General features: G+C 40.9%; 1 protein-coding gene and 1 long non-coding RNA gene across 11 annotated transcripts; one reads left to right on the forward strand and one right to left on the reverse strand.

The window, feature by feature from the left end:
* Positions 1-6,038: 6,038 nt before the first annotated feature.
* On the reverse strand, positions 6,039-34,580 carry LOC123343289. 5 transcript variants are annotated; one of them, XR_006572176.1, is made up of 4 exons: positions 34,487-34,580; positions 33,935-34,068; positions 27,487-27,604; positions 6,039-8,495 (listed from the first exon to the last, which is right to left on the reverse strand). It is a non-coding gene; the product is annotated as an uncharacterized LOC123343289 (long non-coding RNA). The 5 variants fall into 5 exon arrangements; XR_006572174.1 differs by lacking the exon at positions 34,487-34,580 and having other exon boundaries at positions 33,935-34,466; XR_006572172.1 differs by lacking the exons at positions 33,935-34,068; positions 34,487-34,580 and adding an exon at positions 31,634-33,721.
* On the forward strand, positions 31,834-57,971 carry HNRNPA3 (heterogeneous nuclear ribonucleoprotein A3). Of its 6 annotated transcripts, none has more exons than XM_044978292.1 (15): positions 31,834-31,982; positions 39,823-39,925; positions 46,539-46,661; positions 46,747-46,893; positions 46,978-47,188; positions 47,403-47,492; positions 47,575-47,679; positions 47,772-47,858; positions 48,756-48,929; positions 51,218-51,343; positions 51,420-51,489; positions 51,579-55,011; positions 55,097-55,171; positions 56,849-56,927; positions 57,648-57,971. In XM_044978292.1, the coding sequence occupies exons 1-11, from the start codon at positions 31,909-31,911 to the stop codon at positions 51,470-51,472; spliced, it is 1,293 nt and encodes a 430-aa protein (XP_044834227.1). In that variant the 5' UTR covers positions 31,834-31,908; the 3' UTR covers positions 51,473-51,489; positions 51,579-55,011; positions 55,097-55,171; positions 56,849-56,927; positions 57,648-57,971. The 6 variants fall into 6 exon arrangements, with proteins under 6 accessions (XP_044834227.1, XP_044834225.1, XP_044834229.1 ...); XM_044978294.1 differs by lacking the exon at positions 31,834-31,982 and adding exons at positions 34,075-34,168; positions 35,880-35,996 and having other exon boundaries at positions 51,579-55,171; XM_044978293.1 differs by lacking the exon at positions 31,834-31,982 and adding exons at positions 34,590-34,742; positions 35,880-35,996 and having other exon boundaries at positions 51,579-55,171.
* Positions 57,972-72,089: the final 14,118 nt, after the last annotated feature.

Raw genomic sequence — 72,089 nt, forward strand, 5'->3', positions numbered from 1 at the left:
TGAAATAACGATTCCTGGATACCACTGGCTAGATTCTGCTCTCAGTTATATCGATGGACAGTACATGATGCATATAAGAACACTAGTATTTCTCTAATTCAAGAACCTGGTACAAAGAAGTGTGTATTCTATTCCTGAATCCTGTTTGACTTTAAACGTTCAGTAATAACCTCAGATATATGCAATGATAAGCTACCAATATTTTAACAAGTGGTTCCCCAAAGAAGTTCCCTCTTAGCCAACCATAAACCAATTTGATCAGAGGCATATGAGCTTGCAGACAGAAAGGAAGGACTGCATAATCTAATTTGTTGTGTCACTTAAACAACTGATTTCTGTTAACCATAATCAAGGAAGGAGGTTTCACCTCTTGACAAATGTACATTAAGGACATGTCTACACTACAGATTTATATCGGTATAACTATGTCACTCAGGGGTGTGAAAAATCCACACCCCCGAGTGATGTATTTATAGCAACCTAACCAGTGCTATCCTCTTGACATAATTACCATTTCTTGGGGAGGTGGATTAACTACACTGACGGGAGAAGCTCTCCCATCAGCAAAGTAGCATCTTCACTAAAGCACCAGAGCTGCACCACTGCAGCAGTGTACGTGAAGAAAAGCCCTAAGTGCATTTGCTGGAAATGTTATACTTTTTAAAAATATATATATACTGTGTAAATAGTGTAAGATTGCAAAAAGTGTTTGGCATGTATAATTTGAATTCAGGGGTGTGAATGAGAAAAAGGACTGGGCCCAGCTATCTGTGAACTCAACAGTCTCAGAGGTCATCCTTCCTTCAAATTCACAGCAATCCTGTGGAAGCAGAGTTTAAAGCAGGTGTAGTTTTCAGTGTCCTCTGGGGAGCAGGTACAGCCTAGTTTTCATGTTATTAAGGAACTCTAGGGGTATGTCTGCCGTGCAATTAGATACATATGGCTGATTCAGGCTTAAGGGGCTGTAAAATTGCATGGTGGATGTTCAGGCTTGGATCCTAAGCTCTGGGACTCTGTAGTGGGGGAAGGTCCCAGAGCTCAGGCTCTAGCCCAAGCCCAAATGTCTACACTGCAATTTTACAGCCTTGCAGCCCAAGCCCCAGGAGCCCATGTCAGCTGACACAGGCCAGCTGCAGGAGTTTGTAGACATACCCTGTGAGCTCTTTAAGCCCTGATAAGAAAAAAATGCATGTGGTACATTAATTGCATAATACTAACATTTCATGGACCAGGATACCAGAGAAAAACTCAGTGGATACACTGTATAATTTTAACTGTTAATATGTATTCTACAACGGTATTTTTTTCATACTGAAACATCTAACAAACAAAATGGCCCAAATTCAATACTGATTTACACCCTGTGCAAACCCAATGAACTGAATGTTCCAAATCCAACCACAATGTAAATGGGAGAAGCCAACATAATTGCACCTGCTTCCACCAGGACTGGATTTGGCCATAAGTCTATAAAAGGCTCCTGCTAGATACATTTATGTAACTTCTAGTTCCTGTAAATAGCCTGATAAAAATAACTCGATTTTACCCCAGTGCCTTTTTCAAATTAAGTCTTGGGTAGAAACATTTTCTCCCATTCTGTCTGTGCTTGCCTGAAATAAATAGATTTTTATAGTTTGTGTATGCATACAGAAGACCAGCTAATGAGAAGCCAACTAGGAATAAAAACTACAGACTCTGCCAAACTACAACCATCATTCATATCATTAGCACTGAACAAGTCTCATATGTAGATTCATAGGCAGCCAAAATGACACAATGTAGCACACAAGCCACACATCTGAGTGAATTTTATTTAGTGCAGCTATTGACCTTCAACAGCAAAGTAAGGTTTTTCAAGTTCTCCAGAAGCAGAACTTGAGTTAAAGTCAGTGTACATTCCACACACAGCTTGACTGACTGACCAGACCCAAAATCCTTACACCTGTACATGCATATGGGATACATATTACATACATTTAAATTGTTATAGGCAAAGGTAGTAGCACCCCCTATTATTAAAGTTGCTCAACACTCCCCATTATAAGACCACATTTTCAGTTGCTGATAACTTTACCAAACTTTAACTGTTCAGACTGAAATTTTCCATGCCAGTATAGATTCATAGATTCATAGACTCTAGGACTGGAAGGGACCTCAAGAGGTCATCGAGTCCAGTCCCCTGCCCTCATGGCAGGACCAAATACTGTCTAGACCATCCCGGATAGACATTTATCTAACCTACTCTTAAATATCTCCAGAGATGGAGATTCCACAACCTCCCTAGGCAATTTATTCCAGTGTTTAACCACCCTGACAGTTAGGAACTTTTTCCTAATGTCCAACCTAAACCTCCCTTGCTGCAGTTTAAGCCCATTGCTTCTTGTTCTATCCTTAGAGGCTAAGGTGAACAAGTTTTCCCCCGTCCTCCTGATGACACCCTTTTAGATACCTGAAAACTGCTATCATGTCTCCTCTCAGTCTTCTCTTTTCCAAACTAAACAAACCCAATTCTTTCAGCCTTCCTTCGTAGGTCATGTTCTCAAGATCTTTAATCATTCTTGTTGCTCTTCTCTGGACCCTCTCCAATTTCTCCACATCTTTCTTGAAATGCGGTCCCCAGAACTGGACACAATACTCCAGTTGAGGCCTAACCAGCACAGAGTAGAGCGGAAGAATGACTTCTCGTGTCTTGCTCACAACAAACCTGTTAATGCATCCCAGAATCACGTTTGCTTTTTTGCAACAGCATCACACTGTTGACTCATATTTAGCTTGTGGTCCACTATAACCCCTAAATCCCTTTCTGCCGTACTCTCTTCCCAGTTCCTCTACCTGCCTACCCAGTTCAGAAATTTCCATGAAAAAGGCTGAACAAAAATATGATTTGTCCATGTTAGAAATCTTTGAGATGCTCTAAGGCAGGGGTAGGCAACCTATGGCATGTGTGCCAAAGGTGGCACACAAGCTGATTTTCAGTGGCACTCACACTGCCCAGGTCCTGGCCCCTGGTCCGGGGGGCTCTGCATTTTAATTTAATTTTAAATGAAGCTCCTTAAACATTTTAAAAACCTTATTTACTTTACATACAACAATAGTTTAGTTATATATTACAGACTTATAGAAAGAGACCTTCTAAAAACATTAAAATGTATTACTGGCATGCGAAACCTTAAATTAGAGTGAATAAATGAAGACTCAGAACACCACTTCTGAAAGGTTGCCAACCCCTGCCTAAGGGCCTCATACTTTAGAGAAAGGGGAGTAGCGTTTGTATCAGGAGAATGCTTTTTGCTTTCCCCATGAAAATCTGCCCACATTTGGCCAAGTTATAAACAAACCTAGTTATAAGCCTTTGAAAAAAAAATAATAGCAGTTCACACATGCCCAGAGACTTGCTAGCCCTTGATCTGGACACATCAGCAAATAAGGACAGCTATAGTGATGGATTTTAAAATGCTTGGTGACATACCAGACATTTTAAGTGGTTCCAGTATGGGGGTTACAGAGCTCCCTATGACATATTATAAGTAGATCCCTGCAAATCTGCGGCTATCCACAGACCATTATTTGTGGATCACACATTGGGCTCTAATTATAACCCATAGCTTGGGGTAGGCTCTCCTCAACCTATCTTAAGATTCAGCTCACTCTTCTGACTCTTTTTGCCCTGGCCCCTGCAAGGAAGACAGAAATACTAAATGGAAGGGACTTTGGTGCACGAAGGCCACAAAGTGTCCTCCTATCCTATTTGTAAAGGGCCCATCAGCAAAGTCCTAGAATGATCTTTTACCTGTGGGAACCAGTCCTTTTAGCCTTTTAACTGCATTGAAAACTGGCCTCAAGTTGCAATGAACTAACATACCTACCAAGTACTCCCACTAATCACTAACTCCTACTCCTATGTGACCTAGCTGTGCCTCCAGGATGCTGCAAGTCAGGCAAAAATCCCACTAGACCTCTGGCAATTTGGCCCCAATGGGAAGAAAAAATTCCTTCCTGACCTCAGTCAGGCAAGATCTGCAGCATCTGCAAAGCGCAGCTTGGAAACTAAAGTTAGAAGGGGGAAGATAATAGGGTTTAAATTAATGAAATGGGAAAGCGAGGGCCCAATAGCTCTCCTCGTCCTCCAACAGGCCAATGGGTGGATAGAGCCTCTGGAGGATGAGGGGCTGCCCTGCATTCCCCCAGGGTGTGCTCTCCTTCCCCCTTCTAATGAGACTGTGCCAATCATCACTGGTCCCATCAAGTTTCTTGGAGGTGGTTGGATGGCATTCAAAGCTAAATCCTCTGAGGAATCAGTCCATACTAAGAAGGCTCCTGCCTGGGGGGCTGAGCATGACTTTCCCTAAAATTTCAACTCTGGGCTGCTGGCAGCCAGGTGGCAGGAACTGGAAACGAGGGCAGGGAACCTGTCTCTCCTGTGCTCTTAACATTCCCCTACTCCATCCCTCTCCCTCCACCTCCCACTGGACTCAGGCAATGAGGAGGCAGAAGCTGCCTGATTTGAATGCAGAGGGGACAAGAGTCAAACTTAGGGAGTTTGTGTGGTGAAGGAGGCTATTGTCTGTGAAGTTGGAAGCTGTGTACTATTTGAAGTACTGGCACCCACAAGTCTAGGCTTGCCCATAACTAAGTGCTCTCCCCCACAACTAAGGGAGAGGAACAATTAAGTCCAAGCTCCAATTGATTACAGTGGGACAACAAAGGAAAAACAGGAACAGGAGTGAGTCAAAGGTTGAAAATCAAGGAACCGGAAGGGGACACCAAGCAGAGAATCTGAGACAGTGCCCACTGCTCCTCACAGGCATCTAAGAAGTCAGTGGACACTGCCCAGAGGAACTCTGCCCAGAGATCTGAGCAGACAAGTGACAAGAAATAGGCCCCCCAATCGCAGGGCACCCCCACCCCTTTCAGCATCCATCTTGGCCAGTGCCAGGAGGAGCCTGATGAGGAGATCCCATGACTTTGTGGGGCCAGGCTTGGGGTGTGCATAGATCAGGAGGTGTGGGGGGAAATGCAGCCAGAACGGAGCCGGAAGAGGGGCTGCACTCTGATGCATCCTCTGTAGATGTACACCAGGGTCTCTCTCTTGCCACAGAAATGACAGATGTCATGGGAGGTTGTGCAGAAGAATGTCACAAGACAGTATCAAAAGAGGCAGCAAAATCATTTTAGATGGATAAACAGCTAAAAGTGGTACAATACAAACAGTCAGCAAAAATACCAAAATGGGGTTCCACACAACTGTGGAAAACACAGAAAAATACCAGCACAAGTTATAACTGCCCTTAAACAACTAAGATCTTGTCTTCGCTGCTATATGAGGATTTGGTTTTTTACCTCAGCATAACTAACGTGAGCTATCTCAAGGAAAAAATACCATGAAAACAAAGCACTTTAGCTTTCTTGCCAGGTAAACTAGGTGGGGTCAACCATAGGCGGGAGTAAAGTGCTGACCTTGCCTGGTTTACATCATAATAAAATGAAAGTGGGATTCACTTCTTCAAGGCAGGGACCCCACATCATCATTTGTGTTATATATGTGTATATTTATATATATATGTATATATCTTTGTGTGTATATATGGTATAATAGTAAGTACTGTACAGTAGAAATACTACTGTGATGAGAGAAAGATAAGAATCTATATAGAATTGCTCCCTGATCCTAAAAAATATGAATATTAAATAATAATAATTCAAAGGTATTTACATAGACAAATGTAAAAGAAATATTCCTTTAAAACTTAGACTTTGTCCCATGAGACTAAGATTCTAAATTATATAAATGTCAAAGTACTTCAACAAGATTATTCTGATCAATTAAAAAGACTGGATTGTGCACAACTGCATAGTTAAGATACAAATAATTATGAAAGCAAAATAATAAGTTGTTGATTGTTAGTTGAGAATTACTTTATTCAATTTACAAGATTTGGAAGTACACATTAAAGCAACTATTTTTCAAAATCTTAACAAAGCCTGTATTAATTTCAAATTGTGAAGACTGTGCGAGACTCTCATACTCAAAACTTCTCTGGGATTAAAGTAAATTTGAATAAATCTAAATCTGAATTTCAATATGGCAGCATATTTCTGTTCTGCCACTTCACTATTAGTACATACTGATTTAAATCACATTCACTGTACATAATAATACTGAGAGATTGGCTGCCTCCGATCCTCAGTGCAAGATGTCTTCTTTTTTGCTTGACAGATTTTTTTTTGTCTATTTCTAGTTCATTCTTTCATTGTATTTATTGCATATATCATTGTTCTAGTCTCTGAATATTATGTTTTTGTCAGCAAAGTGTAACTGTTCTAACAAAACACATTCATCAACACCAAGAGTCTTTTTAGACCTATCTAAATGAATTATAAATGATTTCTTTAGAACTGGCTTTTCTTAAAACATCTTGAATTGGAAACAAAACTAAATTAATGCAGTAATGCCAAGACTTTTCATGATGAATAAACAAGACAAAAAGTGTATCCTTGAAATATGCAGAAGCAACATATTAAAGACAAGCAGATAGGTTACATTCTCTCTTGATAATAACGTATATTTAAAGGTAGCCACTAAGGTGTCAATACTAATTTAGTGGATCAATTCCATTACATACTGTTAACTTTCCCCACCTAATCTTATTTATTAAAGCTGCTGGATTTGTTGAAAATCTGCAACTATAATTTAATAAAATATTATAAATGCAACCAGGTCCAAGAAATATCTAATTTAGTTTATTTAAACATACATACCTGTTTCTAATATAAACACTTGAGCTTTTCATCTAAAGGCCCTGGAAGCATTATTGCTTTATATTCAGGAATGAACCATTGCTAATTACAGTATTGCTTACAGTAACTCATCCAGTTCTGTGTGCTAAAGAACAGAAGAATCCTGTTCAGCAAGCTGGCCTTTAACATTTTTGTAAAATGTCAGGAGTTTAACAAGTGAGTAAGGTATTATTTAAAACATTTGGTACCTATGTACACACTCAAAACTCTAATGGATGATGATAATTCTTTGCACCTCTGTAGTACCTTCCATCTGAGGAACCCACAGCAATTTAATTAAATCACACTACAGCACTGCAAGGCAAGTGAGTATCTGTATTCCGATTTATCTGGCACTGATGACATGGGAGTTTTCTGTTCAGATCAGTGGGCCACGTAAAACATCATGACTCCAAATTCACTCTTTCATTGGAATCTCTGGGCCAGAATCACAGTTGGTGCAAATCGGCATAGTGATTTATACCACCAAAGGATCTGGCCTTCCATGTCCAAATCAACTCTTTCAGAATACTTGTTTAAAAGATATGAGTTCTTTAACTCTGCTAGCTATTAAACTGATTTGGCAGACTGTTCTCTTTGGGAAATCCTAAGTGTCCACATTTGCAGTTTTAATAACAACAATCTGCTTGAACATAAAATGGATTTGACACATAGAGTTTGTAAATGGATAAAGGTTGAGCAAGAGTGCTACATACAGATACACTTAAATATACTGCATAATAATACAGTATTTCATTTGTTTTGAGCTAGTCTTCTGATTCTATTTTTACTCACTGTGATTTACCACCAGTATCCTCTGGGTGATAGTTAAGGAAACAGATGCTGGGAATCTCTGTCCCTCTGGTTCCTGAGAGGAGGGCTCTGACTCACACTCATGCCCAGTCTCTCCTTTGTACTCACACATGCAAAGGGTGGTGGAGTGAAACTTAAATTACTGCTTGATTTCCAGTTTCTCATTGCCAGTTTCCTCAAAGTTTCCACTTACGTATTTTACTGCCTTACCAGTTTCATTTAAAACAGACTTTATTACATGTTTCCCCTTTCAAAACCTGAACTGCATGTTCCCAGGATAAAGTTAAATTCTTTTCTTTCAAAATATTCTTTATTTAGGATTTTCCAAATGTAACTAGATAGAAAAATGTACAGATCTGGGACTAAGTTAATTTTTAACAGATGTTTCATTCTGAATTTTTTCTCAGACAGTGGGGAAAAAAATACATGTATAGAATTTAGCACTTAAGAATGAAAGACATATTAGATCATGAGTTTCATCCCATAAAAGGGAAGAATAGAGCTCCCCAGCACAGGACATATATTACACAGATATTATTATACTGAGTCTGTTCTTATTTATAAAGGCTATCATATAACTATTGTGTGTTTGTGTATATAGGCAAATCTTGACAGGATTGTTGGCATAAAATGACAAACTATTTCCTAAGGGGTTGAAAAAGCCACAGGCCAAGGTAGTTCATAGTGGTCCTCTCCAGTGCAGTAGGACATACCAGGTGTGACCTTGCATGCTATTGATCTCAATGGATGTTCTTTAAAAACTGGTGCCAAAACATGCAGCCCTGTAGCAGTGAAGAGTTAAACTGCTTGCCTTCTACTGTTTAGAGGAGGTGTCTGCTTGGCTAGAATAAGTCACAGCACAATTCTGAGATGTGGTCCAGTGCAATTCAACAATGTGTTCTGACCTGGCACAATTGATAGAAGAAACAGTATAATTAATTTGGTGGAACAGCTGGATACACAGAATGCAATTAATTTTGCTCTGAATATTAACAGTTCCACAGTAGTGGTAAAGGGATGATATCAGTCAATAGATTTTTAGATTAACTAGTTTGTGAGCAATAAAGCAAATTAATGCTGGCATTGTAACAGCATTTAGATCAACTGGCATATGAGAATAAATTTAACAATTTAATAAATATGCACACACATTTATATAGGAGTACATAACACCTAAATTTCAACCTCTAGCCAAAAAGTGAAGAGAAGATTCAAAGAAACAGACTACTCTGTTCATTAAATAGGGCAACCATGAATCTTCCTCAGTTTACTAGTTCATCTTTTAGTATGTATCAGAATAGTGCATAATTAACATCCATATGTTGAAAAACTGTATCTCAGATAATCAGAGATATAGGAAATGTTTCTTTAACAGCTTCTTTCAGGAATATTTCTCTCGTAAATGCTGGACTTCCAAACAGATGGTCACTGAACAAGAAACAGTTGAACAGTGGCACCCAGAGGTGAAAAGTGTATTGCTCCGAGAGAGTTATATTATTTACAGTAATCTATTTCTCAGCTACCCCTTCTGTCACTCCCATTTTACTCCCTTATCCCTCCCCCCATCCAAGTAACCAATGCCAGAAATAGTCCTTTTTGCTGCAGTTTGGAAGAGCATATTCCAGTTTTCAAGAAAACCTGCTTTTTGTAGCAACTGCCTAGTGCAGATGGATAGAGAAACCTTTTTTTTCCCTATTTATTTTCTCTAACCAAAAAAAAAATGATAAAAATAATAATGAAAAGGAGCAGCATCACCTCAGGTGTAGTGTTGAAAACACAAAGCCCTGTACCCTCCCTAAACCAACAAAATGTAATGGGTAGAGACAGGGTATTAGAGCAATCTTTAAGGTCCTACTCTCAAAGGTTGGTGGATTTTTGGGGTGGGGGGCTGGGGAAGGTGGTAGGTGCAGCAGTGTTGCTGACACAAGTGGTCCATATTCTGCAAGATGAGACTGCTTTCAATAACTTTCTACGGTCTATTCTATTATAGAGCACAGAAATTCCAGCAGCAAGAGTGTCAAAACTAATCTGTACTAATTGCTCAGCACCCTACTGAACATACACCTAAGTGCCAGTTATTTATTTCACCAAAACTTTAATTAAATACAAAGAAAAAAATGGGTGGTTCTCTTGCATCAATCTAAGCAAGGCCCAATAAAATCAGGCCCACTGACTTTTAATTAAAAAGGGTATCCACCTTTGCCATTAACAATGGGTGCCTGCATTGCGTGGTTAAGAGTGGGGGTTAGTACCTGCACGGAATTGCGGCAAACCACATCCACGCGCTCCCAGAAGCCCCCAATAAACCTTCTACTAATGGGGCCAAAAGAGGGGAAGGATTTCTGCAAGCGTCTGTTTAAAAAAAAACGCACACACAACAAAACTGGCCTTTGTTTTTAGCTCGGATCTGAAACACAACGTTTATTTAACTGGGGTAGGTAGAGGGGACTAGGGAGATGAGTGGAATTAATCTGAGCCCATGGATTTTCGTTTGTTACTTAACCTGCATTGGCAGTGCGATCCTTTTGTCCGCTATCTTCCCCACACGTTGATATCGGGGCGGGGGGTATTATTATTATCACGTGTTAGGGACAATGTTGATGTGACAGGCGCCGGAATAAAACTTGTCTTTCCTGAGCTGTGCCTCCAGTTCAAGCGTCCATAAACTCTAGACAGAAAAATGTGCCCAAACTTATCCGCTACTCCAGCCTGCATAGGATTTCATTTAAACTGCCTACCATCCCTGCGTCCTCCAGGAGCCATCAGCTGAGGGTAATTTTCAACAATTTATGGGGCAGGATATTTTCCTACACCTACCTTTCAAGCAGGATTTAAAACGAATATGTAAAAGCACATGAGGAAAGGAATTATGGCTCTATGCAAATCAATATCCTCTCCCCTCACTCCCAAACAAGAATGTGGCCATTTGCATGCACTTTTTTGCACTAGAATTCCAGTGCAATAATACGCTGCAAGGAATCAGCATGTCGCAGTTGAATGTAAATTGTTGGGCTGGGGGAAGCTGTGGAGCATTGGAGGCAGAGAGCTATCCCCTTTTCAATGCAATGATCCCATAATGCTCCCTGCCCAGTGATCATATTACCATAATTGTATCGCATAACGTCAAACTTATTGCATATTTTAGCAGATCTTAGGGTTTATTACACATCAATCAAATTGATCCATTGAGCTGCCCCGCCGCATGCATGGAAAATCAGTAGCTTCTCGAAGTGCAGAGGAAATCTGGGTGGGGGACGGTGCGAGGATTCGGAATACGGAGCAGTGGATAATGGCGCCACCCTGTGGCTTGGAAATATAAACCTTCTTCTAGCCTATATGGGGGGCGGGGAAAAAAAACTTGCCCTGTAGAGTTATTACATTGCACACCGAATTAAATTTGTTTTGATGTCCTTAAAATACATTGTCAGGACGTCTTGGTATAAAGTCGGCCACTCAGCAGAATAGGGCAATGGTAATCATCAAGTGTTCTTTCCACATATAGCTCTACAATTCACTAGCATTCAAGACAATTTTCATTATTTGTACTAACTGAAGTTTTCATTTTTAATTTTTTTTCCTCTCAAGGAAAGCCCAATAAAGATTGATTCAGACGTGTAAAGAACATTATCAGTGCAAAATCCCAGATTATATAATATGCAGCCTTTCAACTGCATCAATCATAGGGGAGATTTAGTTTTCCTCCAGAAAATATTTTAATGAGCCCAACATATTTTAATGACTGTTTGGCTTTATTGTATTCAATATGTGTTCTTTTAGCTGTTATGGACAGAGTTTTGGCTAGGCTGTTTTTACATTTTAAGTTTTAGTTCCCAGAAAATGTCATCTGTAAAGTGATCTATTCCTTCTGAAACAAAAGTTACTTAAATGCATGACTGAAAATATAAAACTTAGCAACAATGTTTTGACCACAATTCCTTTTTCAGGACAGAGCAATAAAGAAAAAATTGCCAAGCTATAAATAAAGACAACACCTTTAATTTCGTATAAATATATAGGATGGGGAGGAAAACATTGTGAAGGGAAAGAATGGAAAAAATGGTAAATATTTCCTTTGAGGGAAAAAGAAAGAAAGAAAACCACTGTTCCTTCTAAACAAGCACAGTTGCCTTATATGGATGTACGAAGAAAAATTAACAGTCTTTACTGGTAATAGACCAAGTAAGAGAAAAGTTGAAACAACATTAATGTTCTTGTTTCAACATCAATATTAAGATACGTGAAATACCAGGTAGCTTAGCCTCACCCATCCTTTAATTGTTTTTCTCTATAAATGTCCTTTTAAAATAGCTGGCTTTCGGGGAAAACCCTTTCCAACCCTGAAAATGAAAAGATGTTGCCTTAACCCTTGTTATTTACTTACATCCCTATATGTCTTTTTTCCCTAGATGCTATTAACTAAGGAGATCTTTCCATATTTAATAGTCAATGTCATGCTTAACTACCCAAACATATTTCCCCACATCCTCATCTCCCACCCATCTTGCAGACACTGCTGCTTACGCTGCATGGGTGTGCTTTAACACAAGAAAATTGATATTTGCAATACTCTTGCATTTGGGAAACTGTGTAATTACAACTGTGCACTCTTTTTTCACTATTAACATTTCTGTTGCCTGTGTTCATGCCTAGAAGCTGAAGTGTCCTGTAAATGTTAGATTTTATATATACACACCTCAAATACAAATTATGGGCCTGATCCTGAGGGTTGATAAGCACCTAAAATTCCTGCTTACGTCCATAATGGCTGAGGAGTGCTAATAGTCTGCATCAATCATCATATTAATAAGTGATGCAGGTGCTGAGCACTTCTCAAAAACAAAGTAATTGCCAAACTGGATCAGGTCAATGGTCTAGCTAATCAAACATCCTGTCTCCTATAGTGATACACACAAGGTGCTTCACAGGAAGGTGCAAGACAACCCATGAAGTACAATTCTGAAATAAGCCACCCATAGTTAATTTTTTCCCAAACTCAGGCAATTGGTAGTTGGCATACACCCTGAAGCATGAAGGATTATATCTAATATAACAATAAATGTTATTATTCATATTACTGGCTAATATTTTGGATCAAAACAAAAAGATTTAATTTTGGATTGGAAGCTTGATGTCAGTTGAAAATATAGTTGATAAATTGGAAGCCTTCAAGAAAATAGACTGGACAAAATATTACATAATGTAGTGTAGGGGATACACCTGAATTGGCACAGAGATGGACTAGATTATCAAAGAGGTCATTTCCATTTCTAACTTCAGTGACTATTATTAAAAAGATATAAAACACTTGAATTAAGTTATTTGATATAATTAAAGTATATCAGAGTTATATAAGCAAACTCAATTATATACCTTTATTTCTGAACATATAATTTATTTATTTTGTAATGTTATTTATTTTGTAATTTATTTTGTAATTTCTGACACCATTTAGAAAAAGTAATTGTTTTATACACAGATTATAAAGCCCTTACCCTGCAATTGGATCCATATAGATAGATCCTTGACCTATGCAGATCTGACTGTAAGATCAGGACTGAATATGGGACAATAGGCTACATTCTACCAAACAAATAGATATACCAAAATGACAGTATTGTTTGGTAGCACTCTGAGTGTAAAAATAAGTTACATTTTACATACATTTATTTTAAACCTTTAAAGTTAGGCCACATTCCTCTTCCCCCCCTCCCTCAGTTGCTCTGTAGAATGTGTAACAGTGATTTGTTAAGGGCTGGATCTTGCAAGGTGTAAATATAAACGTATGCACACACACACTTTCATATATATGAAACATTTTTGTTCACATTTTTATGTTAACTTCTGTTGACACACTACAATGCTTAAACTATGTCCTGTAGGACAAATAAGGGCTGGATCCTGATGCATTTACTCAGTCAAAACTTCCAATGATATCAATAGGAATTTGCCGAAGTAGGACATAGAGTGGGCAAAAAGTTTGACACAACTACATATTTTTGTAAGCTGATGATTATACCCTAGGTATCATAATAATAGGACCAACATGAAATATAGGGGGGAAATTACATAATAATGGTCAGTTATTAGACCAAACCAATGTGTTCTACTACTTGGGAGTCCTTAGTTGTCTTACTTTCTCAAGAATTCCCCTCTCCTGCAATGGATGATGTAAATCAATTGCAAAATGTAAATCAACAGTAATTATTTTACTACTCAAAAGAAAATCAATTAATCCACTTTTCTCTTGTTTGCCTCTCATTCTTTCGGATACTTTAAAAACTCATTTTGATGGCCAGATGAGATAACAGCAGTCATGAATCTTCTTATTGGATGTTGAGCTTGCAAGCCAATTTGCCAATCAGTGCAGAGCCCTCAGACCACCATTAAATCTGGTCAAAGGGCAGTCATCAATGATGGGTGATATTGTCTGTCTTTGGCCACAGCCACATGTGGGATCCCATTATTGGCCCCAGGTGTGAAGGGTGGCTGCACATTGATCCTGTCCCATTTGAAATCCATTTAGAAGGGCCTGCCATGGCAAATCAAAGCTGGGTACAGACACAGTCAGGTCAGTTATAAGAGACTGGTTTCTGACATCAGCTGCAGACTATTCTTCATACCATATCAATGCCACAGAGAAATCTGGGCAGTGTAAATGGGCCCATAACGGGCACCTTAGCGACAGGTGCACTCTTGGGTGGTCAAAGAGGTCTGTGGTAGGCTCTGCTTTGCCTGATATTCTCAACCATACTGGTTGTAGCATTCTCATGATAGATGTGTGGAGGAGTGATGTTGCTTAACACAGGAAGCCATGGTACTGGTGTGGGTCTAATCATCCAAGTTACGATTTGCACAGTTGAATATAGTTGTGTGTCAACCAACTTAACATGAGATTATTGAAACCAGACCAGAGCACAGTATCGTGATGCAGAGTAACAGAGGGCTAAACTGGTTGATCAGAGATTTTTTAGTATTTGATCCCCATGAAATGCTGGCCAATTTGCTTAGAAGCGGGGCCGGCTCCAGGCACCAGCGAAGGAAGCAGGTGTTTGGGACGATAAGATCCTCGGCAGCAATTTGGCGGCTGGTCCGTCAGTCCCTCTCTTCCTCTTAGAGCTGCCGCCAAACAGGAAGAGAGGGAGCGAAGGACCCACTGCCGAAGAATGAAGCGGCACAATTGAGCTGCAGCCACAGTACTGCCGATTGGCTTTTTTTTTTTTTTTGCTTCACTGCTTGGGGCAGCAAAAAAGCTGGAACCGGCGCTGCTTAGAAGGTTGATATGTGACTAAGGTATCTAAGTGTTTCTCAGTTGGTTAGAATATGTGAGAGATCTCTCTAGAGTTACTCTGAAGTAGAGTGGGTAGGATTCATGTTTCAAGCGCTATCCACTGAGAAACATATTCAGTTCTTAGGCTGCTCTAATATTGTAAATATGGAACACACTTGAAACTGTCTCGTTTCAGCCAACTGAAACAGTTGGTTGTATATGCCACCAACTACAGTATTCGGCCATTTTAATCAAGTCAGTGTTTAGGGCATCTTCAGTTCTGGGAATGACTGTGCTCAGATGCCAAAGCAAATATCTTCTGCATATGTGAACTTGCAGGACTGGACAAGCAGAAGTCATGAATACCTATCCACTTCTAAAAGATCACATAATTCAAAGAATATATATGCACCTTTAGAACCAATGAAGTGAGTTAAAATAATCGTTTGTGACTAATATTTACCAGTTCTTAGAGGACCATGTAAAAGGAGGAATTAACATTATAATAGATAAAATCTAATTTCACCAGTACAAAGGTATCAGAGCAATGTTAAATTCAGGAAAAAATGTGTTACTCTTTCAATTGTGTCTTTGCTAACAATTTGGAGGCATCCATTGTATTACTACTGCAGTGTTATTGAGCTAGTTTTATTAAGGCAAATTTATAGCAATGTTAGAAATTAATACCACTCTTATTTCCTCCACTGCCTGGCTTTATTGAATGCCATGGGGCATATTAATCAGTAAAGCCAACTAGTGCATGAAATAAAAGTATAAATTAACCAGTAACATGAATGTAAAAAGGGGCTTAATAAAATAGAAATAAATAACACTTCAGTGATAATCAACCCAGCCTGGCTTAACCAACCACATAGTGTCATACTGCTAAATACAAAAAAACCCACATTTAAATAAAGTTTAAATTGTGACATAAACAGACAAACATAATAGCCAGACTTCAGGATAATACTTAATTCACTGCATTGTTTAAACACACACAAAATCTTTCAAGGTCCAACCCTGAGGTAGGCAAAACTCCAATTGACTTCAGTATCAGGCACAAAATGTGGGCTATTTACCTGTGAGATAAGAATGATACAGGAGTAATTCTGCTCTCTGAGTCTCTATGGTTAAATATGCAACCATATAGGATCTTTTGCATGGTATATATATATATATATATATATATATACACACACACACATCTCCAAGTATCCAATATTTACCTGATAGACCAGAACTGTCTTTTTAAAGCCATTTCACCCGACAAGTCGTATATGTGTAATGTGTATAGTGATTTATTAAGGGCTTGACCTTGTAAAGTGTGAAGCCATTCTAACCTGTCATTAAAATGCATATTTTAAAAACATGTATTACATGGTATAATGGAACATCTCTATTGAGTAAATCTTTTTTTTATCTCCAGGGTTCAGTGTAAGTCAATGAGACTACTCCCAGTGCCTAAAGTTAAACCCATTGTAAGGCTTTGCAGGATCAAAGCTCATTTTGAAAGTATAAAATTGTTCATGAATCAATTTCTACCATTACTGCATTTGTCCATACAAATGCAATACCACCTGTTTGTGCCTGCAAATTCATTAATTGTATACTCAAAATGTTTGTATTCAAAATTAGAGGCTGAAAATTTGGCCCTAAACCTGTGAAAAGCAACAATAGCAAAGTGTGAGCTCCTGCAGGCTCCGCTGAAGAAATTAAGTAACAAACTCTTGCCATAATTGTTCTGATGTGGATGATGCTGACATACAAACATGGAGCAACTTCAAAACAAACATGAGGTTGGGTGGAAACGAGGTGGGAAATACTGCATCAGTGTTTGCCAAAGGGAGAAGCACAAAAATGGTAAAGAAAAAAATGTTTACTTTCAAGCTAAGATTATATAAAATAGAAAAATGTAAAACTATTTTTTTAAAGTTCATTATATCATCATTTGAGAGATGCAATAATAGCAGATGCAATAAAGATTTAAAAGATACTACAAGGTATGTTTGAGGCACAATCCTTAGATAGAGGCCTGTACAATGACAACTGGTGCTGTTTAACTTTGTCACATTTGCCAATTGTATAAAACAGGATTGCAGTCTGGCTGCATTTAAAAGTGTATCCTGGGTCCAATAGAATTGGTTAAGGATCTTATGTTAGAGAAAATGTAATGGCGCTGAACAGGAGGCAAGCTTAACATTTAGTCCAAGTGAGGTCCCAGTACTCTTCGGTGATGTTCACTAGGAGTTCTGTCAACTAATGAGTTGAACCATCTGTAGCAGTTTCCTAACAGATGTGGAAAATTCCCATACTGAGTCACAACATCTTCTAATGGAGAGATCTGTGGAGGGCTCCATCGACAACATTCCAAATAAAGGATAGGATATTTAGCCATCAGGAACTCAAATGTAGCAATTCTTCTTTGTAAATAATAAATCAGCTTTTTTTGCCAGAAGGCCTTCTATACACAAAATTCCCATTAATTTCACAATGAGTGCTATGCATGGAACAACTGAAGAATCAGGGGATCTTTTCTTTTCAGTCTAGTTCAAGCAGAATGAAATACAAAAAGTGAACAGACAGCACACATAGTGAAAAGCACACCGGGTGTCTGAAATGCCTTCGCAATTAATATAATCTTATTTGCTTTTAGTAACAGATGAAGATTTTTCTTCCATATAACTTTTAGCTCAACTATCCTTTTAAATAATATGCCTGTGAGTTTGCACCAGTTGATGTAATCCCACAACAAAAATCATTGTTTTTTTTAATTCAATGGCATTACATAACAATGTATTTTCACACTAGTGCAGTCACACACACTGCCAGTAAGATTGTGACAGTTCTGCTTACTACTTGCAGATGTCACTAACATTAGATCTATCTTCAAAAAACATGATTGTAAGTGTGTTCATCTGGCTTATCCTTATTCACAATAGGTACCTTCATGGGTACGTGACATTTAAAAAGAAAAGTTCTCCTTTATAACCTTCAGTGTGATTTTAGTTATAAATTAATCATAGAGTATTAGTAATAATAATTGATTTTAGCAGTAAGTAATAGAGTTATAAACAGGTCCCACTATTTAATTAAATAAATGCCTCAGCCTCTAATTTTATTTATTAGTATTCAAGAACCTTCCACAACCCCACTAAGATCAGTTATCGCTTAATTCAACTAGAAAAAATAGCCAATGATTCTTTATTCAAAAAAAAATACTAAGTATCTTTTCAATTTCCCTGCAAATTTTACTTCTTTCTATTCAATTACATGATGATTTGAATACATATGTTTGATGTACATAAGAAATTAGCTGAATCATATCTTATATGCTTATCAAAACTGGACTTTTATTTTCACTTGATGAATTCAAAAAAATAGCCATTGAAGAGTTTTACACTTTATTAGCCACATTATAGCTCTGCTTCTTAGTGTCCATAAGTGAATCAATAGCAGAGATAGCATAGGTACACTCAGGGAAGAATTACTCTCAACTGAATTTTTGGGGGAAAAAAACAATATTCAAATATACTGCATTTTTAAGAAATGCAGTATTTCTAATCAAATGCTACAGTAGTTACATGTCCAAAATAGACAGCTAGTGATGTCCACAAATAAGAAACCAGAGACTAAAGACTGGCAAATGGTCTAATGCATGATGCAATCTCTCCATCAATAATGGCAAGAAGGTTTCAAATAAACAATCCCCAATTAAATCCTATTGGAAAATGATGGCAGCTGTCTGATTTCTTTTTTCAGTCACAATGCAGTGATAACTCACAAATAAAATTTAATGTCACATTATCGTGATGCACATAAAAATATATTGTACACTTACATAAATGACAAGTCTGAGACACTAGCTGTATATCATCTTTCACCACTAGCTGGCACCATAGCTTTAAAAATGTGGTGATGTAGCCCATTTTATATTTTTACTAATTAACCAGCCAGCCACATAATTTTCAACAGAAAACAATTATTCAGAGCAAATGAGAAATATTTAGGGTCATAAACTAAAATGAGTCTTAAGGTAGTATTCTCAATGACGACTGTTAAGTCATTTGCTGAAAAAATAAATGTATAAAGTTAATGGACTCTGAGCTCATTTTTATTAAACAGAAATAAATGGTTCTGTGCATAGATGTAAGTGTCTGATTTCCCCCATCCCTAGATGAGAAAATGTAGAGGTCACCATGTTGGGTTATGAGGGGTATAAACCCAAATCAATTGCCACTTTACCAGATTTTCCAGTCCCAACTAACCTCATAGGGCACATCAGGTTCACTCCCAAGAAAACTTCTTTATTGGACCTGCTAATAAAACACACAGTAGGTCTCTTTCTCTGGTTTCCCTTTCCTAATAACTGCCTGTACATGATGCCCCAAGAGGCTACGTTTCTGCTCTGGGATTGGAGTAGAAGTAAAGCAAATCTGGAGCCTGAACATCCCCTCCTGTATGAAAAGCCCCAGGGAGGTTTTAACACTGTGAGGAAATTGTTACTAAGAATAATCCAGTTTCCCCACATCCACCCAACATAAAAGCCACTCTGAAACGTGGGGCATGCATGGAGGACTTGTGCAGTTACAATGGCTCTTCTGTCCCCCAATGCTTTACCTTTGAGCCCTGGCAGCACAGGCAGCTTCATTGGAGCCATGCCCCTCTGGCCATCATGGCTCCATTGGGCGGGGGGGATGATCAGGGAAGTTTGTGCAACATGTGGCTGTGCTGCTGTACTCAGTTTTTCAGCTATCTTCCACAGAACCAGAGGGAGGATGTTTTGCACCTTGATTATCAATGTCATCCACATTACAGATTCTGTGCACAGATTCTGTGCTCTCTCCCCACAGAAAAACTCACATCACTGAGACAACAGGAAATCCCAAATGCACAATGTATTGGGGGGGGGGGTTGATATTCAATGAGATAGAAGGTGGCAGTTTTAATACCCAATCTGAGAAGGTACACCTCAATGATTTTTTTGTCCTAAACTATTTTCTGGAAGCGAGGAATCTAACTCTTAAAATAGTCGGTATACAGAACTACAAGGTACTTTGTTCCCAATACCCTTGAAATCAATGGGGCCACTACAGAGTAGGGCACTACTCCATGTTGGTAAGGGTATCAGAATCTAGCCATAAGACAACACCACAGCATCTTGCTTCTCTACCAGAGCAAACAGAGGAGCAAAAACAGCAGATGCATCGAGCACTTCTGTTACTGAAGAGGTTACACACAGGCACAGAATTTACCTGTGCTACCAGAATGAGTACTGTACTGGCTTCATAAGGTCTGCAGTCTAGACTGAGACCACCATTTCTACTAGATTATGGATTTGGAAGGATATATATGGCAGAACTGGGGGTTATTGAATAAAATTGCAGCAACTATTAAAATTGGTGCCATATTTTTTCCTTCCTCTAATTAAAAGCTGTTGCTTTTCAGAAAAAATCCTGAAGAGTAATAAGAGGAACACTGCCAAAACACATTCTCTTTCGATGTTTTAAATCTCTCTAAGGTCACTCCACTTGCATTCTTGGCCAATGTGGCTGTTTTTTTAAGCAGGTTTCAATCCTGCATTACCCAGGACTGTGAATAGACAACAAAGTGTTCACAATTTCTTTTAAAAACAGAAGAGCACAAAGAAACAGCAAAGGCCACCTCTCTGTTAGGAAAAAAAAAAAGATTGTGTGGGGGTGAGAGCACATATCTTTTCACAAGATGTTTAATATCAACATTTCTTAAATACATCCGGAGTTTTCAAATGCCTAAATGTTGTTTGTTACAGGTTAACCTGGCACTGTGTTGTTTCTGCAATTAAAGTTAATACAACAGATTTTGAGACTGAGCTTTGTCTAACAAAACCCTGTCAATAAACAATAAGTTACAGCTCCTTTGTAGGGTACTACAGTTGCTATTCTTTGCTATATGTTCTGTCATGGCATCAACACATCATAATGTCACAACGGAGCATGCTGGTGTTGCACTGTCCTGAACTTATTTTGGGTTACTTTGATGGTCCTGTACACGCTCAACAGAACAGTCCCATGTAACCGAAGCAATTCCACAAAATTCAGGACAGATGGCAATGTGAGACAAAGGGTCATAAACTGGAGAAACACTAGCTACAGTGATTGCAATAGAGAAGCTTGTAATGGCTGCAGTACGATAAAGAAGTGTTAGAATTAATCCACTGCTATCTGTCTTTATTTTGCTAACCCATTCAAGTGGACACCACAGCACTGAGACTACATTAATCAAAATTTGGAATGACCTGCTTTTCATTGCAAACTGCAGTTATCTTTCTTTACTGATTGGCCTTGACCTGTCAGCTGCATTTGGTACTGCTGACCGGGGGGAACTTTTGAAGAGCCTTGACTACTATGTAGGGTTGTCTGACTCCATTCTTGCTTGGTTTAATTCATATTCTTCTCAACGTACCCATTTTATTTCCAATAGAAATTGCTCATTTAATTGCACTGTAAGTTTTATGGGGTATGCCCCAGGCTGCGTTCTTTATGCCAAGCGTCTCAATAGTTATATGAAGAGCGGGGGTGGGGGAAGGCACTTGCAAAGCAAAACCAGGTTTCACAAAGCTGACAATTTTCACCTCTTTATTGTCCAAAAAGCAATTATCTGCAGTAAAACAGAGTTTCTATGTCACAAGCATAGACTTACTTGTCAAATGTACACTTTTTTAATTTAATGAACTTAATATAGATTTTTTTCCTCATAGATTTAGGAGTTCTTTTCTTAGTGCTGATGCATATTAAGATTAGAGATGGACCCAAACCACATCTTTGCATCTAACCACTTCTGAAGTTTGTGGGGATGAGGTTGATAATATGAACCCAAAATCTGAATTTTGTAGTTCAGTCCCAAGACATTGATATTAGTGCTACTGTATAAACTCCTCCCTTTCGCTCTGCCAAAACAACTCTGATTTGACCTACTGATGTTTCCAATTCCAGGCATCAATAAACATGCTAATTACTTAGTGTATTTGTGATGTTTGCTAAAATATACAAGGGATTAAAACTGAGACTACAAAACTATTTCACCTAATCAGTTAATCTAGATCCAATTTCCAGTTTCCAGGAAGGCATTCAAATATTATGCACTGTAAACAAAGTCTTATCAGAACAGTCCATAAGCCTGCATAGGAGTCCCACTTCTTTTAATAGGACTAGGTAGAAGGTAGAGGGACCATAGCATTGCAGCCAGTATTTAGGACCATCAGATTCTTCGACCACTAGATGATTAGGGAAACAAAGGGCAACCAAAGTATAAGGTGTGGGTACTAAAAAGGATGCTATATACATTCTGATTTTCACTGCATACTTTGTATTTATAGTATATTTCAAAAATGCAGACCTGGGCCTCTGGCTCAAATATTTGACTTTATACTAGAACTAATTAATTCTACTAATAATCTCACAATCATGAGGCTTGCAAAATTTAAAGTAGCATTACCTTTCAGTTCAGAAGAGGGGATACATTTCTTTTAATGATAGAGAAGAACAGGACTAACTTGGGCCCTTCTTCAATTTGTTCTGCTCTGGGGGACTGCTGTACCCACATATAGCCCCATTGTCTTCAGTGGGGCTCCATGCAAGTGTAATTGTCTGCCCATACAGATGCAATTGCAGGATTAGGGCCTCAGAAAGCAGAATACTGACACTGTATTACTTAGAAATAAAACAGATTTTTCTTGTTAGTATTGTTTATTTTTAACATGTAAGTAAGTTTGTTTTGTGCAGTGCAAGTCATCACATTTAAAAAAGATGGAGAGGGTTCAGAGATGAAAAATTAAAATTAAAAAGGTATGAAAATAAAATGTATGAAGAAAAGTTTTGAGAACTGGGTAAAAAAAGAGATGAAGAGTGATAGGAGACATGACAACCATTTACAAATAAGGGAAAATTATAAAAAGGACATTATATAAAAGGATTATATTGGTTTCACTTATCAATACAAACAAAGCAATGGACAGTAATTAGTGAAGGACCAGAATGCAAACCTTGAATTCAAACTTCAGGAAAATTCTTAATTTGATCTGAATCTGAATATTGTGACTTGGGCCAACATATAGTAGAACAGGGTTAAATATAGCAGGAAAATGTTAGACTATTATGTAAACACAAAAAAAACAACAACCCAACACACAAATGTAAGCACATATATGTTTGTTAAAACCATGATGCAATCCCTAGGTTAAAGTAGGAATTGTTGACAAAGGGTCACTGAACCAAACAAAAGGGTAAAAAGAGAGCTGGCAGCACATGAGTAGGTAGTGATATTGCCAAGTGTAACAATGTTCCACAATTGGCTAACAGTAATAGCTCTCTCCCGCCACTACAGTCATGGTCAGTACTGTCTGGACTTGTGCTTCCCACTGGTCAGCTTGGAATATTACATCAGGGCAATAGTTAAACAGTTCCTTTCTTCTGTCCAAGTGGCCTGAGAATGGCTTCATTCGCCGGGGAAGCAGAGGATAATCTTTAGCCAGGGAGAATCCTCCCAGCATAACTGGAGCAACCTCCGTATCATTAATGGCCACAGTCACCTGGAGGCAGCTTCCTTTATTCATAAAGGCAAACAGACCAGAGTTCCAAAAGATCCTAGCATGATGGACCTTTGCAGACCACCATTTATGTTTATGCATCTTTGACGGTGCTCAATCAGGCATTGGAGCACCAGGAAGCAATACCTCTTTCTATTTATAAACTCTGAGCCCTGGTGAGAGGGGCAAACAATAGGCACCTGGGTTCCATCAATTGCCCCAATTCAGTTTGGGAACTCTGTGTGCAAAACCATCAATAATCTCCTGAGCATTACAAGCTTTATAACTTGGTGCACTGCCTTAATGCACAGCATCACACACCTGTATGACAATGCCCCTAACAGTTGATCTCCTTATGCCAAATTGGTCTACATATTCAGGCATCTGAGGCTCACTCTACAGCATTAAAAACAGCAGTATAATCATTGCAGTTCGGGCTGGAACTCAGACTCTGAAGTACTGAGAGACAGATGGGCTTTACACACCAACTAGTGTGCGCAACTCATTCTGAACCACCCTCCTCCCCCCCTCCCAGGTAGACAAGACCTCAGTTGGTGTAAGTTGACACAGCTCCATCAAGGTCTCAGGAGCTTACATCAGCTGAGGATCTGATCCTATGACTTTTAAAGACTTTATCCAGGAATTTTCTATGTTTTGAGGACATTGTTAAAAAAGAGTAGGAGTCCATCAACACTACAAAATCATCAAAGTGTTTCAATCTGTGAATGGTGGAGGAACAAGTAAATTGCCTTATGTTAATTTGTATAGCTAAGTACTGGTGATGGACCTCCTTCAAAGTCATGCTAATTACCTTTTGTTCCCGGAAGAACTCCAACTTGTCAAAAAGGACATGAAATTGTATAAAATATCTTTGGGTCCTGATCCTGTTCCTCTCAGATCTGCATAAGGCTTTATACAGGGGAAGCTTAGGCCATAAGGACTGAGATCCCAATCCTAAGATGGAACATCCTGCAATGACATTGGACTATAACCTATGAACTATTTCTGAAAGAACTCTTTGCAACTACAAAGTTCACCATCTCTGCTATGAATCTGAATCTTAAGAACTGAACTCGCGTCGGTATGTATATTGATCTTTTAACCATACTCTCTCTCTCTTGTTTTGTAATAAATTTTAGTTTAGTTAATTCGAATTGGCTGTATGCATGTATTTGGGTAAGATCTGGAATATTCAATAACCTGGGAGGTAATGTGTCCGATCCTTTGGGATTGGTAGAACCTTTTCTTTTATATGATGAAATAAGATTTTCAGAAATCTTCATCATATTTGATGTGGGTACCTGGATGGAGGACTTAGTCTGGATCACTTTAAGGAAACTGTGTTGTTTGAACTTGTGAGTAACCAGTAAGGTATAAAAGAAGCTGTTTTATGCTGGCTTGGTAAATCTAAATATTGGAAGATCCACCAGCTTTTGGGGGATTGTCTGCCCCATTCTTTGCAGTTCACTCTAATTGAGTGACCACAGCTGGCCCCCACTGGGACCCTGGTCACAGGTTGCAAACCACATTTCAGCTGCGTTTGAGCATAACAGTGTTTTTGCAAACACTGATACAAGCTCTGGTGTGGGCAGAGCCTTACATTATGAAAACTTCTGGATAGTTCTCAACAGGACCCAAACCCACATTTGTCTGCTTCTTCTATCTAATCCTGCTAAGTACTGTTTACTTGAAATAGTTTTATCACAAAAAAGACATTTCCAGTGTGAATGCTGTTTCAGTTATGTGAAATCACTTGTTAAAAATTACTGTCTCAAAATATTATTCCATTTTTATGTATTATACAGTTAACCTTATCTTAGATTTTTGTTTGTATAAACTGCTTACATTACTATCCTGCTTATTAATATATGGAAAATGATTAATTATATGGTCAAAGAAACCAGGAGAACTCAAATCATGTGTGTCCTGAAGGCAGGAAATGTCATTGGGTTATATATTGCCATAAATATTTCTAGTACATTCAGCAGTTTCCGACTGTGCCTGTTGCAATGTGACCTACAGTATTTGGTAAACAGGTGTACACCGTCATTACTGTGGTGAAATCTGAACATATTAGTGCCACACAAATGGTTTTATCTTTTAATATGATTTGCTGTCTCAGAAAATATGTCCATGTATTTCAGGTGTTTGAAAGTAAATTTGGCTCTAGAAATTAGCTGCTGCTGTTGTTCACTAACACCTACACAGACATCTTGTTTTAGGTTAAATCCTCCTAGTTGATTCTATGCATACAGCTCAAATAGCGATTAAAATAGCTACAATGTGTTAATGGGCTCTATCATTCTCTGTGGCTTTATGCTAGATGCACAGCTTTCACTTTGGAGCTGCAGGTGTAGTCCAGAAAAAAATTAAGGAGAGGGGTACTTAGAAGAAAAAACGTGGAAGTCACCTATGGTCCTGACACAATCATAAATTAAAACCATTTCATATAAAAGGGGAAAATGTGTTTTTATTTAGGACTATTTATTCCTAAATAAAAATGGTCTTCCTGTTTATAGAGAGAAATGAATGATATACAGCTCCTTACTCAAAAGCGGGAATCAGTAGACAGATGTCTAGTTACATGTGTTTTTCTAAGACATGTTTTAAGGTGAAAGTCCCATTGCAAACATTAGTATAAAGTGTGGATGAGAGAGACTCTCCTGGAGGAATCAACAAATTCATTCTGGCACCTTGTGATAGACACAGCTCTATTTACATATGTTTTATACTATATATAAAAGAAACTGTACCCATGTTCCTCAGATAAATACTCTGAAAGTCTCAAAAGACAAGAAGTTTCTCTCAGCAAGAATAGATGAGGAAATATTTTTTTAAATGAAGCACAATTTGTGAACAGAACATGGAAAACAAAAAAACAAGGCATGCTACAATCAAAAAGCAGGATCCTAGCCACTGGGAACAGTAAACATAACTGGGAGAGTAAGCAGGACCGCCCAGAGGGGGGGCAAGTGGGGCAATTTACCCCAGGCCCCGGGCCCCGCAGGGGCCCCCACCAGAGTTTTTTGGGGCCCCTGGAGCGGGGTCCTTCACTCGCTCCGGGGGTCCCGGAAAACTCTCACGGGGCCCGGGCCCCCGGAGCTTCTTCGCTCCCGGTCTTCGCTGGCCGGGGGTCCTTCCTCTCCGGGATAGAAGGACCCTCCCGCCGCCGAATTACAGCCGAAGCGGGACCCGCCGCCGGAGTGCAGCCGGGTCTTTGGCGGTAATTCGGCATTCCGGGACCCGCCGCCGAAGTGCCCCGAAGACCCGCGGTGGGGGCTGCACTTCGGCAGTGGGTCCTGCTTCGGCGGTAATTCGGCGGAGGCGGGTCCCCGCCGTGGGTCTTTGGGGCACTTTGGCGGCGGGTCCCGGAACGAAAGGACCCCCCCGCCGCTGACTTACTGCCGAAGCGGGGCCCCCTACCGCCAAAGACCCCGGGCCCCCGGAATCCTCTGGGCGGCCCTGAGAGTAAGTGCAGAGTAGGAATTGCTTATTTGAACGTAATATGATATTTAAAACAAAACAAAAAAAACTCTGGGATAATCCTTCATGAAACAATTTTTGAGGGTAGCTATTGTTTATGCTGAAAGAGTAGTCACAACTGTGCTTTATATACTGTAGTCAGAGTCTGGAGAGTGTGTAAATTCAGATTAGAAAATAAAAGTGAGAGTTTTCCATGTTTAGCAGCAAGGAAAAAATGCATCTTGAATCAATCCCACACATTTAATCCATTCCCAGATGGAGGGCTAACTATTGGCTGAATGCTGACCATGTGTTTGAGCTGTACAGATCTGAAAACCCCTCCCAAGCCAGATCTGCATTGCAGTCAGTGAAGGAACAAGATTTATTTCCTCTACCCTCTTCACATGCATAGATATGTAGACAATCAGGAAATTCACTTGCAGATCACCCCCAGTAATACACTATAGCCTGTAATGTTTAGTATTTACCTAATAATACAATTATTTCTTATTAATGTCTTCCAAGCTGTTAATCATTCATGGGGAATTCTTAAAATAAAATATTACTCTTAACACTTTGATTTAAGGAGCAGAAAATATCTTACCTGAATTGCCATAAAGCTCGTGTCCTGGGTTTGTTTTCTTCTTTGGTAATATTACTTCTGTGAATTTATTTTTCCCATTCATAGATCTTTTGTTTGGTATCTTAGGATCTTTTCTTTCCTGTGAAGAGGACACCAACATTAGTTAGATCTGTGTCAAAAAAATCTTATATTTATTCTTTGCCTCTTTCCATATTGTGATGATTTCTTTATATATATATTTTAGCAGGGCTGGATTTAAGTGCATTAATTAGCATTACCTTCAACATGTTAGCCTGCATCTTAACAGGGTTTTCAATAGTGGTAAACTAACTCAATTGAGCTAACATGATTAAAAAACACATCATTTTTTCCTGACAAGACACACCCAACCTCTTTGTCCTTCTTTAGGCTAAGGTCTGGTCTATACTACAGTTAGGTTGACGTAAGGCAGCTTATGTCGACCTAACTCTGTAAGTGTCTACACTAACGTAGCTCCCACCAATGTAAATCGACCACTACACTGACTTAACTCCACGTCTGCGAGAGGCATAGCACTTGGGTCGATGTAGTGTCTACACAGTGTCAACCTAACTACATTGCTTACATTGACTGTTGCTGCATTCCAGAAGCCATCCCACAATGCCCCACACTGACAGTTAAATTGGTGCAAGCACTCCTGGTGAGCTCACATACCAGCAACACCAGGAGCATAGTGTGGACATGTAAAAGCAATGTAATTAATGTGGTGACTGTACATTGACATAAGTTAGGTTGACTTAATTTTGTACTGAAGCCTTGCCCTAAGATTTAAAGATGATGTGTTAGCTAACATTAACACATTTGAAAAGCATACACAAAGTGCACTGCCTCACTAAGCTGATCAAGTTAAAGCCTAGGGTAACTCAACCAGTTTAGCATTTTTAAACATATACACTGCCTTGTCTACATTAGATATTTCAAATGTGTTTGCTAACACATTCTAACATTACCTCTTTAAATCCTAGCCTAGGAAATGGGTTAACTGGTAAGCAATTTCCACCTTATTTTTTGTCAGAGGGGATCTCTTTTATTCAAGAAAACTGTTTGTTCAATGATACAATTTAAAGAGAGAAAAATGCCACCAAAACAGTCTGAAAGGAAAAAAGGGAATAAGATTGAGCTAAAACGACAAAACCTAAACCATAAATATGTTCAGATTTGATTAGTGTTTAGCACGTTAAAGAGATTTGAATTGTCTACAAAATTGTATCCAACTCAGTAATCGAAGATGTAGATTATTTTCCCATATGGTAGAGGCTATTTGCAGAGCATGTGCATGCAAAAATCTTTAAAAAATATCAACACTTTTGTTCAGTATGCTGCTTGCAGAAAAAAAAAATCTCTCTCCTGACCCTGAATGAAAACAAAATATACAGCATCTCCAAGGGGAAAAAGCCGTTTAAAAGTGCTTTTAGTTGAGCTAACTGCTGACTATTTAATATTCTTTGTTCACTGTTATAGCCCCATGAGAGTCACAGCAACCAGATGTGCGTCTTTGGGGGACAAAAGTCATACAATGTAAGTCTAAAACAGCAGACAGAATAGAGCAGTCAATTTCAGGGGGAGAAGGTGTTTGGAGTTATTTGTTGTGTTCCTTTGGTTATTGTGTGCATGTAAGCGAGACTTTGTAACAAAATAGATAAAAACTTATTTTAACCAAACAATGTTTAAAACAGAATAAATGTATAGCTTGTTCAGATTTTTCATCCTGACACCTATAGTCATTTTGGCTCTGGGCATTGTAACATTAATTGAGTGAAGTAAATGTTTGCAGTCTACACTGGATAAAAATGAATATAACTATGACTGCAAAAATTTAAACACATTTACATACTGTGTATGTTCCTGTGTTTGCTCAGAAAAAGTTGGGTAATAAAATCAAATATAGAGGTCAAAATGGTGGGTCCTAAATTAAGAAGAAATTGCAGATTATATAATAGTTCAAAGCTTCTGTAGTAGCATCCATATTTAAATATACAATATTCCTATAAATCCAGGGAAAGTACTGCATACTGAGCAGCCTACTGCCTTGCAAACTCATCTGGACTTTCTTGAACTATACAGCACTCAGGACAGCTAACGAGAGATTATAAAAAGTACAAACTACTGTCCATCAGATTTGTCATTGTGAAAGGGAGCCTGAATATTTGCAAAAGCAGCTGGGGAAAAAGGAGGAGACATTTTAGTTGCCTCCACTGGTAGCTGCTGCTACTTAATATGACACATAATAAGGAAAGAGGAAACTAGAGCCACCAGTAGAATGGATAAAAATAACTACATTAACATTTCTATGTAAACAAATGTTGTGTGATCACAAATGGAAAGGGATATGTCCAGGAGGTCTGATTAATCAGTTTGAGGATCCCTGGGGCATGCTATCTAGCTAACAAAAATTCTATAAACTCCTGTAACTCACTGGAAAAATTAGTAAATTATATTCTGTAGTTCGTTAGTTATTCAGAATGGTCCCATTATATTTTTTTGTTTATACCATTATATCCCAGTTTTACAAGAGGAAGATTGTCCTGAATCTCTGTTATTTCATCTAAGTTGATGCCTAGTCCTACATCCAGTTCTGGTAGACTAATGTGAACCTGTGTAATGTGAAATCATCAGCAACAATTCACCATTGCCCTGAACTTTATGTAGTCCTTGAACAATGCAAAGTGAGTGTAAAATGTGTGTAAAATGCTACCATTCTCAGTTAGTGGCATTTTACTACCACTTTACATTTGTGCAAAGGACTTCATGAAGTGCATGGTGACTGTGAATCAGGACTACTGAACTCAAACTTAATCTGCCTGTGGATTGGTAACAACATCAAATCAGAGGAAAACAGAGTTCCAATACTACTGAACACTATTTGAAACCATTTACACTTCTAACATGATTGTGATAACTGCAGGCGATACATGCAAATTCAACCTACTTTCTTAGGATTGAGATTTTTACAATAATGTCTGGAAAACATCATTACACAAAAGGATGGTTATAGAAAAAAAATCTTTAAAGGAACTAATAGGAAGATTACCCTGTCTACTATGTTTTGTGCTAATGAACAGAATTTCTATATAACTGTGATTACTCCTGTTTAATAATTTTGTTAAACCAAACATATTGATATTACTTGAACCACATTAATCCCTGAGAAACCATCAGCTTTCTCCCACATTGTTACAGATGGATCAGAGTTTATTATTTTGCCTTTACGTTCTCTCCTTATAGTAGTATTACTCCTTTCCAATAAAGTATTTACTGTATATTACACTGTTATCAATTGTATTTTATTTACTGCATGACTACAAAGTTAAATTCCACAGATATAGCCTAAGTCAGAGTACTACTATTTCCAGTGCTTAAGTTTAAATATAAATAAAAAGAGTACCTCTGAGATCTCAATAACTTCTTGGCCTTTGCAGCTGAAGGAATACTAAAAAGTTGAACCATAACACTCTTTGACTGCTGTAAGGCAATCCTAGCAAAAACCAACAGCAGACTTTTTGCTATATTTGTTATTTAAAAAAAAAATTGGTCAACACTTTCTACAATGATCATTAAATATCTTTGTTGCCCATAATACCTAATTCTAGGAAATAGGGCATGAATAAAACAAAAGCCAAATTTAGGGAAACTATTTTATTTGAAAACAAAGCTAGTTAAATGCAGAGAAGTTTGTTTAAATATCAGATATTAAGGGTCAGTTTGGGATTTTTGGTAATGGCCCCTAAGAAGCCATCTCCCCCGCAACTGAGAATAGCCAGAGCACAATAGCAATCTGATCACATCCCTTCCCACCTCCAGTACACTCCATACATCAGGTCCAGAGGATATACCATCTCTGCCCCAACTTGGTGGAATGCTTGGTTGATGAAATCCAGTAATTTTCTAACCCCTTTGCATCAACTGGAGTGAACTAGAGCATCTAGCCTGAATCTAAAAGAGTAGCAATCTTGTGAGTACTATAGATTTAAGATACTTGATCTATAGAAAGAAGAGTCATTAGATACTGTGCTGGACATTACGGAGACCTTCCTCCCCCACAAACTTTGTTTGTATAACTATAACAATCACACTGTGTTTATCAAAAAGAAAGTTTAAATACAAAATAATAGTTAAAGACAAGCCTTACTATAATAGTAGCTAACACACTTGTAGCTGTTTTCTTCTAGGTTTCTGCTTATTTACTCATAACTTTCTGTATACTGTTTCTGCTCAAATTTTATAGAGCCTTCCCCCACCTGCACCCCCTTCAATAAAACCACACCTATTGATTTACTCCACCCAATAAACTGGTCTTGTGACCATATATAGCGGGGAGGGAAGCCCACAAAAGGGATAAATACTGACTTGTTCTACCTATTATTTTAGCTAAAAGGTGTATTTGAGTTAGTATATCCTCCTGAAATGGCTATTGCTACAATCAAAGAAGACAAAGATATTCAAGACTATATAAGAAGAAAGGATGAAGACTTTTACAGGTTGAATAGTTTTGGGGGGTTTATGCTTATTCTGGTGTCCTTCTCCAAAAAGACAGGAAGAATTGTTTACCTATACTTATAATTATTCACTTTGTGTCCTTCTTCTATTCTATGTAACAAACAAATTGAGTACTTCCCAGTCCCAATTACTGGGTTACTTGACAGTTTGTTAGTCCCCTTCTTCCAGTCCCCTACACAAGAGCATGATAACAAAATCAAGAGAAACCAGGCCTAATTGGTGATGAGCTTGCTTGTTACAATACTGTAGCTAAAACTTTCAGAGGTAGCTACAGATTGAGACTATTGCCTTTATTTTTAGTGCTCAATTTGAGACACCTTAACATGACCTGATTTTGAAAATGTAGGTGCTCAATAATTCCTGCAAGTAAAGCTGTTTATAATATATCCAGTAGAATATACAAAAACTAAGGTATGCAAAATCACTCCTGAAAAATCTTGACCACATTTGTGCACAATTGAGTGTTCATCTAAGATTTCTTTTGCAATATAGACTTCTGAAAAATTACTATTTTGAGACAGGAGACAAGGCTTTTCCAATATTGTTATGTCTCATGATTTTTATCATGGTTGCAGTGATTTTGTGGTATTTTTATTTTAATGTGTCCTATGAAAACATACTGAATAGTGCCCATGCATCAATTTCCTTATTCAACATGGCCACCAACTACTACTATTCTCAATGGAGCTGAAGCCACCAAGATGGCTACTGTTTCTCTACAGTTCCTCCGCATGTGGTAGCGAAGCTGCCCTTTATAAAGTTGGCTGCCCTCTCCTACTGTTTTCAGTGAGATTGAACGAAGCCATCCCGGCAGGCTACTATTCTATGGTTTAGGGGGCTAGACAGGACATAGGGACTATGAGGAGCAGCAGAAACACTGTGAAAGGTGAATGGGGAGAATAAGGTAGAACAGCAAGTGGATCTATAGGTTGCATGGGGATGTGGGGCTGAAAGGGTGCAGAGTAAAGTGATGGGGGAAAGAATGGCAGCAGCACTCCTAGCCTGGGGTAGTGGTGAGGAAGAGAAGGCCCCTCTGAGCAACCTGGAGTCATGGCAACTTTTGCAAACTCCTCTTGAGTTAGGGCATTTTTTTTTTTTTTTTGGCCACCTGCAGGAGGAACTCTGCTATGATGTGAGAAGTTCCTCTGAGCCTGTGACTTTTTTTCAGGGCTGGGCAATGGCATATTGGCAAAGTTCTGTGTGAGTGCCTTGGGAATGAGGATATTTGAAAATAACCATACTACAGACCTGCCTTGCCTACATGTATGGCTCTATCCCAGGGAGAGGGACCTGGAGTGAGGGGAAGCAGTGATGTGATGTTACTCAGCCTGGGCAGAGAAGTCCTGGGAAAGCAGGGGGATTCAGAGAGCTGGTGTTGATGGGGCACAGGTGGAAAAGTCCCAGGGCAGCAGGAGACAGGGAGGTGTTTCTGTGGGTGAAGACCCTTATCTCAGGGGCTGTAAAGAGTAACTGCAGTCTCCATCTGAGCATCAAGGGAGAGGGTTGCATCTTGTGTGCATTACTGGTTGACTTTTCAACCTGACAGTATCACACACTGGCATAGGAATAAAGGGGGAGTTAAGAAATCAAAGAATTTAAAAAAAAAAACGGATTAAAAACGGATTTTTCTGATTAGAGGTTTGTCTTGTGACTTGTGATCTCCTGAGGGTGGCAATCCTCCGTGTGTTTTTTAAACTCTAGAACACTATTTTATCTCAGTTACTAACTTTCATAATATTCAGCGTTTGAAGGGTGGATTGTTCTCTTTAACTAATGCTGTTTACTGTCTACAGTATTGTGTACTTTTGCCCTTCCTCAAAACTACTGCTGTTTTCCATTTTGCTTGATGGAAGTGAACCCACGTTACCCTCCTGTGAATTGCGTAGGATTTTTGCGGGTGACAGTATGGCTGCCCTTAGAGAAGATGGCTCACCCCCATTCGTTCCAACGGCGAATGAAGGCAATTGGCTGTCAGGGAAGATGGCTGCTCCTTTGGGCTGCCAGATACAGGGAAGAAAGGCTGGCGTGAGCACTATTGGAAGGGCTGAGAAGGGAGGTCCTTGGAAGCTGGAAGGGCAGGGAAGAGAGATTAGGAAACGGGGAGGGGGCGGGAAGGAGGAGGCTCGCTGGACGTAGAAGTGAAGTGGGACAGAGCTCCCAGGCAGAGGTGGGTAGAGCCCTTCCATCGGGTTGGGGGCGGCCCTCATTTTTGCATATATGTACATAACGGTGACTGTTGATAGCGCATTGCATGTGCAACTCAAGTCCCCTAGGCTGCTTTCCAGGCTCTCGCAGGGCTAGTCCCTGAGGCAGGGGGCTTGGATTTGTGAGTTGCGGCCCTATGTAGGTATCAGAGTCAGGGGCCGGGGCATGGCGGCCACGCGTGCTGCGCCTTCTGAACAGGGAACATTCGTCTCCCCGCCCCTCCCCACGCTGTATCTTGTATCTATAGCCTCCCCCTCCCCCAGCTGTGGCCATTTCATACAGCAGCTTCCTTTCCCCCCTCACGGGTCGGGATCGCCCTGAGCCGCCCTCCCCGGCTTCCGAGCGGGAAGCGGCTGACGGAAGGAGGCGCCTCCCCACCCCCCAGTGCGCGCGAAAACTCTGCCGATTCTGTTACTGAGCGCACGCGCTGTCTCGAGCCCGCCTCCTCTCTTCTCACGTGACCCCTCCTCTCCTCTCCCTCTCGGCTCCATATTGAATTTGAAACTGAAGGAAACGAGCCTGGTCACAAAATGGAGGTAATCGCCACCGCGTTAGTGCCGCGTGGAGGGAGCGGGGCTGCTGTCTAGCCAGACACGAGGGAGGGGTAGTGAAGTCGCCTCCCCCCGCACTGCTTTTGTGCCCGGCCGGGCTCCATGCGGGTGGATTTGGGACGGGAGCGTAGGCAGCTGGGTGTGTCGGGCAGGCTGGCGGCAAAACAGCCCCGCTTCCCCCCCAGTTCCTCCGAAGGGTTTCACCCCCCCCCCCGAGCCAGCCGCCTCGGCGCTGCGAAATAGCGCATTGACCGAGGGCGGGGGGAGGGCTGCGCTTCATGCTCCAGCCCCTCAAGCAACAGGGCTGCGGCCGCCATTTTGCCGCCCTCTGAGCACTCTACTCTCCGGGGGTGGGAGGGAGACTGACACTATGGGCCCGGCCAGGAAACAGCAATGCTTGTAATATCTCCCCCGCCGGGAGGGTGGGGGTGGAGAGTGAGCCCCCCCCCCGTAAAACCCTACCGCGCGCACCCAAGGGAGGGGCGTAATTTCCAGCAATACCCCCCTCTCCCGGCATCGACAAACACTCTCCAGTCGGCACCCGAGAAAGCGGCTGTTCCAGCCTAAGCCCGGGGATGGGGAGCGATAAACACCCCACAGCTGCAAAATGACACCCTGCTGTCCCCCCTCCCTCCCCCCGGTAGAGACAACCGCAAAATGCCATCCTTCTCACTGCACCTCCTGGGGGAGAGACTGGTATACGTGACACCTCCCCTCCTCCAGAACAGGCTGGCAGTTGCACCCACAGCAGCACAATCCCCTGTCCCCAGGGAGAGACAAACGTCTAAAGCCAAAGTCTGTCCCAGCCACCAGAAACAACCAACATGCAGCTGCCACGAGTCTGGGAATAGACACAAAGGAAGAGTCTCTCACACGGAATCTGATCCAAAGCCCACTGAAATCAGTCAGACTCCCATTGACTTCAGTAGATTTTTGGATCCAGCCTACTCTGAGAATAAGATACAAAGCAAATCCCACCACCACCCATGGAAGATCCTGTAATGCCCCAACTGTTGGAGAGAACTATTGCACAGCCATTCCTTTCTCAATCCATTGGGGAGGGATGTGGGTATCCCTGCTCAGTAAAAACTCACAGCAAGATTCCACCACTCCGTTTCTCAGGTATCCAGGCCTGAAGCATGTAAAAGCAACTAGAAGAAAGGGAGAACCTGGCTGCCTCCATTAGTAACTGCTACTGCATAAGAGGCAGAGAGGAAACTCCAGACGGTAGCATAACAGGTCAGAATAACTTTCTGTGTAAGCAATTGTTTTAGTTGCCTTAGGGATGTTGAACAGTTTGCAAATGGTAGGGGAGCTGTCCTGCTGACATTTAACAGTGTGGATCATGATTAATATAGCTTGAAAATCCATGGTGTACCTAATCAAATATTTTCCTGCTCTTCACAAGTGATAATGCTGCTTACATTGGGAATGGGTTGTCTGCAACAGTGTAAACCATTTACATAGTTTCATAAAAAGAACTAAAACTGGGCTAGAAACAATGTTTTAAAGGAATCTTCTTCAGATACATTTGCAATATATTATCCTTGTCAGAACTGGCTTAACTACAGCTGTTTAAATGCAGTGCCATAACTTGCTGTGAAACACATGTAGACATAGTACTGCCAAGTGTCATGCATGTTGGCACTTCTGCCTATTGCAAGCCTATCAGGCCTGCCTGCATCCCAGTTGATACCTCATGCATTCAACTGGCCTCTAAGCCAGGGATGGGCAAACTTTTTGGCCCGAGGACCATGTTGGGGGGTTGCAAAACTGTATGGAGGGCCGGGTAGGGAAGGCTGTGCCTCCCCAAACAGCCTGGCCCCTGCCCCCGACTTCCCCCCTCAGAACCCCTGACCCTAACTGCCCCCAGGACCTCATCTCCTGTCCAACCCCCCTGCTCCCAGTCCCCTGACTGCTCTGACTCCTTTCCACACCCCCGTCCCTTGACAGGCCCCCGGGACCCCACACCTATCCAAGCCCCCCATTCCCCATCCCCTGACCTCTATCCACACCCCTGCCTCCTAACAGCCCCCCTCCCCCCCAGGACTCCCACACTTATCCAACCTCCCCCCTGTCCGCTGACTGCCTCCCCGGGACCCTCCGCCCTTTATCCAACCCCCCGACCCCCTTACCATGCCACTCAGAACAGCATGTCTGGCAGCTGCGCTGCCTGGCCAGAGCCAGACACGCTTCCGTTCTGTTCGGCAGCTGCGTGCAACCCTACGCCCAGAGCGCTGTCCGTGGGGTGGCATAACTGCAAGGAAGGGAGGACAGCGGGGGAGGGGCCAGGGGCTAGTCTCACTGGCCGGGAGCTCAAGGGCCAGGCAGGACGGTCCAGCCCGCGTGCTGTAGTTTGCCCACCTCTGCTCTAAGCAGACAGTAGTAGTTCCTCCTGGTCTCCTGTGTTCATTGTGGTACCAGATTTCAGGCAGCCTCTCTACCCCTCCTGCTAGTGCTGGCCTGTATAGAGCCTAGCTGGTGGTGACAACATCTGCTGATAGGAAAGTGAGGGGATTTAGAACCTTAAAAAGGCACAGTAGAGGTCTAAAAGTGGGAATAGATTGGGGAATCTCCCACACCTCTAACAACTCCCCCAGGCATGTGCTAGAGTGCATCAAAACCTACCCATGCTCCCCTTTGGCAGCCCCTGACTGCCTCCAATTCCTGGTCTCACCACCCACCTCCTCCAGTTACCCATAATTCCCTATGTTCTTCAGAAGCAAAGAATAGACTTATATTTTCTCTAACACCCACTCTGAGGAATCTTGAGAGAGAAATTGACTTTCACCTCTGAAATGGCATACATGAAGCTCCAGAAAACTTAGCATTGAGGTAGACAGTGTTTGAGGACAATAGAGAAGCTCTGATGGTACTTCATAAATGCTCCTCTAAAAGCTTTTGTTTCTAAACAGGATAGGTTATTTTAAATCACAGCGTTTAAATTTTGATTAAAATCTGATCATATTAAAGTTTGATTTAAATCTTGTCTCAATTTACAGAATAAAAGTTCATTCTCACTTAATGTAGAATCAACTTTTATAATGCATACATTAAACGTGTTGACTGTTTACCTAAAAAGCTAATAGTTCTGTTTGGTAATTTGCATATGTGATGGTCAAGCCGTTGCTTGGTTTACTAATCACATTTTTCAAATACCATTGTTGGAATAAACATAGAATTGCTCCTGATTTACTAGATTCTACATTGCTATATTTTGCTGAATATGTTAGAATTAAATCTAAAACCAACATACAATATTAAAACTATTTTTCCCTTATTGAGGATTCCTATATTAGTAACAAAATGGGATATGGGCTAATTTTAGATTGTTACTTCTTGCCCCATGAAGAACTGTATATCTGACTCTTACTAACTGGCATCTCTACCTTTCCCAGGATATTCTTCAGTGGCTGAAATAAAAAAAGTACATTGAAATCACTGATATATATTGTCTTTTACAGGATATATATAAAAAAGCTAGGTTTAGTAAACTGACTGAATTATCACCAGGGCAGAGAGAAACTGGCCTTGTGTATTCAGCTTATACTTTACTCCCACTTTGGAATACATTTACCAGAATATTTCACCGTTGAATAGATTATACTGTAAATTTCGTCTGGTGACTAGAAAGATGTTGACTAAATCTGTGTGCAGTTGTTTCCAGCTATTCATTTAAAAGTGTAGAGGAAATTGGGGGCCTAAACTTCAGTGTTAACTGAAATAGCCAAGGAGCAGAGGGGACATGCTGCCTTTCACTTGTTAAAGGACAATAATCTAGTACAGGGGTTCTCAAACTTCATTGCACTATGACCCCCTTCTGACAACAAAAATTACTACATGACCTCACAAGGAGGGACAGGAGCCTGCCCAAGCCCCACTGCCTGGGCTGGGGGAAAATGGGGGAAGCAAAGCCCAAGGGTTTTAGCCCCACGTGAGGGGCCTGTAACCTGAGCCCCACTACCCAAGGCTAAAGCCTTTGGGCTTTGGCTTCAGCTTCAGCCCCGGGCCCCATCAAATCTAACGGCATCCGTGTTGACTCCATTAAGGGTCCTGACCCACTTTGGGGTCCCGACCCACAGTTTGAGAACCGCTGATCTAGCACATGAGTTCAGCCACTTTTCAGTCTTGAAGATTGTCTTGTTGACTACCTCTCTTATTTGTGACTGCATGTGCCCTTGGTAACTGTAAGCAGTTGCTTACAAGACAGATATTAGAAATGTTACAGGTTTTTAGCTTTAATTAAACTTGCAACGGGGAAACAAAGATGAGGTAAAACCATGTGACCAGTTGTACTCTAAGTACAGATCACTAGTGGTCAGCTGTCCACAATTTTGGACTTTCTGAACTAGCAGAAACCCACAGTGGCATTAGAGGATTCTTGCATTAATGTCTAAAGTAAAGCATTAGAGCAATATTTGCTGTTATGGCAATGGTTTTTCCCGTGTTATAGTGCTCCAGTCTTGTAGGCTACTTGCTCAGTGAGTAGAACACAAGGGAAACCTACCCAATAAAGTAGGGAAATAATCCTGTTGTTAAACAATATTTGTTAAACATTGGAGGCTTTAAAGCAGTGGCAGGCAACCTGCGGCTGGACAGCGGTTTACCCTGATGGGCTGCAGGTTGCCCACCACTCCTTTAAAGGATATCAGAAACAGAATCTAAGACCAGAAATGAAATTTTATGTAGTAAGATGAATATCATATGTTGACTATGATAGCTGTACAACAGTAGTCAGATTTCATGGTGTTTTATAAATCAACTGAAACATTTTTTTCAGACCTCACTTCCCTAACTAGCAATTAGAGTAACTATCTTAAAAATAACCTAAAGGTTAAACACAAAAAAACAAATCCTGTTGCAGCACTCTTCCTCTAAGCTTCCATCTTCTGGCTCGTAACATGTTCTACTATTTTGTTTAATAGAGCTTTACCCCACGGCCATACCCTGCCCCCCTTAGTAAAGCCACTTGTTTGTTCCAGCCCATGGAAAGGCTGCTTCTTTACATATGGGGAAGAAAAAGACCCACAGAGGTAAATATTGACTCATACTGCTTGTTTCCTAGGTTAAAAGGAGCAACTGAGTTAGTGCATCCTTCGAAAATGTCTGGGATCAAAGAGGAGAGAGATATTGAAGACTACAAGAGGAAAGGAAGAAGATCTTCACAGGTAGAGTGTTTCCTTTATTTCTTAACTTCATTCTGGTTCTCCTATACAAGTAGATGAGTCTTGTCTGTCTATCTGAATGTTTCAATGCCAGGTATGTAACAACACTTCACCATTCATGCCTGCTCCGCTCTATTAACTTGTTCAGACACTCCCATCCCTTGCATTACTAATACCGAAACAAAACAGGGTCCAAGCAACAAACTTGTTTGTTAAAATGTTATGTATAGTTTATTACTTCTACAGGATAGACTCTGAGAATGAGATAAAATCTGTACTTCTATTCTGTTACTATAACAAAATTTATCTTACAAATGTCCTCAAAGTTGCTAATTTTCACTATTGATTGAGATGTTTTCTGCTTTACTGCTTATGGTCTCAGGAGCATCAGCAGTAAATTAATGAATTCTTGATCTTATTCAGAATTCCTTCCATTGTTCTCAATCAGAGGGAAGACAAGGTATCTATAACTAAAATGAACAATTCCTTACAACCTCTGAGAATGGAAGTGAGACTATACCTTGTAAAAGTGACAACTTCCCTATCCAGGTCCCTTGGCATTTTTAGTCCTGAGAAAAGACTTAGTTTTTGTAACCTTTCCTTATAGGTCAGGTTTTCTAAACCTTTTATCACTTCTGTTCTTCTCCTTTGGACTTGCTCCAATTTACCTGCATCTTTCCTAAAATGTGGCACCCAGAACTGGATCCAGTACTCCAGCTGAAGCCTCACCAATGCCAAGTAGAGTTGAAATATTACTTCCTGTGTCTTATGTACAACACTCCTGTTAATACACCCAAGAATATTAGCCTTTTTAAACTTCTTCATATTGTCTCATTCAAATTGATGTATTTTCCTCCCACCCCCCAGATCCTTTTCAGCAGTACTACCCCCTTGCCATTTCTTCCCCATTTTGTAGTTGTGCATAAGGATATTTTGTACCAAAAGTGGTCCTTAAACCTTTTAAAAACAATGACATAACTCTTACTTTTTTGCATCTTTGGATAGAATGTAACATCAGTTGCTCAGTCTCTGAACCCACAAGCAAAAAATGAGTTTAATGGTCATTTTAGGGCTGCAGATTTCATGGTGGTGAAAATGTTATGGATGTGGTTTCTCTGGCTTCCACGCAGGAAGGCTTTAGGTAGGTTAGCCTGCCAGCCTGGTGAAGAGGGGAGGCCCTGAGGATGGGGCATGTCAGAGCAAGCCTGCCCCACATTCGTCCTTCAATGGTGGCTCCTATGGGGTTGGGCCTGGTTCTCCATTCAGGGCTTTGCAACATGAGCACAGGGTCACAGTGCCACCATGACTGAGAAGTGACCAGGCCAAACCTGAGTGCTGATGTGATTCCATGCAATAGATTGCAATATCCAGAGCAGGGAGCCAGGCTAAGTCCTACAGGATGTAGGAGCTGCCACTGGGATGAATGTAGGGCAGGTTTGCTCTTCAGCCTCCATCCTCTTCCTCATTGGGCCAAGATTAGAGTTGCCGTGCAGAGGATAATGATTCTGTTGTGGATGTCGGTGCCCCCTCAGCAGGGCGAGGAGGAAAACATGACAGAGGAAAGGCCGAAGATGCTGGCCTATGATTTTAACACAATTCTATGTTAAAGTATTGTATAAAAAATCACAACCTGTGGCTTTTACTAAATTTACCATGACTGGGCTGATTTTCTTGATTAAAAATGCCATAACAAATCTGCAGACAGTTTTACAGAGGACAAGTCTCTCCACCAAACACTGTCAGTCTTATTTTTGGTCTCTGGAAATACTTAGGGATTGAATAGGCTTGGAGATTGAGCTGCAGTATTTTATTCTTAGCTAGGGTTGGTCCCTGCAGATCAGTTGGTATATGCTGACAGTGCCAACACAAGCTTCTCCACAGTTCTGATCTGCATGTCTTTTTTTTTTTTTCCCCTGTTGATAAAGGATATTGATATCTGGGGCTGTGAAAACAGCACCTGTAAGTAATCTGGGAAAACACTAAAATCTAAAAGTGTTCCTCAGAAGCTGTTGTGCTCTAAATATGAAACAAGTGAACTGGTGTTGGAGCTGCTTCCCAAAACTTAATTTGCTATTGCATTTAAGTGCTTTTTAGTCTCCAGTGGCAAACTTTCAGTGTCTCCAGGCAAAGCGTAGGATTCTCATGGAGCGCTGTGCGGGCTGGCGGCGGTTTCCACATGTAGGTGGAAATGCTAGGATCTGGGGGTGCCTGTACAAAGGAAAGGCAGAGACTTAAGGAAGCGGCGCGTTCGCACCCGGCCATGTCTTGTATTTCGCCCCTCCCTCATGTGCTCCTGTTGTGGCTGCTTAATACAAGGAGCCAGGGGGCTCCAAACAGAAAATGTTGGTCTCGCATACGGGGCCAGAGACGCTGCTCCCACAGGAGAAAGAGCAACAGGCCCTCTTCCTCCTCCCCTTGCCAGTAAGCGGCAGCTTGGTGCGCGCGCTGGTCTCTAGCCCGCCTTCCTCCTATCACGTGATCCCGCTTTCCTCTCTGCTCCATATTGAGGCGAGGGTGAACGCGGCGACTCGTGTCCGGTCACAAAATGGAGGTAACCGCCGCCGCGTTAGCGCTGCGCCGAGGGAGCGTGGCAGCTGGCCTAGCCTGCAGGGAGGGGGGAGGCTGGCGGCGGAGCGTGCTGCCTGGGGCGGGTCGGAGCAGAGACTGGCCGCTCCCGTTCCGGAATGCGCCCCCTGAATAGGCGTCTCGGCGCCGCGAAATGGCGCGCAGGCCCGCAGTGTGGGCTCGGGGGAGGCTACCTTTCCTCTATGCAAGGAGCTGCGAGCGCCTGTGCTGCGTTTCCTCTCCATTGCAACCATCTGCTCGGGGGGGGGGGGGGAGGGAGGAAACAGGCTGAACGTAGCTGACAGGAGTATAATATTCAGCATAATCTTCAATCCTGGAGACTAACATCACAGTCCATCCCACACACGCATGCGGGACAATGCTGATCCCACCCCCAGGAAACTAACATCCAGAAAACCCCAGCCATCTGTCCCCAGAGAGAATGAAATCCTTTAACAAGGTAGCCCTGCTTCCCAAGCGACAAACTCCCAGAAAAAAAACATGGAAAAAAACCCACATCTTCCTGGAGAGCTTTCTCTAAAATAGAAACAGCCCCCTTTCTTTTTTTTATACAAGACAGTTCTGAGAGCGAGAAAATCACCAGGAGGAGAGTGCAGTACCCAGCAACATATTTCCTGCCTCAGGGAGAAACTAATACACCAAGATCTATTCCTTCTTGCCGATGAGAATACAATACATAAGAAATCCCAAGGAAAGACTTTGTGCAGGAATCAGGGGGAGAAAATGACACAGCAGAATTTCCCTTCCACCAGGAATGACTCTTTTCAGTTGTTCTTCAGTCAAATTCCTGGAGCATAGATAAGACCTGATTTTCTCTTATTTGTATATTTATATTAAAATGGCAGGCCTGATGCATGTTGAACAACAAAAGGGACCAGGTCTGCTTTTTCTTTTTGTAGGTCCCTTTTAACAAAGGAACCCAGCTCAGTTTCTGTTAGCAGGCTGAACTGCCAAACAAAATACATGTTGAGAGAGCTTTGCTTCACACTGCTTTTGCTCCAATACTGTGAGCAGGCAAGTTTGAAATATTCAAGACCTTTACTTACTATTTCTGTAAATTCAGTGCCTGCTACGACTAAAAACAGACAGGCACAGCAGGGATAGGAGTGTGTACATATACAATAAAAAACAAAGCTGGCTAATGTAAATGTAAAAAAACATGTTGTAGGTTAAATACTGACTCTTCAGCATATGTCATGTAAAATTATGAATGCTGCTGATTACATTATATTGCAGTTACTATCAAGCAGTAATTACACCATGACTAAACTTGAACCTTTACAATTTTTAAATACAAATGTAACTAAAGTATTTGGAGTAAAGGTACTCTAAATGGTCCAGACTGAAAATATTTAAGTATTTCATGAACCATGTCTCCCACTTGCAGTCACAGGACCCCTGAAACCCCCCCCAACCCCCCCCCCCCCAGCCATTACATAGTATTTGTATGGTAACTTAGTTGTTTAAAATATAAAACTAATTTTGGGGGGAGGGAGGGGATGCTTTTGGCTATCTATAGAGTTTTCTCATCTGAAAATGAGAGCCAGCTCTTCATGAACCACCAGCCATTGGTCTTTGCACTATAGTTTGGAACCCACTTAACTGAATATTTCCCAGAAGTGGTACAAAATTCAGTCTTAAGTCTTTGTTTGCTAAGCACTGTTGAATAAATAACTTATAAATATGTTGTCCTTCAAAGCAGCCATATTGCATTCACTCAAAGGGAAATACATTTTTTTTATGAAAAGCCAAATGACCTTCCCTAACCTGAGAGCAGGACTGGAATGCTCCAGTTGCAGATTGGAGTGGCAGATCACATCTGTCTGAGGCCAGGGTTACTTGATCCATATAGTTGTATCTACAATCAGCCATCCTTCAGCTTGCCCTGTGTCTGTTCCACATTAGCCTGCAGATGCAGTGGTCCCTCATGCACATCCCCACTGTAGGGCTTTAATTGTGCACAGGGCCTTGTCCAGCACTCCACTCTGGAGTGTTTCCTATTTTGTGACTATGCTTTCATAAACATTAAAATCTTCTTCTTCTGCTTTTCCCACATGAGCTGTTGTATGAGTTGCCCAGTAGGCTTAGAGATGTAATCAACTTGAAAAACACTCTTTAATTTTTAACCTGCTGTGTAATTTAGTAAAACCTGTGGTTACAATAATTGGTAAGTTTTTGCCAAAAAAAAAGTTGTACATTGTCAGCACTTTGTCAGTTATCTCCTTCATTGCTTAAGTCGCTTGAAACTGATAGGAAGGAGAAAACCCCTTACATCTTTAAACTTAAACAACATTCAAAATATGTTGTTAAAGCAGTGGTCCCCTTTCACACAGCAAGCCTCTGAGTGCGACCCTCCCTTATAAATTAAAAACACTTCTTCTTTTTTTAAATATATTTAACACTATTTTAAATGCTGGAGGCAAAGCGGTGGAGGCTGACAGCTTGCGAACCCCCCCAAAAAATGTAATAACCTTGTGACCCCAGTGAGGGGTCCCGATCCCCAGTTTGAGAACCTCTAGGTTAAAGAATGCCCTGAGAAGCTGCACTCTGGAAAACTAAACTGTGCATTTAATTTTAATAGCTCACATTTAAAATTCAGCTCAGCTTTAACCTTGTTTCATGGGCCCAGCTCAAGAAAGCATTTTGGGGCCAATTTTTCACAGTACTGTTAGACTTAGTGTTTCAAGATACTTGACAATGTGGCCTTTTAGAAAAATGTTTGTTGAATGAAGACCTAAAGTAAGCTTACACTTGATTCAAATTTCCAAAAATGTCTTAAATTTGATCTACAAAAATAAGTCCTAGAAACATGTTTTAACATTACCTAAATGTTCTTTAAAAATACTTGTAATTGCTTCACTAATTTGTATAAGATTCACATTTTAAGAGCTGTCTTCACATGTCCATGCAGCTTTTTGCAGCAATTTAACTAAATCTGTTTTTAAAATAACACCTTCAGGTAAAGCAGTTCAGCTCTGCCATATAGACAAGATCTTGTTTCACTCTTGGATAAGGTGTGGGGCTACAGTGCTTTTTGTTATACACCTCTACCCCGATACGACGCTGTCCTCGGGAGCCAAAAAAATCTTACTGCGTTATAGGTGAAACTGTTACATTGAACTTGCTTTGATCCGCCGAGTGCACAGTCCCGTCCCCCAGAGCTCTGCTTTACTGTGTTATATCCAAATTCATGTTATATCGGGTCGCATTATATCGAGGTAGAGGTGTACTTTCAGCCTAACATAGCTAATGTCTATTGGTGGATGGAATTGTTGCTGTCCAGTCAGGCTGGCAAAAGAGAATTGAATCTTCCTATAAAAGCTTTTACAACGTTGTTTGCCTCTGTACAGGGGCCGCGATGCTCAAAAAGTGACTGGTTTTTTTGGGGGTGTGTGGTGGTGTTTTTTGTTTGTTTGTTTTATCTTAGTTTTTGGTTGCTTATCTTGAAAGATCCCATCCTCTGAAAATTGGGCCCCTTTATAGTGTGGGCTCCCAAGTCACTGGTCACTTAAATCTAGCAAAACAGCATGTTCTCAGACCACTGAGACTCTGGTCTTCAGTTCCTTGACAGTGTCTTTTGGCTTGGTGTCTTTATTTTTAACCCTGTAGAAGTTATTTGCCAGTATATAGTGGTGGCTCACTTATAATGAAATCCATAGGATATAGTTCCTGAGACTTGCAGATCAAATAGTATTAACATGCCATAGATATTTGGATACACTTTAAAAATAAACTGTTTGATACTCTTGTATCTAGCTATAGATAGGACCAAACTTGTAATAATAAAATTCAAAACAAAGTTCTAGCCTGCTACACAAAACCACACATCACTAAAGAAGCTACCAGTGGAATTACTTACACCTATTCTTCACCAAATGTTAAACGTGTTTTATTGTTGTGAACAGAAAGCTTTTTATTTAAATATATTATGAAAAAAACTCAGAATTGTTAGTAATGCTACCAGACTTGTTAACTTTACAGGACACAAGTGTTTGGTGTAGCTTGCTGAGAAAATGTCTTGTTTTTGCAGGGCCATGACCCAAAGGAGCCAGAACAGTTGAGAAAATTGTTCATTGGAGGCCTGAGCTTTGAAACAACAGATGATAGCTTAAGAGAACATTTTGAAAAATGGGGCACGCTCACGGACTGTGTGGTAAGTTGTCATAATTCAAAAAATGTTTCTGAAAAATGTAAATATTTAAATGTAGTAAGATACCATGTCTCTTATGCTCTTGTAGGTGATGAGAGACCCACAAACAAAACGTTCCAGAGGCTTTGGCTTTGTGACTTACTCTTGTGTGGAAGAGGTAGATGCTGCAATGAGTGCTCGACCACATAAGGTTGATGGGCGTGTGGTCGAGCCCAAGAGAGCAGTTTCTAGAGAAGTAAGTCATAACTTAATTTGTACTGAGTATATTAAGAAGTCATGAGGAAATATAAAGTACTAAATATAATTTCTGGCCTTCTAGGATTCTGTAAAGCCTGGAGCACACTTAACAGTAAAGAAAATATTTGTTGGTGGAATTAAAGAAGATACAGAAGAGTATAATTTAAGAGACTACTTTGAAAAATATGGCAAGATTGAAACCATAGAAGTAATGGAAGACAGGCAGAGTGGAAAGAAAAGAGGATTTGCTTTTGTAACTTTTGATGATCATGATACAGTTGATAAAATTGTTGGTATGTGACTGTGATAGAATGTGAAATTACTTGAAATAGTATAACTGATTTTACACAGACCTGAACCATGCTACAAGAAATATATTGCATGAGCTAAGATAAAGTGTAATCTTTGCTTTTAACCTGTCCTTATGCCTTTACTAAAGCTTTGTGTAGCTCATGTTCTAGTGAACAGTGAAAACGAGAAACTATTTCAAAATTGTTTATTTTCTAGTTCAGAAATATCATACTATAAATGGACATAATTGTGAAGTGAAAAAAGCACTTTCCAAGCAAGAGATGCAGACTGCTAGCTCACAGAGAGGTGAGTTTGGGGTGGTGCATAATGGGATATTTTTACATAGATTAGTTTGCATTTAATTTAATATATGTAAAATGTCTTGTAGGTCGCGGGGGTGGCTCAGGCAACTTCATGGGTCGTGGAAGTTTTGGAGGAGGAGGAGGTGGTGGTGGTGGAAATTTCAGCCGAGGAGGAAACTTTGGTGGCAGAGGTAGATTGAGTCTCTTTCATATTTCATCAAAATGAGATGTTGGCTCAACCAGACTTGTATTTGTTCATGAAAACCTCTTTTCTTTGGTCCAGGAGGCTATGGTGGCGGCGGCAGCGGTGGTGGTGGTGGGAGAAGTGGAAGCTTTGGGAGTGGTGATGGATATAATGGATTTGGCGATGGTAAGCATAGCCTAATACCACTTGATCAGAACTGGCTTTGGACTTGGAAAGTGAGGTTATTTTGGCAGTGATTGTTTACTTGGATATTGTGCAACATGAGTTGAATGACTTCCTTTGATATATTTTTTTTTTCCAGTGCAATTACATCTTCTCTAAAGATGAGCAAGTTGGTTAAAATGAAACTGATCCAAGTGTAAACTGAGCCTTAAACACGTCTACATTTAAGTAAATGATAGTCAAATATTCATTGAGTGAAAACAGTTAAATGAAAGCTAACTTTTTCCAGTCCCTATGCCTGCTATTGGCTGAAACCTCAAGGGTCTGATATGACAAGATTACATGAAAGTTGACTCAATATCTGAAATCTAAAAGATTTTCATAAACTTGTAATCTTAGCAGACTTGGGTTTGGATAAGCATCTAAACCCATGGCTGGACAGAACTTCTGGAAGTTGCCCATCAGTGAGATGTGTAAGTGGCACTTCTGCCTCTGAAAACAATAGAGGAAATAGTCTACTGTTCTATTTTAGACCTGATCTTCCAAACATGTGAAGTAGTCACATTGAGTTCACTGGTCTACTCTTGTGTGTAAAGTTACTCCCAAAGAAATGTTTGTAGGATTGGTCCCTTGTACGGTATGTTGATTTGAACCTTTTTCACTATGCCTCATATATAAGCAAGAACACCTGGCAGTGATGCAAATATAATTAAAGCTACTTTATTGCTTTTGGTACAGACATATAGACTAATGTGTTGTGACTTACCTAGCTATTAATTTATCAAAGAATATTCTTGTAGCTGAAGCAAATTTAGCATTTCAGTTGCAGCATACTTATTCTTTCTACTTAAATCTGTACCTAGTTTTTTTTGGTACACTGACTAATCTTTCTTTTTTTAGGTGGGAACTATGGAGGTGGCCCTGGTTACAGTAGTAGAGGGGGTTATGGTGGTGGTGGTGGTGGAGGACCAGGATACGGAAACCCAGGTGGTGGATATGGTGGCGGTGGTGGTGGTGGTGGAGGAGGAGGAGGTGGATACGATGGTTACAACGAAGGAGGAAATTTTGGTGGCGGTAAGTAGTTGCAGATCTTTAAAATATAGCTTATAGCTCATAAATCTAAACTATATAGAACCTAAAATTATGGGATATAGTAATGATTCTAGAAATGACAGAGGGGTTAGGGTTTTAATCAACATAAGAGTATTACAGAGGGGGTAAGCGAACTTTCCTTATGTTTATACTTAATTGTACAGTCTTCCATTGCTCAGGAATTGTATATAAAGAGCAGTGACCATAATTTTTGGGGTGCAGAGGGGGAGTAGCAGCAGATAGGAGAGACTTTCTTCTGATGTCTTGAGCGAGGAGTAGAGAATTCCCAGAACTATGCTCAACTTAATATATCAAAATTCTGTATAACATGGCATGAAGGTATTTAGTTTAATCTTTCATAACCTCCAGACTACTGCTATTTTGGCCAGAAAGTTAAGATACGAAACTTCCCTTCTCCATTCTGTGACCTCAGCAAGGTTTGAACATCAAAGTCTGTATAAGACGTTTAAATACTAACACTAAGTATTTCCGTTTGTTGCATTTTCTTTCATTAGGAAATGAATGCAAAAGTCAGGAAATTAGTCACAACCACTGTCTTGATATGTAAGCTATATTTGACAATTAAGCTTATTATATTGGTGGTTTGAGGCTAAGTATTAATAAAGGGATTACAGATAGGTTAACTATTAGCAAAAGGTTGCTTTCCTAACAAGAACCTGTGTGTTATAAATGGGTAAAGAAGAGAGGGGTATCTTTGAAAAGTTGAAATATCACCAATGTTTATACATGCAGCTTTCAATGAGGACACTCAGTGTTTTTGGTTGTATAATGGTGTATTGGAATAAAGAGCAGATCTACACTACACGTTCTTGCTAGTATAGCTGTATTGGTCAGGAGGGTGATCCCTGATCAACATAGCTGTGCTGGTAAAAATCCTTACTGTAGGATGCAGGTACACTGGCAAAACTGTGCTTTTGCCAAATGTAGCGTACATTCCTTGGTGTCTGGAATAAGATATGCCAGCAAAAGCAGTTGTGAAGCTGAACTCATACTAGGAGCATTCTGCCATTGTAATATACCCCTATAGCTATACCCACAAAGCCCAGCTAGGGTTTGTCTATGGGGGTTGAGTTGCAGTATGCACTAAACCATTGTACTGTAAAATACCCTGTGTAGACCCTGCTAGCATGAGCATAAAAGCTTCCTAGTTCACATTAATATACTCCTGTAGCCTGCCCTGGGGGCTGTGTAGACCTGGCCAAAGGATGAGTGTTTTGAAAGGTAAGGAAGGCCCTTTCCACTAAGTTCAATACAAATTTAGCTAAACTTGGTGATATTAGTTCAGCCACTCCTACACTGACTTAAGAGCCCCACAGCGGTATTGCAGTACTTAAACCAGCTAGGTTAAAGAAACAAATTAGTTAAATCAGTGCACTTTCTATATATAGACCTGGCCAAAGGCTCCAGTTAAGCACATTCTTAAGTACAGGGCCAATCAAGCCATTAATGGTTAACTGGCCTTTTTGAATATAGAATGAGGAGTGTGGCCTGAATTGGTAGTTTGTTTTTCCTATAAAGGGAGGGGAAGAGAAGCTCTCTTCAGTTTTCCTGGATAACTTCTCTTCTAAGACTGGTTGGTAGCTAGTTAGTAGCTATCAAGGACTTGAAAGGGGTTCATCTTGTTTAACTGTTATCTCTAACTGTAGAACCTTCATCTAGCTATGCTTTTCAGCAACTAATAAAGCAGTATTTGTGGGTTCATACTATTAGTTCTGCCTTAAAGAGATACTGAATTACAGGTGGAAAGCTGTTAATTTGGGTAATTATGGTTAGGGTACCTCAGTAGAAAAACCGACATTTCTGTCTTAATGGAGGTAGAAATAGGAGTGACATAATGGTGTGGATGCTTGGTCAAAGACAAGGTAGTACATGTTCTCTTCCCCAAGATGGCATTGATAGTTGGACTGGCATGGGTTAGCATGAGGCTGTGGCAAGCCGTATGACCAGAATTTTGTAAAACTTGATTATAAACACTAACTTGTCCACATTGCTCTCCCTCATAAGAAAGTTAAGACCCATTTCTTACTTTCCCCCTAAATAGACGTGATGTTTCACGTTTTTTTTTTGTTTGGGTGAAGAGAGAACTTCTATGTTGAGGGCTACATTAACTATCAGTTTTGAGTTTGCCTTTCACTTTTGTGGTTTAACTATACAACCTGAGGCCAATCGGTGGGGTTCTTCAGGTTTGTGTTTGAAGCTGTCTTTGGTAAATTTTGGGATGATTCAAAATAAATAAAATTTTGTTTCAGGTAACTATGGTGGCAGTGGAAACTATAACGATTTTGGCAATTATAGTGGACAACAGCAGTCAAACTATGGACCCATGAAAGGAGGTGGCAGTTTTGGTGGCAGAAGCTCAGGCAGTCCCTATGGTGGTAAATATAACTCTTTGAGCAAAAAATTTTAAACGCTTGCAAAGAAATTTTACGTAAATATATATGTTACTCGTAGGTGGTTATGGATCTGGAGGTGGCAGTGGTGGCTATGGTGGCAGAAGATTCTAAACTGAACCAGAAAAAGGGTGGGTATATTACACACATAGATGACGATGATGATGAAGAATATACAGCTGTTCACTGAGTAATAATTTTCTTATCCTGTATTCAACAGGCTACAGTTCTTAGCAGGAGAGAGAGAGCGAGGAGTTGTCAGGAAAGCTGCAGGTTACTTTGAGACAGTCGTCCCAAATGCATTAGAGGAACTGTAAAATCTGCCACAGAAGGAACGATGATCCATAGTCAGAAAAGTTACTGCAGCTTAAACAGAAAACCCTTCTTGTTCAGGACTGCCATAGCCACAGTTTGCAAAAAGTGCAGCTATTGATTAATGCAATGTAGTGTCAATTAGATGTACATTCCTGAGGTCTTCTATCTGTTGTAGCTTTGTCTTTTTTTTTTTTTTCCTCATTACATCAGGTATATTGCCCTGTAAATCGTGGTAGTGGTACCAGGAATAAAAAACAATTAAGGAATTTTTAACTTTTCAATATTTGTGTAGTTCAGTTTTTCCACATTTAGTTCAGACTTTAACAAAAATAAAGAAATGTAGTTTAGGGTGTTTCTTGTTAATGGAGAAGATTGATGCATTTCTCAATTACCATTTTGTGTTAACTTTAACTGTAGAAACACCTGCTGATTTGTAGTCTTAAGGGGTCTAGTCTCAATGCATATATAACTCCCATTGACATGAGTTATATATATGCAAATAGAACATATGTTGCATTATAGTTTTGTTTAGATGTATTATTAGGATTGAGTTATTTAAACTAGTGTTTGTGAATGATAGAATTAAGCTTACTTTCAAATGAAAATTTCAAATTACTTTTTGGTTTGTGCATATTTTTTAATTTGTAGTTCTGTATTACTTAGTGCTGGCTCTGCAAGAAAATAAGGCATGATAAATATTTTAACAAGACTCTCTTTAGCTACATTAAAACTGCCTCCAGTCTCATTGAGATATGTAGGGGATACCTGCAGTCTCTTGTTCAAGTTCTGGGTGAAGAGGAGATGGACTTGCGTTTACCTTTTTCAAATTCTTGTAAAGCTCAAAAGGGTGAAACTCAAGTGCCTATTACCTTAGGGTATGAAGTTAGATATTTTTTGGATGAAATTGTGCTTTGAAGAGAGCAGCCATGATGTCTTTCTCTTGAATTAACTATTTCATTTGAACGTGCTGTTGTAGTGAGAGAATAGGTATATGTTGTAAAACAATTTAATGGCTGTATGCTTCCTTGTACACACCCTAGGCATTTTTTCTGGACACAGCCTTCTGACTTGGAACAAAGAGTAGCACAGGTATAATCCCTGACAGTCTCAGGTAATTCATTAAAAAGCCTCATGATGATGGGCAAACTGTCATAGTTCAAGTATTTTACTTCTGAAGATATGGGTTCAAGTAAGGGATTTAGAGTTATTTAAAAATAAACTTGGTCATATTTTAGTGGCAGGAAATCTTTTTAGTTCCCTTGTTTGGGTTAGATTTGATACCAGTGTCAGTTTGCTTAAGAGACGCCCATAATCAATTCAGATATGATACACTGGATGATGGTGGTGTATCAAAGTGGAATACAAGCAGAATAACTGGGTAGGTGACAGTAATGCTGAAAAGGATCTGGGGGTTATAGTGGATCACAAATGAGTCAACAATGATGCATTTGCAAAAAGGGCTAATACTCCTGTTAATACACCCCAGAATGTCTCCATGTAGGACATTGTGGGTGGGGGAGATGGTGTTAATTGTCCCTCTTTGCTTGGCACTGGTAAGCTTCAGCTAGAGCATTTTTCTAGTTCTGGGTGCCACACTTAAAGAAAGATGTGAATAAATTGGAGAGTTAAGAGGAGAGCAACAAATAAAAGGCTTAGAAAACCTGACATGAGGAAAGGCTAAAAAAACTGGGCATGTTTAGTCTTGGGAAAAGAACATGGAGGGGGGGACCTAATAAGTCTTCAGCAATGTTAAGGGTTTTTACAAAAAGGATGGTAATCAATTGTTCTCAATATGTACTGAAGGTAGAAAAGCAGTAATGGGCTTAATCTGCAGCAAGAGAGATTTAGGTTGGATATTAGGAAATCCTGTTTAACAATAACAATAGTTGAGTTCTGGAATAGGTTTCCAAAAGAGGCTCTGGAAAATCCTTTTAAGAAAGAGGTTGGGCAAAAAAACCTATCAAGGTTTACTTGGTCCTACCTCAGCACAGAGGGATGAAATTGATGACCCCTTTCCTTAACTTGATTTGACTTTTCTCTCAACTCTTGCCAGAGCAGTGCTTTCTGTCATACAGGCCCAGAAGAGTAGGGATACAGTCAGTAGAAGAAAAACCCCAGACATTTGACAGTATGTGATGCTCAAATTGTTCTCACCTGTTTCACCTCTGAGTCAATGTGCAGTATAAGGTAAATGCAATTCCAGCACAGGAATCCATCTTCAAAGATGTTATGAAATGGCTTAAGTTACGAACAGTCAAACTACAATACTACTATTTAAGAGGCTGTAGAAGAAATAAAAATCAATAAAATCATTTAGCCATGTTGCCAAACATTGTTATGGGAGTGTGTTCAAATTTCAGAATACTAAAGAAACAAGGAACACTGTCAAGGTTGGTAGGCACCAAACTGGATTTTTTTTCTCATCTGCTCAGGTTTTTCCTGTGGGAATGTTCTAAAATGATTTTTTTATCTCTAGTTTAAAAAAAACCTAATAGTCCAGTATCTGCATGAATCCAGACTATAGTAGAATGGCATGCATTGAGATGGGAGTTGAAAAAGTAGCACTTAAATGAGATATTTAAATCAAGCTCCTTGGAGGTGTAGAGAATGGCCAAACTTTAAAAGGTACATCAAATCTGGCATCTGATTTGGATACTTGCAAAATTGTGGGTGAGTTCTGCAGTCACACAACATTTAGATCACTCCTTGACTTGCATGTGCAAATGCTTGCTAACAAGGAGTTGGGTAGACTTGGATCTGCATCTGATTGTAGGGAAAGAATTAGGATGGGTTGAGGTAAAGTCTTGACAGTGTTCTTTTTAACAAGGCCTCTGTAGCTGCCCTGTAACACTTACATTAGTTTCAAAATTGATTATCAACAAGACTTGTTTGCCACTTGAAACAGTTGAAGTCTGCAAGTGACTTGTTCTGAAGTGGGTGGGGTAGCTTAGTTGTGGTATGCAATATGGAAAAGTGTAAGCTGTGAGACAGTGATTAACCAGCTTTAAGAACCTAGGATGTACTTCTTAGCAAAGTATGGATCAAAGGACTCATAAGACAGGACTTCAGCAGCCTATTGAGTATGGACAAGTCAGCATAATTAAAGAATGACAAGGCAGCAGCAGCAACAGCAGCTTCAGCTTCCAGAGAAGTGAAGGCATAAGATACTGTGCTGATAGTGAGCAGCTTTCCAAAGGCTAGTTAAATCTTCTGAAATATCGAAGAAAGTCTAGCAAGAGTTCTTCACCTTTTGGAACCTCCTTGAGTGATAGCCACTTGAGTTGACACAAAATCAATAGGTCTAGCATTTAGACCTGAAAGGAAGGGCAATGAGATAGGTAAGGTTTGCCTTTAAAAAATTTTCATGAATTAGAATAGTAGTGTTTTTTTAAACAAGGTAAGAGTAATTTATTTACATTGCAGGTTGAATGAGAAGCTGCAGCTTGACAAAATGAGAAATGTCTTGCATATCTCTTCAGTTCAAAGGCTTCTGACTAGGTAAGACTTGTCCTGTACAACAAGCATCTGATCATGACCCTTTAACTCACTCCCTTCTAGACCCCCCCCCTCCTTTTTATTAACTTGTATTGAGCTTTTTCCTAGATAGGAGAAAAGTGCATTAGCAAATCACAGCATAGTAGAATGGCATGCATTGAGATGCTCAGAATTAGATATTTTTTGTGGGTGTGAAAGCAGTTCTATATAATTCATTTCTCAGCTGTTTGTGCCTTGCAATAATATGTGGATCAGTGATTGAGCAGTGGACTATAGTCTTCCCACTGTTAAGAGAGCTTCTAAACAACCTTTTGACCACCATTCAAGATAGTCTTTAACATGGTGACTGTAGAGTATTGCAGATGAAAGCATTCCTCCTATTAACGAGAACAAGGATCTATTCCTTTGCAAAAGTCTAGGCTCTCTAATGGCATTAGTAATTAGCAAAGGAAATGACACATCAGCAGTTTTTTCCTTAGAATGTCCTATAACAAATAGGGATCACTTTAAGTGGATTTTAGCTCAAAACAATGCTTTTATTTATGTGGGGACAGAACAATAAAATAACTTGGTCTGTTTTGCACACAAGTCCTTGATTGTCTTGGATGTTGCTGTTTTTCTGTGTTCATCTCTCTAGGCCTGAAGTTGTCATGGTGGGGAATATTTCCATTGTAGCCCTTTTTTACACTGGAGTCTAGTACCTGTTTGTTTTAAATAAAACCTCAGTCAGATAAAATATCTACTAGTTTTTATTTTTACTTGAAGACTACTTTCAGTGAACAGTCATAGTTCCAAGTACAACTCAGCCAGTATTGTCTGCTTAAATTGCACTAAAATGAAAAATTCAAACTGTGTTCCAGCTGTTAAGTGTTCATATATGGATTTCAATTAGTGCTAGAATCCCACCAGTTAAGTCCTGTCAACATCTCCCTGTGAGCACCTAAAACTCCAGCCTTTGAAAACTGGTGTGAATCATTCTTAATTTTTTTTTAGTTTTCCTTGTCTCATTTGATAAGTCTGATTAGAGATTTTTCTACAGAGTTATTTTAGATGGCATGTTTGTAAACACCATGAAAATCTCACTTATTTTCATTTAATTTATAAAAATGCACTTTCTTCCCCCCACTCTAGGTTGAGCCAAGGTTGAAAAGGTAGTTTTGTACTGAGGCAGAAGGTTCTCGATACCGGTCATAGTTAGAGTACCAGATACCCTTGTTGCATTTGGTGACTAGCATGCTTTCTTAGCCGGAGATTGAAAATTGCTTGTGCCTGCCTGCTGTAACCTTCCCAACCCTGGCTAAGAGGAACCTCTTCTGAATGCACATCATCAACAAAGGGTCACTTTCTAGATTAGATCATTGATTGATTTTGCTGCAGCCTGCCTATAGCATCTTCAAGTGCTAAGAACATACGGGGTATCTAGGTATACAGTTCCTGGAAAGTATTTAGTTCAGTTGTAAGATATATAGATTGATATATTGGTTCTTCTTACCATGACTCCAGAAAATAGCTACAAAACATCAGTCTTTTCTATAGATTTATGTGCTTTGGAGATTTTCTTAATATTTTAAGTGTAAAGCTTGGATATCCAAGTTTCTGAAATTAGCTTCCCAATATGCATATGTGAAATATTGAACTAATTTACTTCTGCTTACTGTCTTCCAATTGCTTATGTTTTAGTTTCATCAGACAAGGAGATGAACGATTTACTTTAAAGAAAAGTTGGACAGATGATATACCAGAATATCTGAATTTCCAGGTAATATTTACATAGGAGCTTTTAAGAGTGAGGTGGTCCTGTTTTCATGGACAACACTTTCCTTTCTCCAAACTGGGATCCACTTCAGATACTGGAACCAATTTACTTGGTGCAGTTGCTGAACTAGCAGTAGCTGCCATGCTTGTGAACAAAGTCACTGCCATACCAGTTTCTAATTGGTTGCTTTGTAAAGTAAATGTGCTAGATAAAATCAGATTATAATAGAGGATCAATCTTAATTTGCTGTCCTTGCTATCAAGGATAAAGAGTTACAAGGCATTTGTTTCTACATTGCAACTTAAATGGGAAACTCCATTAAATACTTAAAAGTATGAAAACTCGTGCGTCCGTCCGTCCAGTTTCCCAACGGGCCCAGTGTGATGCAGAGTGAGACTGAAATTCGGTTTGCCACTAGAAACTTTGGAAATCAGTCTGGTTTCCAGTATTTTCATGGGTGGAGGGAAAGATTGTAGTCCTTCCCTGCATCAGAATGTCATAATGCGTTGTCTTACTGTCTCTTGCTATATGTTTAAGACACTTTGTACAACAAATAAAATAACATTTAGTTCCTTCACTGGAGTATTCCTTTAAATATCAATCTGATCCCATTTATCAACACTTGTATTTTAAAAATATGCTTGAACATAGTGATACCAAGACTGTCTGGGCTGGGGTATGCTGACTTTCTAATGTATCTGAATGATTCTTTTTCTACTGTAGGTTGACTCCTGTACCTCTAAGATAACTTTTTTCCTGAACTCAGTGGTGCAAGTCTATCCATCATAGAAGAAAAATGACCCTTCCATAGAGGATAATGTCACAAGATTTGAAAACAGAAATTAAACGTATAATTAAAATGTCAGATAAAGGCTTAAAGGATAATGTAGTGAAACCGTACAGCTTGCATTCAAACAAGTTTTAGAAAAGAACATCCATAAATGTTAACTATGTATATCAAAGTATTGTCGATAATGCATTTATATGTATTTTCTAATTTTCTGTAAATTGTCATGACTTTTTTTATTAAAAAATTTTTTTTGAGTATCTAGTGTCAGTAAGATCTTTTACAATCCTATAGTAATGTAGAAGTAATTGGCTTTAGAGCCATTCAACAGAGGCCTATGGCCAGAAGCAACCCTTCTAATGCTATTTGACTGGAATGAAATGTGTGGTCTTTATTGAATTAAGTCCTGGTCCAGTGTTCGCAACACTTGGAATTGGAGGGGTTGACCAGGAAATGAATTGCGTCTGCATGGGGATTTGAGAATATAGTAGGTCAATGTTGTGTAACACTGGCAGGGTTGTATAGGAAAGCTTGCACTTCCACTGCCCTTGTAACTTGTATTCCCCCAGACTCCCACCTTGAGAAGAAAGGGCTTTGTATTCTTAGGCTGTCTAGTATTTTCATGTGTGCTGAAATCACCCTTTTAAAGTGGAAAACTGTGCATGTGGAGGTTTTGTGGTGAGTGTTTTTAGGAGAGATGAGATAGGATGTGTTAGAACTTGTTAAGTTCTAACTTACATTAACTAGGAGACAATGCAGGTTCTAACTTACATTAACTAGGAGACAATGCAGGTTCTAACTTACATTAACTAGGAGACAATGCAGGTAGAAGCCCAGCAGCAGGGTGGGGGCTATCCAGTTTATTGCACTGAGTGTAGCATGTATGACTACCTGCCCTGTGGGCGGGTGGCGTATGTGTGCAGCCGGTGCAAGGAGCTCCTGGCCCTCAGAGACCATGTACGGACTTTGGAGGCCAGGGTGGCGGAACTGGAGGAGCTGAGAGAGGCAGAGAGGTATGTTGATGAGGCTTTCCGGGACACTGTAGAATTGTCCCACCTCCGCTCAGACAGCTCCTGTGCTGTTGAGGAGGAAGAAAGGCCCAGGGAAGCAGAGCAGTCAATGGGAGCAGAGGGAAACCTTCCCGTAGTTGGGCCCCTCCTTCCAGATGGTGCTGGAGTTGCCTCTCGCACTGAGGTTGCCTCTCCGGGGGAGGGAACTCCAGTTTCTAGGAAAAGGCAGGTGTTAGTAATGGGAGATTCGATTATTAGAAATGTAGATAGCTGGGTCTGTGATGACCGGGAGAACCGTATGGTGACTTGCCTGCCTGGTGCGAAGGTTGCGGATCTCTCGAGGCATCTAGATAGACTTATGTGTAGTGCTGGGGAGGAGCCGGTGATCGTGGTACATGTAGGTACCAATGACATAGGGAAGGGTAGGAGAGATGTCCTGGAAGCAAAATTTAGGCTGCTAGGGAAGAGACTGAAATCCAGGACCTCTATGGTGGCATTTTCAGAAATGCTCCCAGTTCCACGCGCAGGGCCAGGTAGGCAGGCAGAGCTTCAGAGTCTCAATGCATGGATGAGACGATGGTGTAGAGAGGAGGGGTTCACGTTCATTAGGAACTGGGGAAACTTCTGGGATGGGAGGAGCCTATACAGGAGAGATGGGCTCCACCTAAACCAAAGTGGAACCAGACTGCTGGCACTAAACATTAAAAAGGTTGTAGAGCAGTTTTTAAACTAGGAGATGGGGGGGGAAAGCCGACTGCTGCAGAGGAGCGTGTGGATCGGACACAGACTTCTCTTAGGGGAGAGTCTGATGATAGAGAATCTCCAGGTTATAGTCAGGAGCAGAGGACTGAAAAGTATAATGTAAGGGCCAGATCAGATGATAAACAGTCACATAAAAAAGAATCTGGCACATCAGAAAAAGGCAGGCTAATAAACAGGGACAAGTTTTTAAAGTGCTTGTACACAAATGCCAGAAGTCTAAATAATAAGATGGGTGAACTAGAGTGCCTTGTGATAAAGGAGGATATAGATATAATAGGCATCACAGAAACCTGGTGGACTGAGAGCAACCAATGGGACACAATCATTCCGGGGTACAAAATATATCGGAAGGACAGAACAGGTTGTGCAGGGGAGGAGTGGCACTATATGTGAAAGAAAGTGTAGATTCAAATGAAGTAAAAATCTTAAGCGAATCCACATGTTCCATAGAGTCTCTATGGATAGAAATTTCATGCTCTAGTAAAAATAGATCCCTAATGTTATATTATCGACCACCTGACCAGGACAGTAATAGTGATGATGAAATGCGAAGGGAAATTAGAGAGGCTATCAAAATTAAGAACACAATAATAGTGGGGGATTTCAATTATCCCCATATTGACTGGGAACATTTCACTTCAGGACGAAATGCAGAGATAAAATTTCTCGATACTTTAAATGACTGCTTCATGGAGCAGCTGGTACGGGAACCCACAAGGGGAGAGGCAACTCTAGATTTAATCCTGAGTGGAGCGCAGAAGCTGGTCCAAGAGATAACTATAACAGGACCGCTTGGAAATAGTGACCATAATACAATAGCATTCAACATCCCTGTGGTGGGAAGAACATCTCAACTGCCCAACACTGTGGCATTTAATTTCAAAAGGGGGAACTATACAAAAATGAGGGGGTTAGACAAAAGTTAAAAGGTACAGTGACTAAAGTGAAATCCCTGCAAGTTGCATGGGCCCTTTTTAAAGACACCATAATAGAGGCCCAACTTCAATGTATACCCCAAATTAAGAAAAACAGTAAAAACTAAAAAAGCCATCGTGGCTTAACAACCATGTAAAAGAAGCAGTGAGAGATAAAAAGACTTCCTTTTAAAAGTGGAAGTCAAATCCTAGTGAGGCAAATAGAAAGGAGCACAAACGCTGCCAACTTAAGTGCAAGAGTGTAATAAGAAAAGCCAAAGAGGAGTTTGAAGAACAGCTAGCCAAAAACTCCAAAGGTGGTAATGTTTTTTAAGTACATCAGAAGCAGGAAGCCTGCTAAACAACCAGTGGGGCCCCTTGATCAAAATACAAAAGGAGCGCTTAAAGACGATAAAGTCATTGCGGAGAAACTAAATGGATTCTTTGCTTCAGTCTTCACGGCTGAGGATGTTAGGGAGATTCCCAACCCTGAGCTGGCTTTTAACCTGTCCTTTAAATCGGCTTCGGTACCCAATGACTGGAAGTTAGCTAATGTAACGCCAATATTTAAAAAGGGCTCTAGGGGTGATCCCGGCAATTACAGACCGGTAAGTCTAACGTCGGTACCGGGCAAATTAGTTGAAACAATAGTAAAGAATAAAATTGTCAGACACATAGAAAAACAAACTCTTGAGCAATAGTCAACATGGTTTCTGTAAAGGGAAATCGTGTCTTACTAATCTATTAGAGTTCTTTGAAGGGGTCAACAAACGTGGACAAGGGGGATCCGGTGGACACAGTGTACTTGGATTTCCAGAAAGCCTTTGACAAGGTCCCTCACCAAAGGCTCTTACGTAAATTAAGCTGTCATGGGATAAAAGGGAAGGTCCTTTCATGGATTGAGAACTGGTTAAAGGACAGGGAACAAAGGGTAGGAATTAATGGTAAATTCTCAGAATGGAGAGGGGTAACTAGTGGTGTTCCCCAAGGGTCAGTCCTCGGACCAATCCTATTCAATTTATTCATAAATGATCTGGAGAAAGGGGTAAACAGTGAGGTGGCCAAGTTTGCAGATGATACTAAACTCAAGATAGTTAAGACCAAAGCAGATTGTGAAGAACTTAAAAAAGATCTCACAAAACTAAGTGATTGGGCAACAAAATGGCAAATGAAATTTAATGTGGATAAATGTAAAGTAATGCACATTGGAAAAAATAACCCTAACTATACATATAACATGATGGGGGCTAATTTAGCTACAACGAGTCAGGAAAAAGATCTTGGCGTCATCGTGGATAGTTCTCTGAAGATGTCCACGCAGTGTGCAGAGGCGGTCAAAAAAGCAAACAGGATGTTAGGAATCATTGAAAAGGGGATAGAGAATAAGACTGAGAATATATTATTGCCCTTATATAAATCCATGGTATGCCCACATCTCAAATACTGTGTACAGATGTGGTCTCCTCACCTCAAAAAAGATATTCTAGCACTAGAAAAGGTTCAGAAAAGGGCAACTAAAATGATTAGGGGTTTAGAGAGGGTCCCATACGAGGAAAGATTAAAGACGCTAGGACTCTTCAGCTTGGAAAAGAGAAGACTAAGGGGGGACATGATAGAGGTATATAAAATCATGAGTGATGTTGAGAAAGTGGATAAGGAAAAGATATTTACTTATTCCCATAATACAAGAACTAGGGGTCACCAAATGAAATTAATAGGCAGCAGGTTTAAAACAAATAAAAGGAAGTTCTTCACGCAATGCACAGTCAACTTGTGGAACTCCTTACCTGAGGAGGTTGTGAAGGCTAGGACTATAACAATGTTTAAAAAGGGACTGGATAAATTCATGGTGGCTAAGTCCATAAATGGCTATTAGCCAGAATGGGTAAGAATGGTGTCCCTAGCCTCTGTTCCTCAGAGGATGGAGATGGATGGTAGGAGAGAGATCACTTGATCATTGCCTGTTAGATTCACTCCCTCTGGGGCACCAGGCATTGGCCACTGTCGGTAGACACATACTGGGCTAGATGGACCTTTGGTCTGACCCGGTACGGCCTTTCTTATGTATAAACTCAGTTCTCACCAATAGCAGTTGGTCCAATACAAGATAGGTGAGAATCTTTTTTTGCCTCTAACATGGTGGGAACTACAGTGCTAGAATGATACTAGAAAGACACTACTAGTCAACTGTTTCAGAAGGCAGTGCTGTTCTGCTTCTACCAGACTAAATCATCTGATAGTAGTTTACAGCATTCACCATAGTCTGATCACTATTCCAACCACAGTCAGTGTATACATTCCCTGTTTAGGCTGAAGAAATGTAGGTAGTGCAGTGTTAGTGGCAGTACAAAGGGACAAACTTGGTGTGCTACTTGTGTGGGTTTCCCCCCCCCCACACACACACACACTACTGTTAGGGGAAAGAGAAGAACAAAATAACTTGTTTTAACTTTTACCTTGAATTTTATTTGTTAGAGGTGTCAATCATAGTGCTAGAGTTTTTGCATATAAAAGTTTCCCATCTTATGTATGGGAAGACACAGCATATTTCCCTACCCTTGCAGAACTTTCTGATAGTTTAATTTAATTGAATTAAAAATAGGTTCTTCAAGAAACTTAGTGTTATCAGAACTCTTGCCTTGAATTATCTATGCTGTTACCCAGTGATTACCAAACTTTTGTACTGGTGCCCCCTTTCACATAGCAAGCCTCTGAGTGCCACCCCTCCCCTTATAAGTTTAAAAACCATTTTTAATATATTTAACACCATTATAAATGCTGGAGGCAAAGCGGGGTTTGGGGTGGAGGCTGACAGCTTGTGACTCCCCCATGTAATATGACCCCCCCCGAGGGCTCCCGACCCCCAGTTTGAGAACTCCTGCTGTTAACTCTTCAACTTTCTCCCTATAGTTTAATTCACTACATTCAGAAATACCAACCCTCAATTTTCCACAATCCTGATTTTCTTTTTGTTTAAAACAAAAAATTACTAATTCAGGCTTAAATTTACTAACTTTGCAAGGTCTATAAAATCATGACTGGTGGGGAGAAAGTGAATGAGGAAATGTTATTTACTCCTTCACATAACACACAAACCAGGGGTCACCCAATGAACTTGGACAGCAGGCATAAAACAAAGAGAAATACTTCACACTATTCAGTCAACCTGTGGAACTCCTTGCCAGGGATGTTGAAGACCAAAACTATAAGGGGTTTCAAAAAAGAACTAGACAAGCTCTGGAGGATACGTGATCTTGGTGTCCCTAACTGCTGATCACCAGGAGTGGATGATGGAATGGATCACTCAATTGCATGTTCTTTTCTTTACCCCTCATGCACCTGGCCACTCTCAGAAGACAGGATACAGGGCTAGATGGTTTATTGGTCTGACCTACTATGTCTATTTTTATGTACATTTATTTATATATGTCTCACTACCACTCAGGTCTAGTGAATATAGTAATTAGCACTGCAGCTGCATTGGGTGACAGATTTAGACTGTGTAGTGAGGGCCTGAGGAGGCAAGCTGCAGCAACTTTGGGTTTGGCTGCTGCTGGATTCAGCACCCAAGCCCCAGGCTGCATGTTGTGCTCTAACCCCCACCACACACACCCACACCCTGCTGTGCTATGTTAATGCACTCTTTAGTATCTAGAGGGTGCTAGGAGGGTCTACAGGGGGTAGTTAGAACCCAATGTGCAGCCTGTGTCTTGAGTGGCAAATCCAGCATTTCAAACCCCCTGACATCTGGCTTTCCTCTTGTCAGACCCTCTCTGCAGTGAAGGAGAAGCCAGAGAGGGAATATGTCAGCAGAAAGGAGGTCCAGGTCTGAGCCTGGCTAAGGTAATTAAGGGCTCTAGGCAGCATAGGAGGGCAGCTTTCCAGGGGTCAATTCATCCCTTCTCCCTGTTTGGGGGGAGGGGAAGGTCTGGGGTGAAGGGAAGGGCAGGCCCCCTTCTCCACAGACAGAGGAGAGAGGTCCTAGTTTCTGGGGGTGGGGGTCCAGCAACCTCCTTTGTTTTTTCTCATAAGCAATCCTAGAAGTGTCAGAGCAAGGTTGGCATCTTTGTAAATCTTGGGACCAAGCTACCGCTGAAGAAATTTTAGGATGAAGTTTATGCCCCAGCAAGGCTGGCACATAACTTCTTCAAAGAGTTGTCCTTTCAAAATAGCCCTTTCCCCCCTCTTCTTCCCTCTTCTGAAGGGGAGTGAGGCCACAAGCAAGGACTATAAATGTTGCACCCCTGCTCAGCCTGGCATTTGACAAAGTACGAGAAAAGGTACTAAACTATGGGCTTCTATGGTAATGACAATTTTGACCTGTAGGTGGGGATATTCACATAGTTTTGGTTGATCAGAAAAACAAAATGCCTTTTCTAGGATCTGAAACTATTTTCATAGTCACCTTTTGCAAAATCCCTTAGGCATAGGCTGTGAATCCCCAGAGGTTCATGGACCAGAGGTTTAAAACCACTGTGCTATGTCCTCGGTTGTTGCACCACCACGCCATTTGGAAATGCAGCAGAAATGTTTCCTGCAGATCAGTGAGGCCACAGTCCCCTGACAGGTAACTTTGTGGGAATAACATTTAAGCCATCCTTTAGCAGCAGAATCATCTCATTCACAAGCTGGAAAAAGGCTGTCCCAAACCATGTGAGCAGAACTGATGGTGCCCCTAAAAACACATAGACCAAAAATAAGCATCCTTGTCCTAACCCCACCATGCTTCCAAAAATGACATTACTTGCTAAGATATAAAAAAGATTCCACACCGCACAGGCAGGGTTTGTATTATTCTCTCTGCACCAGACATACTGGAAACATGATGGAAATGCAGGCAAATTGATCAGCTGCAGCAGGTAACCAAATCAAGGAAATCTGCATACTTCCACCTATAATCAACACACTTCTGTGGTCACTGACCTCTCAGCCCAGGATTTCCTGAATTCTTCCATTCCCCTCATGCTTCTTTGTATCTGAGGATAACCCTTGGAAGTGGTATAGGGAGCAAACCAGGGCATATGATCTAGTAAAACTCCTTCCCTGCTCCCCTCTTACTTCAGGGCAGGGAGTACTTTAGTATAGCCCTTTTCAGGGCACACTGTATCCCCCAGCCAGCTCAGTGGTGTACCCATTCTGACTCATTTGCTCACAGTGGAGGGGGGGGGAGTATGATGCATGCAGACCTTGTTCTTCCATACCTGGAGCCAGAATAGGTTTGTCTTAAGGTAAAAAAAAATCCTGTGAACATACTCACTAGCCTTACTCCTCCAAACAGCTGTGTAGCTTGAGGGAAAAATATATACCTTCATTTTACTTTCTCCACAACACATGTCCAAAGGCATCTGGACCCCTTATCACAAGTACAACCCACACGTTAAACAAGGCAGCATCATGCCACCAAGAGACTGGACAAGACTGCAAACCTATGTAATACAAATACACACGCTATTGGGCATGACTGAAGCTTGAGGTGCACTTATTGCTGTCTCAACAACCACAATGATGTGTGGTTCTCACAGACCTTACCCATGGGCAAGGACCAAGTTAAGCTAAGCTTATGAACAGTGTTGTCAAGTCTCACGATATTTGTTGGTTCTTCAAGTTCTTGCTCATATCGATTCCAAAACCGCCCTCCTTCCCCTCTGTCGGAGTAGCCAGCATGAAGGAACTGAGGGGGCGCTGGGTCAGCTGGGGTATATATCCAGCGCTATGAAGGCACCACTCCAGGGGGCTCCACAGCCAACCCACCGGGTGTTGCTAGGGTAAAAGTTCTCCGCTCTTGGTGCTGGAGTCAACAGTGCCGAAGCTGCCACTTGTGCCCCTTGGCACTCCGCTGCAGGATGCGGCTCTGCAGGCGGATCTGGAAAGGGTGGTGCTTGCTGAGGTTGGCCTGCCTTTTCCGGTTTCCGGTGCCGCTTCTGGCCAGGTGGGTGAGAGCAGTGCCGGACCAATGATGTCGGCTGTGGTGCCGGGGAACGTCGGTGCCACAGGTCTCTCTCAGAGTCCAACCATGGTGCCGTTCCTACCACTGAAGCCGTTTCTGTGCACTGAAGCGCTAGGTGCTGGTTCTTGGTGCGCCATTGGAGGCTGAGGGCTAAGAGCCACCTCCATGAGGAGCCATCTTAAGCAAAAGTCCTGCTCTTTCTTGGTCCGGGGATGAAAGCTCTTGCAGATCCTGCACTTCTTTGCTTGGTGCGATTCCCCCAGACACTTCAGGAAAGAGTCATGGGGGTCACCCATTGGAGCAGGAGCCTTGGGCTTAAAGCCCAGAGCCTTGGGCATGAGCCCAAGCAAAGGATGGGGAGGAGGGAAACCCCTGCCAACCCCACTAATACAAACAACTATAGTAGAACTACAACTGTAACTATTAACTCTAAAACTATGCTATAATTATCAACTATTAACAAACTATGTAGGAAAAACGCTAGGGAGAGTGGAGAGTAGCAAAGCCAACCTCCACAGTTCCAATGACCATCCAACAGCCATGCACGCAGCGCACGCACACCTAATTGGAATGGATATGAGCAACACATCTCAAAGAACAACAGTTACAAAGGTGAGTAACCGTCTTTTCTTTTCAGCACAGTTCCTGGAGTCACATGAATAAAATAAGTTTCTAGCCCTCATGGTTGCAGAGAAAAGTTTGAAAACGTAACTTGAATGTATTCCAAAAGCTCAGAAACCAGAAGGCAAGTAAAATAACCCAAAATGTATTATTAAAGGTCCTGTAATTTGGCGGGGAGAGCTGATTTATGATTTTTGCATGCTTGACTTTGGTCCTATTGAATGAATAACTTGTCTGAAAGACATGAACACTGAGATCCTCACCTCCAGCTCTGGCTCTTTTAAGCTAAGTAAAAGAGCTGATGTAGCACAAAAGGCCCTAAAAGCTCCAGTTCGAGATGGGAGGATTCTCCCAGAACAGGCACTGAAGAGAGAGCCATAAGGCTGCCTTTCATGGACACCTTGCAAGCTGTTGTGTAGAAAAGTGGTTCTCAACCAGTGGTCTGGGGACCCCTAAGGGGCCACAAGCATATTTCAGGGGGGTCCACCAAAATAAACCAGACAGCAAGGCCGGCATTAGACTCAGGGCCCAGGGCAAAAATCTGAAGCCCGAACCCTGCCACCCAGGACTGAATGGCAAAGCCCAAGCAACTTAACTTCACAGGGCCCCCTATGGTATGGGGCCCTGGGCAATTGACCATCTTGTTACCCTCAACACCAACCCTGGCTTTTAATCTGCTTGATATGCAGAAAAACAGTTGTTATGGCACTGGTGGGCTATGGAATTTTTATAGCATGTTGGGGGGCCTCAGAAAGAAAAAGGTTGAGGACCCTTGGTGTAGAAGGTGTGCTGGGATAGAGGCATGGCCAACAGCACTGTGGAGATTTCAGATAGCTCTCTGGCTTATTGGGGCAGCCTGGGATAGCTGCCATTACTTAGGACCCTGTGGACTGTTTAAGTTACACCTGCGCCTCTCCAGCTCTAGGAGCAGCCTAGAATCAAGAGGGCACAAGGGTGGCCTAAAATCACTGCCACAGGAGGAGGCTACTCACCCTGTGCAATAACTGACGTTCTTTGAGATGAGTGTCCCTGTGGGTGCTCCACTCCATGTGTTGGTGCGTTCCTGTGCCTTCACTCCCCCACCCAACTCTGACCTTAATAGTACGCGTGCATAACCGATCTCAGTTCCTTCTCTACAACGGAGGCTACCCCAACTCCGGAGTAGAGGGGAAGAGGGCAGGTAGTGAAGCACCCACAGGGTCACTCATCTCAAAGAACGTCAGTTACTGCACAGGGTGAGTAACCTCCTCTTCTTCTTCGAGAGGTGTCCGTGTGGGTGCTCCACTCCAGGTGACTTAAAAGCAGTGTATCTCAAGGAGGTAGGGACTTCGGATCTGGTAGGAATGCAGTATATAATACAGTTCGTGTATCAGAGAGAGGGCCTTGAGTAAGGGCCTTGAGAGGGCCTTGAGTAAGGGCATAATGCTTAACAAATGTGTGTTCAGAAGACCAAGTGGCTGCTTTACAGATGTCAGCCAGAGGAACTTTGCATAGAAAAGCCACGGAGGTAGCCACATATCTAGTAGAGTGAGTTCTGATGCTGGCTGGAGGCATAACTTTCTTTATCTGATAGCACAGTCGGATACACTCAGAAATCCAGTTTGAAAGTCTCTGGGTAGAAATAGGTGTCCCTTTGGTGCGCTCCGCGATGGAGACAAAGAGTCTAGAAGAGTTCCTAAAGGGCTTGGTTCCAAATAGAAGGACAAAGCCCTGCATACATCTAACTTATCTACTGTATGCATTGTGGATTCAAAAGAGTTTGCATGTGGTTTAGGAAAGAAGGTTGGTAGGGAAATTACACTATTTCTGTGCTGTATCTCGTAGAGAATCTCACCCTTTGTTATTTATGAAATGTTAAAAGTGTGCTCAATGCTTTATAAACAAACATACAGAAAAGGCCTAGGTCCACAGATCTTATACCTTAAATAGATACAGGCTGCCTCAGTGCTTGATATTATATTCTGAATGTGTCAGTCCTTTGCATTCTATCTTGAGATTTTCTATAGTGCCTAATCATAGTATTCACCAAGAATAAAGGTTTGCAATGTGACCAACTATCCCAATTTTATTTTGTTTGAAGCTGAGGCCAGATTGCCAACTTCAAGCAATAAAAAATCATCAGATTATTAAAAAAAAAAATCAAACCATGTTATTTACTCTTGTCTGTTGACTTTTTAACTCCCCTCTATTCTTCTGCCAATGTGTGTGATATTTTTAGATTGGAAAGTCAACCTTTAAATGCACACAAAAATCCACACCTCTGGTTGCTCAGTTATAGACTCCATTTACCTTCTCCAGAACCCTAAGATAGGGGAATTCCATTTCCTATTACTGTCTGAATGCTCCCCCCATCCGAGTTTTTTTCCTTTAATAAAAGAACTGGGTGGTAGATAGTTTGAGAACCACTGACCTAATTAATGCATCATGATTCAGAGAACTTGCATTACTTTTTAGGGTTGATGAGTTACAGATACACATATAAAATAACTTTAAACATATCAATCATTCATATAAATAATGATGTCACTGTAAAAACAACATGGGATTGGTTTAGTATTTTGCAAGAAGCAACACTTCCCTGCCCTTCCCCCAAACTGCACACACACTTCTGTGCCCTCCCATATCCTGCCTGTCCCTGCTCCAGTCCCACTCTGTCTCCTCCCCCACCCCTGGTATGCTTCCTTCAGCTCCAGGCCCCCCACCTTCATTTCCCTCCCCACTCCCCCCCCTGCAACTACCTGTGAGGAGCCTCTGCTGCTCCTCACAGCCCCTATGTTCTCTCTAGCCCCCTTGAACCATAGAGTGGCACCTGTTTTGCCTGTGGGGATGGCTTCAATCTCTCTGAAAATAGTGGGAGGTGGCAGCCAACTTTATGAAGGGCAGCCATTTTGGTGGCTTCACCCCATTGACAATAGGAGATGGTGGCCATTTTGAATAAGGGAAAATTAATGAGTTGTCGCCTTTCATCATGTGTTTGTGAGACGGAAAAAAACCCAGAATAGCTAAAATTACCAGAATTGGCAACACAACTGGAGCCCAGTCTGCCTGGGATCTGAGCCCTGCCGGGGGTTGGGGGCTGCCCCACTTGCCCTGCTCCTGGCACCAAACAGCCAATCAGAACTGCTGCAAGAAGAGTGCACTGGCTTACTCTCTCCCCCTCCCCCCCTTAGCAACCTGAAGCCTTCTCTTGTGGGGCTAAGGAGTCCTCCACTCCCACTCCTTTCCTGCGAGCAACAGGACAGTTCCTCTGCTCCTCACCCCACCGACTTTCCCACAGAACCTGGCCTGCACAGGGCAGTCCTGGAAGCTGGCCTTTGCCTGGTAGGGGGAGAGAAGGTCCCACTTCAGCCGCCCAAGCCTGGGCTGTGTGTGTGAAAAACCCAGAAGCAGAGGTGAGGCTGGGGGGCTGAACAGATGGCAGAGTGGTCAAGGCAGTTGTAGGAGGTGGACTGATGGGTTGACTAGGACACAGATGTGGTTGGAGATGGGGGCACAGGATTAATTGCTGGTCAAGGGATGGGTAGATGTCAAGGTGAGAGCTCCTGCATTGGGGGCCAAAATCACCTTACCCAAAGAATCTGGAAGTGTATGCTCTCTCGCTCTCTCTCTCACACACACACCCACCCACAAAGTTTAACAAGGGTTTTTTGGCCAGTCTCATTGCTTTTGATTGCTTGAGGTTAGCAGTAATGGGTTTGTATTCTGGGTTACTGTGCTGGCTTGGTCTGGGATGGGGGGGACGGTACATCTACAGACAACCTCCCAGAGGACCTAGGATTGGAAGTAACACTGCAAGGTGAAGTAAGCAACATCAGTAGCAAGAGGGGAGCTGCCTTTGTACATTCTTGTAGTAATAAATGTGTGTTCTGTTATTATTGAGCTTGTGCCACTATCATCATTCCAAGCCCAAGGATGCTGCCAGCTTGTGCTAAACCACAAGAAAGAGATCGTGAGGTCATGCAACAGTATCCTGCTGGCCTTTAACTTTTTTGGTATCTATATAAAAGGAGTCTGGAACACTAAAAACAAACAATCACAAAATCAATAAAGAAGTAGATTTCACAAGGATTTAGATTATGGTGCCAATAACAATTTGGTATTTTGCATTTTATGAAAAGTGCTGAATGACAAATGTTTAGTATTGGACATGTGACTCAAGTTTTTAACTGTATTTGAATCTGTACAAAGATTATCTTCAAAAGGTTAACTCACCAGCACCACTTTACAATCAGACTAAATAAAAAATGGCTTTTTGTCCCCAAAGATGCAGAATAATGGATAACATAACTATTCAGACCTGTACTTGTCAATGTAAAGGAATAGTACAGATGTGTTTCAAAATACGGATGGTGTATTTTGTATATTTACCACTGTGATCGGAGTCCCATATGTAACTGTTGGTGAATAATCAAATATTACTTATTTGCCCCTATTCTTTATTTTTCTGTAAGTCATACTTTCAAACTCTACAGTGCTCTCTATTTAATAGAGCAATAAGTCCCAAGTAGTGAACTCATTTGGCAGCTGTAATGTAAGTGATCAGTGTGCTACAGTTTTCTATGATGTTATGAAGTAAAAACAGTGACAAATGATGCTTATTGACTGAAGAGTCAGGAAATGTATAACATAGTAATTGAACAAGCATTGTAAATCTTACAGAATTTGTGGACTGAAAACTTTGTAATGTAGATAAAGTTTTAATTAAATGGATTAAAAATACCTATAATAATTACAATAATTTGTTTAATAAGTAATGCTCAAATGACAAAATAATGGTGTAAACATGGAATGTTGATTTTTAAAGAAAAAAATGTACGCTAAATTTTAAAAGGCACTTGTAATAAATGAAGGGGGGGAGGGTAGCTCCCTTTTATGGACACCCAGCCAGGCAGTAGCTATAAAATCCCTCTTAGTAGCTGATCTCTAATTGCTCAATCTGTAAAGAGTTAAAAAGTCTCACTGCTATGCATAGGTAAAAGGAAGTGAGTGGGCACCTGGCCAAAAGAGCCAACGGGAAGGCTGGAATTTTTTTTAATTTGAAACAAGACTCCCCTTTTGCCTCTCTGTGTGTTGTTCTCCTGGGGAGAGGTGGACAGGGCAGCAGTTATGTTGTAAGAAGCTTGG

Source organism: Mauremys mutica, chromosome 10 (genome assembly GCF_020497125.1).
Source record: "Mauremys mutica isolate MM-2020 ecotype Southern chromosome 10, ASM2049712v1, whole genome shotgun sequence".
Taxonomy (NCBI): domain Eukaryota; kingdom Metazoa; phylum Chordata; order Testudines; family Geoemydidae; genus Mauremys; species Mauremys mutica.

Bases quoted from the DNA above. Each gene is read 5' to 3' on its own strand.
- HNRNPA3 (XM_044978290.1), top strand. From the start codon at position 31,909: ATGGCTATTGCTACAATCAAAGAAGACAAAGATATTCAAGACTATATA. The intron at 47,189-47,402 runs GTATGTGACTGT...TTTATTTTCTAG, and splicing joins TACAGTTGATAAAATTGTTG to TTCAGAAATATCATACTATA. The intron at 51,344-51,419 runs GTAAATATAACT...TGTTACTCGTAG, and splicing joins CTCAGGCAGTCCCTATGGTG to GTGGTTATGGATCTGGAGGT.